Source organism: Panthera tigris, chromosome C2 (genome assembly GCF_018350195.1).
Source record: "Panthera tigris isolate Pti1 chromosome C2, P.tigris_Pti1_mat1.1, whole genome shotgun sequence".
Taxonomy (NCBI): Eukaryota; Metazoa; Chordata; class Mammalia; order Carnivora; family Felidae; genus Panthera; species Panthera tigris.
Window position 1 is genome coordinate 132,023,535 of NC_056668.1, and position 72,089 is coordinate 132,095,623.

Sequence of the window (72,089 nt, forward strand, 5' to 3'; positions counted from 1 at the left end):
ATGCACACAGAATGAATGACAGCCTTTAGATTAAGGCTTTTGAGTTAACAAAGTGTTCTCACAGATACAGTTTCTTTTTTTTTTTTAACATTTTTAAAAAATGTTTTATTATTTATTTTCCAGGGTGAGAGAGACAGAGCACAAGCAAAGGAGGGGCAGAGAGAGAGGGAGACACAGAATCCGAAGCAGGCTCCAGGCTCTGAGCTGTCAGCACAGAGCCCAATGCAGGGCTTGAACTTGTGAACCTCGAGATCATGACCTGAGCCAAAGTTGGCCACTTAACCACCTGAGCCACTCAGGCACCCCTCACATTTGATCCTTACAACAGATCCTGGAAGTATCACACAGTGGCTATAGCAAGGTAAGTTCCAAACTTGGAGCTACAAAATGAGCTTGCGATAAATGAGAAGGGAATCTTCCTGACTTAATAATCACTCATTGGGTGGCTAAATAGTGGGTGGCTGTATTCTCAGGGAGGCAAGAGAGGATTGTAATTGTATCTAAGAGAGCATGGATCCAACCAGTTATATAAGCCATGATCTGAAAAAAAAAAAAAGCTTCTAGATTGTATTTTTTTAACTGACTCCCACTAAACAGACTAGCTAGGTTAGCTGATGTGCTGTTTTCTCTGTAAGACATTCTGATGAATGCCCACATCTCACTAAAAACTTCTGGCTGGAAGTCCAGTCTGATGTATGTCTCCTAATAACATTATAGACTTTCCTAGACTCAGTTGGGTTTGTTCCTAAACCTGTTTTATGCCAGTTGTGCCTTTTGTAATTATATACTTAAATAAAATACTATGTTAATTTGTGAAATAATGAGTGCAAAAAAAAAAAAATGATGAGTTCTTGTACTGATGAAAATTAAGTTAGGTGCTGTGAAAAACTTGGCCAAGGTGCTTTTTATTAAAGTTGCCATTGAATGATACGTAAATGAGACAACTTTGGGTTGAAATTGTAAAAATCTAGAAGTATTCTGCCCTCAGATTGCTTCATAGGGACCTTTATGTTCTTCCTCCACTTTAAAAAAACCTAAAAGGAAATTGTAGATGACTCCTTGTGGGTGGGCTTTATGCAAGGGAAATGAGGTAAATTTTAAAGAATCGGTCTTAGTCCTAGATCAAAAGATTGACATACAAAGGTGCGTTTAAATTTTGGAATAAAATGTTGAATGCATTCTTTTCTTATAATTCCCTCATTTTTTTCCAGTGAACTTTTCCCCTATTTACTTAAAAAAGTATTCTGCTAACACACTACACTTATCAATTTTATTACATAGGAGGGCTTGAACTGAACTATGTCTGCATGGAGCGCAACCAAAGAAGAGTCAAGTGTGCAAAAGAATAACAAGTCAATGGTGTTCTCCAGGGCTGTCCATTAGAGAGCGTAGACTCAGGTAATTGCCCCTTGGAGCTCTTTCCCGTAGTTCCCCTTGGAGGGAATTATTGGATGAATTCATTATGGATTGATGTCACTGGCCATTGGGATTGTTGAACACACCCCATATTCTGATTTGCTCTTCACCAAGGAATCCTCTGTCTACAATCTGGCCATCCATGTACATCTCCTCCCGGAAGAGAATGTGTTGATTAGAGAAGGCTTGAGTCCTGCTTCCTAAAGTTAATGTTTTTCATCATAAATTAATGAATTATTAACATAGTGTTTAATTTATGGGAGACAACACCTACTGTCTCTTCCAATGCTTCTAGTGAAAACATACCTTGAGGACGATGGAAGTTATCCAACGGTATTAATGTATCTGCCAATATTTAAATGTTGGCAACAGCAATACCACCATGTGATCCAAATGAAATTATCATTTTATAATCCATGTGTTAGAATCTATGATGCAGAAAGATACCTTTTTTTTCTTTTTTAGTTTTGACACCTAACTTAGGGTCTGGGTCTCTGGATCAGCAAATGAGTTTATTTGCTATGGATTGAGGACCTACTATGCACAATTCACTGTCCCACATGACTCATATACATTCAAAGAATCCTAATAATCTAGCAAGTAAGTTTTACTGTATTCATTTTATAGATGAAGAAACAGAAACTCAGAAAAGTCACTTAACCAACCCCAAGCATGCACAGCTAGGAAGAACTGATGTGAGAGGTCAGTTTTCTCTTGCTTCAACATATATATATATATATATATATATATATATATATATATATATATATATATTTGTTTCATTTGGTAAACAATAACCACAAGTTAAGAATTCCAAATACTCCACATTATCAGGAAACAGTCTGAAAGAAGACAGGGTCAGCCATATGACCAAATAAATGGGGCAGCATTGATGGGCTCCATGCTTGCACAGCCCCCTGAAATGCAAAGGTGCTAACATCAGGTAACACAGCATGCAGCTGCTCTGAGGAGAGTTAAACACTTTTTCTGTGATGCTTCAATAGCCAACACAATGAAAATTATTGATTGTTAGCTGTTTATCATGTGCCAGGTACTGTGCCAAGCATTTGAAATGCATTTAATCTTACAGCAAACCTAAGAAGATATCGAGGTGTGAAGTGTGAGCGAACTTACCCGAGGTCATGTAACTAGTAAGTTGAGGAGACCAGATTCAAATTCAGATTTAGCCCGGCTCCAAAGTCCATGCCCTTAACCACCTTGAGAGTCAACCTCCCAGTTAGAGCAACCGTTTCTTGAGTGACTATTTTGTGCCTGGCATGAAGCTAAGCACTTCATATACGTAAACGCGTTAATGTATACAATTATATTTTATTAAGTAAGTGCAGGGAGTTCTATAGCACTTGGTATATCCCTGGTTATAACTGGTTCTTTATTGGTTAGAATAGGGTGATGGTGATACAAGGATTTGCACTTAACTCATGTTTTGTGTGACGTACCAAGTTTTAGAGACATGATGTGATATAAGGCAGAGATGTAGGGGTACCTGGGTGGCTCACTCAGTTGAGTGTCTGACTTTGGCTCAGGTCATGATCTCATGTTTTGTGAGTTTGAGCCCCGCTTCAGGCTCACCACTGTCAGCACAGAACCCTCCTGGGACCCTGCCTCCCCCTTTCTTTCTGCCCCTTCCCTGCTCACGCTCTCTCTCTCAAAAATAAATAAACATATTTTTAAAAAGGCAAAGGTGTAGTCTTGGTAGCAAGACTATTCTGTTACATCTTGACTTTTCCACTTTCTTGTCTAGTGGCCTTCCATAAACTATGTTATAAATTGTGTACAGCCTCAGTTTCCTCATCTGTAATAATGAAGATGATAGTATTTGCTCTGCAGAGTTCTTGTGGAAATAAAAAATGGTATTTGTAAGGACTTGGAACAATATAAGAACTCAACAAAACAAGATTTTAAGTGTATGAATACATTGCCTGGCTCATCAGGAGCATTTGAGAAATGTTAACCATTATGATTGACACCTATATTATAATTATTTGCTGGTTTTCTCCCCCCCTCAGCTGATCGGTTGATTCATTCAATAAATAGTTATTCAGCATCCACACTAGGCAGGCACAGAACTAGGTTGGACATAAAAAAGTGTGATCTTGATATACATGGCTTTGGCCTTCAAGAGGTTTACATTCCAGTGGGGAAAATAGAAAAATAAGCAAATGTATTAGTGCATAATATTGTGATAATTGCTGTAAGGAAACCCATGATGTGCTGGGAGACAGAAGGTGGGTAGAGTAAGGGGGCAGTCTGAGAAATCTCCCTTGAGGAGGTGACATTTAAACTGAGATCGGAAGTATGGGAAGAGCAGGACAAGTTTTCCAGGAAGAAGGAGGCCCGACAGGACTGAGGACTGGAGAAGTGGCCTATGTGGCTGGAAAATGAGGCCACTGGGAAAGAAAGAGGGATCAGGGACAGGCAGAGACTAGACTCTGTGGAGTTGTGCAGGTTGTGGTGAAGGGATTGGATTTTATTCGGTGGAAAGCCATTGGTGGGTATTAACAGGCGAGTGTCATGACTGAAATGGTATTTTGACAAGATCATTTTGGACACGTGGAGAACAGAGGGAGCAGGGCAGGAATACAGCAAGGCAACCAGTTAGGGAAGGCTATTTGTAGGGGTGTAGGTGAGGAAGGATGATGCCTTCGGGTAGGGTGTGCCAGCAGAAGTGGCGAGAAGGTCACAGCTTTTAGATATTATGTTGAGATTGTGTACAACTCAAGAGCAGGGACAGGCCCAGATTTAATTTGGGATCACGTAGGTAGTGAGATGCTTACACTGTGGGTATTCAACAAGTGTTTCTGAAATCGGATGGTAGAAATTAGATATTCTATAATAAGACTGACTATGGTATCATAGAAGATTCCAGTATAACATAAATTTTAAGGGAATGGGCTCTGGAGTTGGGCAGGCTTCTCCACTTACTGGTTGTGTAACTCTGAGCTATATTTCTTCATCTGTAAAACGGAGCTATTCATTGATACAGGTGAAGACACATCATGTACTTAAAATGCTGTTCTTCATCTTAATATTCTTCCTCATTAAAATAAGCAAATTAACAAATGGGATAGTACCTCTTCTACTTTTAAGCAAATGGCACTGGACTATGGAAACCTCTACCAACCCTGGTCATTATCCAGATACAAACATCAAGTCATTTCCTCATATCCATCACTGTCTTCTCCTCAGCTTCTTTTTCTTTATTTTTTAATTTTTTAAATTAACTTGTTTGAATTTTATTTTTTAAATTAATTTATTTTTTAATTTTAACGTTTTAATTGTTTATTTTTTATCACTTTTTTTATTTGTTATCAACCATGGAAGACCCATATATGAGTTATCTACTGCTGATTAACTCAAAACGTAGTGGCTTAAAACAACAAACATTTATTATCTCAATAGTTTCTGGGGCTGAGAAATTAGGAAGCAGCTTTGCTAAGTGGTTCTGACTCAAGGTCTGTCATGAAGTCGCAGTCAAGATTTTGCTGGGACTGTAGTCATCTCAAGGCTTGACTGGGGCTGGATGATCTGTTGCCAAGATGGTTCCCTCAGTTCCTCACCACATGGACCTCTCCCTAGGACTACCTGAGTGTCCACACAGCATATCACTTGGTTTCCTCCACTATGAATAATTCAAAAGAGGGCAAAAATGAAGCCATACACCTTGGATCCTGATCTTGGAAGTCACATAAATATCACTTCCAGCACAATCTATTAGTTAGTAGGAGTAAGCCATTAAGTCTAGCCCACACTTGAGGGAAGGGATTTAGGCTCCACTTTTTGAAAAGAGGAATGTTAAAGAATTTGTGGACAGGGGCACCTGGGTGGCTCAGTCGGTTGAGCGTCTGACTCTTGATTTTGGTTCAGGTCATGATCCCAGGGTTGTGGGATCGAGCCCTACACTGGGCTCCGTGCTGAGCGTGAAGCCTGCTTGAGATTCTCTCTCTCTCTCTCTCTCTCTCTCTCTCTCTCTCTCTCTCTCAAATAAATAAAATGAAAAAAATTTAAAAAAAGAATTTGTGGACATATTTTAATATCACCACAATCCATAAGATGCCTTAAATTTAAATCTTGATGAAATTTTCAAACACTCTCAGATCTGGCCTGGGCTGATCATTGGCCAAAGAGCCCACCTCTCCTTTTAATATCCTTCCTCCTGATACACACACATATTTTTTCATGACTTAATTCCTCTTTTTTTTTAATTAATTTTGTTGGCATAAAACAGGCAGTATATGCTACATGGCCTGCCCCCTCCCTGAATATCCTCAGATAATTTTATAATAAATTATAAAAATAAAATAAATTTATTTTTTAAGGAATGTAGCCACTGTTGACACTAAAGAAAGTAAATTATGAACACTATAAGGTATCATGGTAATGATAAGTACAGTTTACTGAGGGGTTTACTCTGGGCCAGGCATTTTATTAAACAATGTGTGTGTCATATCCTGTGTGAGATCTTCACGCCAATGCTGTGAGGTAGATGCAGTTACCAGATAGCCCCCCAAATCCTCAGCCAAATGAGGATAATGGTATGACTTCCCCACACTGATTGAAGCACAATTGGAAAGAAGCTAAAGAGAGATTTTTTAAATTGAAACCAACGGAACAGAGCAGATCCCAGAACTTGCCCCATGCATGGTTAGGAATGTTTTATACCAATAATGGAGCTGGCACTACAGATTGGGGAGAAAAGTATGGAACATGCAATACACTTACGGGAAAATTTTTTTGGGTTTGGTTCCTCCCTCACACAGAACACAATAGTGAATTCGAGGTAAACCAAAGAGTTGCATGTGAAAAGGAAAATTTCAAAACTTTTAGAAGAAAATGTAGGAGAATACCTGTTTGATCTCCATACAGGAAACAGTTTTCTAGACAAAGAAAAATAGGCAAGGAAAGTGTTGTCAAACTTGGCCCTGTGAAAATTAAGAACTTGTGATTATCAAAAGAGGGCAGAACAATGTGAAATACAAGATATAATCTGGGAAAAGAAATTCACAAAACATAACTGACAAGGAATTCTATCCAGAAAAAAAAACGTACGTTGTGTAATATATATATAAGACATATGTTTTATAACACACGTTTAATACACACATATTTTAAAAATCAATGAAAAAGCAAAAACTCTATTAAAAAAATAGGCAAGAGGCACAGAAAGGTATTTAATAGAAAAGAAACCATGAATGTCCAATAAACAGGGAAACATGTTCAATCATTTATAATTAGGGAAATACAAATTAAAGAATGAGGTAACATTTTATAGCCCCCAAATTGATAAAACATTTTAAAAACATGTTGGTGAAGCCATGGGTTAACATGAAGTCTTATACACTGCTGGTGGGAGTATAAATTATTCCAACCACTTTTAGAAATAATCTGGCATTATTGGGGCGGCTGGGTGGCTCAGCTGGTTGAACGTCTGACTTCGGCTCAGGTCATGATCTCGCGGTTCGTGGGTTGAAACCCCACGTTGGGCTCTGTTCTGACAGCTCAGAACCTGGAGCCTGCTTTGGATTCTGTGTCTCCCTCTCTCTCTGCCCCTCCCCCACCCACGCTCTGCTCTCTCTCTCACAAACATGAAAAAAAATTAAAAAAAGAAATAATTTGGCATTATCTAGTAAAGTTGAACATACACATAAAGTGTTCTGTAACCCAGAAATTCCTAGGAATGTGTGGATCCCTCCTCCTACTAACTCATACACGTGTGCAACTGAGGTAGGTTCAAATATGTCCACAGCAGCACTTCTATTGTAGTGAAAACAATAAAATACTATTCAAATGGCTATCAATAGGAAAATGGATCATCTTTGCCATACTTGTGCAATGAATACCTTGCTACAATGAAAATTAATGAACCTTAGCTACGTACATAAGATGGATGCTTTTTTCAAACAAAATGTCAAGTGAAAAACATCACGTTGTAGAAGAATATATGGACTATGATAACATACAAAGTGCAAAAACAGGCAAAACTGAACCATATAGTGTTAAGACGTGTGAAAATCTATTTTTAAAAAAGTGATGGGATGATATACACACAGCTTAGAGCAGTGCTTACTTTTGGGAAAAGGGAAGTCAGGAGAAAGACACGAAGTGGGGCACAGAGGGGACTTGGGACTGATAATGTTCTCTTTCTTGAACAGAGTGGTCGATCCATGAAAGTTCATATTTAAAAAAAATTTTTAAGTATATTTATTTATTTTGAGAGAGAGAAAGACAGAGCACGCAAGTGAGGGAGGGGCAGAGAGAGAGAGAATCCCAAGTAGGCTCTGCATTGTCAGTGTAGAGCCCGACATGGGGCTCAAACTCATGAACTGTGAGGTCATGACCTGAGCCAAAGTTAAGAGCCAGACACTTAACTGACTGAGCCACCCAGGTGCCCCAGTTCATACTATTATTACTAATACTTTATACATTTTTGTAAGTATTAAATAAGGAAGAAAAGTGGAGATCAGAAATGAGAAGATGACTGGAATGGATGGCTATGTATTAAATAACTCAAGGAAGTGATGATATCGTTTGGAGATACCAGTCTGTATTCTCTTTTACCTTCTCTATCAACCTTCCCTATTCCTCCCACCTCCCCACTTCCAAAAAAAGAAAACAAACAAACAAAACCATATAAATAACCCATAATTTGAATACAGTTATTTTAAAATTAAACAAAATAAAAAACTAACCAGTAAAACCAAGATACCAAAGATAATCCTCCTAAAAAACTGAGAAGACTGTTCTGCCACGACATTAATTCCTCCCAGTCAGGTGCACCCTTTACTCTATGATATGAGCAGGAGGTGGTGATAATCTGGTGGAATGCTATTATACAGAAAGCCCCTTGGAATCAGGGTCTCAGAGAGCTGTTTTTAACCTTAAACATCAATGCTTTTGTCCTGAATAATCTAGAATGCCTGACTACGTAGGCTGCAATCTGTCCATGTATGCATGCATCCATCCATCCTTCATCTGTCCTCCAGCATTGAGTTGCTCCTTCATGCCTGGGCTAAGGAGCTGCTGGAGAGGATGTGAACAGGAGTTAGAGGTAATTGCACTGCGGGATGACAGTGTGAGGTTGGAATCAGGTCTTGGGCAGACTTGGAGGCACGAGGTCACAAGGGGGTTGCTCTGCTTGCCTGAGAGGGCTTCATAGCAGACAAGATGACTCTTTGTCTTGATATGTCCTGATGCGCCTTGAAGATCAGAGGGAAAGCTTTCAGACATGTGGTCTTCAAACTTTTTGTTTGTTTTGCTATGAACTTGTTAGAGAAAATATGAAAAGCTATGTATAGTTCATAATTTTCATTTACATTTTGTTATGAGTTTAAGTAGTTGTAAAGAGTGCAAGTGTCTGCTTATTATGAATACCAACATTTTATTATTTTTTATTTTTTTTAAGTTTAGTTATTTTGAAAGAGAGATTGAGTGTGAGTGGTGGAGAGAGAGGGAGAAAGAGAATCCCAAGTAGGTTCCCCACTGTCAGCTTGGAGCCTGACGTGGGACTTGGTCCCATGAACTGTGAGATCATGACCTGAGCCAAAATCAACAGTTGGATGCTCGACCAGCTAAGCTACGCAGGCACCCCTAAATGCTGATATTTTAAAACAAACCTTTTGCACAGTTCAAAAACTGTTTCCAATGGAATCTATATTCTATGGTAATTTGATATATAATCATGTGATAAAAATACACAAGGGCAAACTCTTCATAAAGTATTGACATTTAAAACAAGACTTTTATATGATTTTTAAAAATGCTTCCAATGGAACCTATATACCATGGTGATTTGACATCAGCATCATTTTAGAAATAGAAGAACAGGTTCTTAAACGTTGCATCATTCTTTCTTCTCTTTGATTCCTATTTCCCTTCCTTTACCTCATAAAACTTTATCCTTATGAAACATAATTTGTGTCATCTTTTTCTATAACAAAATAATATATATAAACTCAGAGCCTATAAGTCTCTAAGTGTTAACACATTTCTTCTGGGTTGAGTCATACAGTCATCACTGGTATACAAATTATGAAAACAACATAAATGTGTTTGGGTAATTATTATTTTTAAACAAAATGTTTATTGGAAACATCTTTTCATAAGAGATATTTTCTTTATTTACATTGCTCTGCTTTTTAAAACAAATTGATATTTCCATGTTGACTATTAATAAAATTGCCAAAATGGAATAGGTTTCAGCATCAGTACTCATTCTATTGTTTCATTTTTTATTTTTATTTTTTTAATTTAAAAAAATTTTTATTTATATTAGAGAGAGAGAGAGACAGATGGAGAGCGAGTGGGGGAAGGGCAGAGAGAGAGGAGGAGACAGAATCCAAAACAGGCCGTAGGCTCTGAGCTGTCAGCCCAGAGCCTGTTGTGCGGCTCGAACTCACGAGCTGTGAGATCATGACCTGAGCAAAAGTCGGACAGTCAACTGACCGAGCCACCCAGGCACCCCAATTTTTTTTTGTTTTTTAAAAGATGTAAATGCTGAGATATTTTGTTCATATTTAAGCAGTGGGATTAGAAGTTTTGTTATAGAAATGTCATTTTAATTCTTTAAATTTTTTTGAGTTAAACGTTCAAAATCACTTAGTGGTTGTTTTTTCCTCAAAATTTATTTTTGTATTAATGTATTTATTTTGAGAGAGAGAGAGAGAGAGCGGGTGTGTGTGCGTGTGTGTGTGTGTGTGCGCCCGCGCACAAGTGGGGGAGGGACAGAGAGAGAGAGAGAGAGAGAGAGAGAGAGAGAGAATCCTAAGCAGACTCCCTGCGGACTGTCAGTGCAGAGCCTGATCAGGGGCTCAAACTCACAAACCTTGAGATCATGACCTGAGCTAAAAGGAAGAGTCGGACACTTAATCCATGGAGTCACCCAGGTGCCCCTCAAGATTATTTTAAAAGAACACTCAGTGGATAATTGACATCTCCTTCAACTTTGTTGCAAGCAATGAATCAATACTCTTTGACTTGTGAAAATGTTTGTAACCATTTATTAGAGTGAATCAGTTTCTCAGTCATAACATCGATGTTTCACATTGTTGCTTTACCAGGGAAGCTGGTGGGTTTTGTACCCGAGGCAATGTATTCCCTAAGATGTGGGATGGAAGGAGGAGGGCCTTTGCTCTGTAAGGTGGAAAGATGTCCATTTCACAAGAGGAACGTACAACTTTGACCTCATTTTTTCTTACGTAGATTTGAGAAAAGAGGAAAAACAGGCTTTGAGGATCTGAAAATTGACTCCCGTAAGAACTCAAGACTCACATGGAAAGTTGTCCAGATTCTTGCTATTGGAATGTGGTCTGTGGACAGGCAGCATCGGCATCACCTGGGAGCTGGGTAGAAATGCAGACTCTTGGGCCTACTCCAGACCTACGGAATCAGAATCTGCATTTGATGAAATCTCAGGGTGATTTGCAAGCACATTCAAGTCTGAGAAACACTGAGCTGGACCACCGCCACTCCCCTCCCGGAAGAACGTGGCTTCGCAGCCTGGAATCTGTCCGTGTTCCCCGCGTGGGCTCCTTCCTAGGGTAGGCTATCATTTAAATACCTCTTCAGCGTCTGCTGCTAATGCTCCTGGCTTCCGTTCTCTACGAAGTCTGCTGGTTGGGTTTCTAGCAGCCTATGGGACTGGCTGAGCTGGGCTTTCTGATTACAAATAATTTGAAAAGCTGCTTATGTAAGACTAGATGGCCCCTAAGGGACCCTTGGTAAGTGTTGGTTGATAGCTCTTACTTCCTTCTCGCTAATGGTCAGATTTGGGTAGGTCTGTTTTCCTCCCTGAGTTTCATTCCAGCCTGTGATTTTGAATCACTTGATGTTAAGATTGGCAAGACCCGCCTGTGTCACGGAGAGATTTCCTCCCATCATCCCTGTGAACACTGTCATTAGGGGAGCTGCAAATAGAATAGCTTTTTTTTTCCTTTTTTTTTTTTTTTTTTTTTTTTTACGGAAAATAAAAGCCCATTCAAATCGAGGGTCAAAAGCTACTGGCTCTAACAAGAAGAAAATGGCTGTGGTTGTATTTTTGAAATGTTTTTGCCTTTCTCTGTATTTTTTGCTGGGTTGACAGTTGTGCTATCTGAGCTTGGCCTAGCCCTCCGCCCTCCCTTCTGGCCCCACATTCACTCTCCATGTGTGTGGGATTCCAGATCTCTAAACAAGGGGCCCTGGCACCAAAGCTTCCCTCTTGGGCACAAACACCCTAGTGGCAGTGGTGTTTGGGAGCAGAAGTCCGTGGGAAGGAGCATTTCCCCGACATCATTCTCACTTTGCCTCCACAGCAGAAAAGCCCACAGTGTGCTGGACAGAGCAAGGACTGCCCAGAGTTCAAAATCTGCTCCATCACTCATTAGCTGAGGGATGCAGACAAGTTACCTAAGCTCTGTGAACTTCTATGTCTCTATCTCTAAGATGGCCAGCAGCTCAAAGGGCCACAAGAGAATTAAATGAGGCCTAGCACATAAGTAGCTGAATGGATGTATATAACAGATGTTGCTCCTCCTTCCAAAACAAATGGACAGTGCTTCTTAAAAATCATTGCTTCATAAAATCATGGGATTCTAACCCAGGGCAAGTTCTTAAAAATCATCTCATTCACTCGTGAAGATACTGGCGGAAAAATAATCTGCACCGACGAGCCAAATTTCAGATTTTACAATAGCACTTATATGCCAATAATACTTTAAGATGATGGTGGCCAAGAAGACACACGTTTCTCTACTGCTGATCAACCACAGATCAGTGTTATAGGTTATGAGAGCTAAGTCAGAACATGAATAGACAAGAGAGATCACACAGTAGAGCAGAAGCACAGCACTGAGAGTCCTCAAATGCATTTTTTTTTCCTGCTTTGCACAGCATTTTGTATAGTGAAATTATATACCCTTATTAGCAGTTTCCAAAGTGTGGTCCCTAATCAGCAGCAGCAGCAGCAGGAGAAGCAGCAGCAGCAGCAGCAGCAGCAGCAGCAGCTGGGAAATTGTTAGAAATGCGAATACTCCAGCTCGGGCCCAGGCTTACTGAATCAAAAATCCTGGGGGTGGGACCAGCAGTGTTTTAACCGAGCTTACATGTGATTCCCATGCACACTAGAGGTCAGGAATTACTGGTTTACATTATGACAGCTTACAACCATCTTTTCCAATGCAAAGTAAAATGATATCATAAATGTCTTAGCATTTTAATTTCCTCACCTCCTTGACATACACTGTGAAAATTCCAGATACTACTGTCTGCTGATTCTTGCAGAGATATGCATGAACACAGTCACCAGATATAACTTTCTCCACCGTCCTGGGTGGGATTTATTTAATCATGAAGTAATAATAAGGAGAATGATCTTTTTTAAAAAAATTTTTTTTAACATTTATTCATTTTTGAGAGCCAGAGAGCGCGAGTAGGGGAGGAGAGGAGAGAGAGGGAGACATAGAATCAGAAGCAGGCTCCAGGCTCTGAACTGTCAGCACAGAGCCCGACACGGGGCTCGAACTCACAGACTGTGTGTGATCGTGACCTGAGCCGAAGTCGGACACTTAACCGACTGAGCCACGCGCCCCTTTAAGGAGAATGATCTTGAAAACCAAGCAAATGAATTTTATCTCACTTCTGTTCTCTAGAAATACCTTTCTTCTAGAGTTACAATATATTTATAAGTTTATTACAAATTATACAGACTACTAGGTTTTCATTTCCACGCTTTAGCAATCCCACCTAAAGACGCAATTGCAATGAAGCCCTGTGTTGTCTGGAACGTGGCAACGTCTGTGATGATTTTATGGTGTCCCACAGGCAGAGGCTCTGGGCCCCTCTGAGGGGTGTCATCGCTCAGTCCCACCTTCTGCTTCCTCTGATTTACTGCTTCATGGTTAAAAGTCAAGGAGAAAGTCAGATGTTAAAAGCCTGTACCACATTCTGCCTCTCATTCATATTCCCTTATCATTGGCTATTTATGAGTCTGCCACAATCCCCCAGATTAGGGATCCTTCAAGGGCAACTGTCATCTGTTTCATTCCCCTTCTACAAGGTAGGCATGAAGTAGACATTCATGAACATAAGTGAAACAGAAGCCCAGAGAGGCCGAGAGGCTTACTGAAGGCTGTGGGTGCCCACGGCTGCTCCTTATTGCTCCCTTTGTTGCACCATTTCTGTTTATTGTGTGGGCTTTATTACTTACTTTATTTCCATGTGGAATTCTCTAGAGACTTTGTAAGTGATTGACTGCGTTCATCCCCAAAACTGCGGATACCGGGCTTTGTAAATATAGTGGAAGACAGGAGATCCGCAGCTAAAAGCTTCCTAATGAGGACAACTCGAACATGTTATTTTCAACATTCAACTCCCAAGTTTGAATAATTCATGAAAAAAAAATCTGTTGAACTAGAAGTGACTGGGCTATTTTAATGAAAGTAGAGACTTGAAATGTTTCAGAGCTGGAGATTATGTGAGGGAAGTGCAGGCAGGGAGAAGTGACCAGCCCAGCACAGGGTGAGCTCAGGTCTTCTCTGACCAGGACTCCCATTGTCCAAGGTCACACCAGCCACGGTGGTGGTCAAGCCCAAACCAGAACCAAGACTTGGAGATGCACATGCTCAGCTGTCTCCACTGAGACACACAGCTGGCCACAGACACCAAAGGGGGTCCGGCCCAAGGTCCTTCTCTCTTGCATTGCGGGGCCACAGAAGACACAGCAGATTGTATTTCCTTTTCGGTCTTCAGTGTAGCTCAGTTGATCTCAGCTGGCTGTACTTTAGAACCCCTTGGGGAGCGTTTACAAAATCTGGATGCCCAGAACCCACCCCAAACCAATTAACTAAGTCTCTTGGGGTGGGACCCACGCCTCAGTCTTTTTAAATCTCCCTAGGCGATCTCAACCTGCAGCCGAGTCTGAGAAACATCAAGTCTAGCCCGTCTCAGTCTTGTTTCTCCTATTCCCTTAAATGCCAGCAGATCTCTCTTGTTACTTCTGTTTTCTTTTGCTAATCCTCAGGTTTTAACGCTGTAATCACACAGTTTACGTTATGGGTGCCGCCATTCCAAGCCATTTAAGACATCTGCAAAAACCTAGCCCTGTAGTCTTCTCCTTATCTACTTGTCTCTCTGTTGGCTTGGTTTCTGTGTCCCTCCTCCTGGCCTCCACAAGGTCACTCCGCCAGGGCCTCACTCTCCCTCCAGGAGCTGCCATTTGTAGCCCTTCTCTGCACCTCCCCTCAACACCTCCTCCTTCTGAGCTTCTGCAGATGGCAGCTGGGGGGCTGGACTAGAGGGACTGGAGGCCCCCCGCTGGACGAATCTTCAGGGAGGGCTGCTCCTGTGGTGATTGGTCCCAGAGGGAACAATTCTTGCAACAGCTCTTCTCTTCTTGCTGGCTAAGTGTGTGGGTGTGCAGCAGGCATTTGCTAGGGAACGTCGGCAAAAAATAAAACTTTTCAAGCTTCAATTCTGCAGACAGATTGAGAGGCCCCCCAACAGTTCAGAATTGCCGAATCTGGCTCCATCCACCCACTTAAGCCCCAGGAAGTGGTAGGTCGAGTTAGATGTGTTTGGATTTTGTTAACAGTGGCCTAGCTTATGGGAGTTTAAATCAGAAGGGTGATACTTTAAGATAAACCAGTAACAAGTAATTATTGGACACTCACTGCATGTAGGGCACTGTGCTAGACATTGATAAAACCATGTGGGAGGTCACCACTGATAAAGGTGCTTTATGAACAATAGAAGGGAAGGAACAGAGGTTTGGGGCAGGCTGTGGTCAGTCTGAAGTTCAAGAAGAGCAGAGGGCTAAAATTCAGTCCCAAGGCAAGGATAAGAAGGAAATAAAAAGAGCCATAAAAGGGGGAGGAGGCGGGGTGAGTAACACTGTGTGTTTAACTTCCTAGGATTTAAAGTCCTGGAATTATTTGCCTAGCCCATGCTCAACAACCATACTGCGGTCTCCATATTGTTTTAATCTCGCCATTTTGACCCTCAGGACATTCAGACCCCTCAGAGAGCTTAGCAAACAGTATCTCAAGATAGCTGCAGCTTCTGTCTCAATCTGTCTCCCCTGTGTGTGTCTCTTTTTGTCATTTTCTGACTCCTACACTTTATCTCCCTTGCTATGTCTTAGATACATAGCATTTTTTCATGGATAAGTAAAGAAATAAATCTAAGCTCTCAGCCTATTACCAAGTAATAATGAATATTCCTGATGGAAATAACCACCACAAAATAAGAGTAACAACAGCTAAAACTACATACTGGGGAAAAAATGGCCTGAAGAATCCAACCTTGACCAAAATGTAGACACCCAAATCTGACTGGGGAAAAATTGGATTTAGTAGAAATAATGGCCACAAAATGAAAGGCAGATGTTACAATTGGGAAAATTTGACATGGATGAAAACCTGAATCAGATTTCATTGTAACATTTAAACAGAAAAAGAATTAATGCTGATGAAAATAATTCCCATAAACTATAATAAAAGTGGTAAAACTGGAAACGAATTGTGCTTAGGGAATCAATGAATTTTAGTACTTAATGACATTTGTTCTGGGAATCTTCATGCACAGTTGATGGGAACATAAATTGGTGCAGCCACTATGGAAAACAATGTGAGGTCCCTCAAAAAATTAAAAATAGAAATACCATATGATCCTGTAATTTTACTTCTCAATATTCACCTGAAGAAAACAAAAAAACTAATTCAGAAAGACACATGCACCCCTATGTTTATTGCAGCATTATTTACAATAGCCAAGATAGGGAAACAAGCCCTATGAATGAATAAAGATGTCACGTATACATATATACAATGGAATATTACTCAGACATAAAAAAAAGAAAAGAAATCTTGCCCTTTGTGACAACCTGGATGAACCTAGAGGATATTATGTTGAGTGAAATAAGTGAGACAGAGAAAGACAAATACCATATGGTTACACTTATATGTGGAATTTAAAAAACAAAACAAATGAACAAACAAAAAATCAGAAACAGAATCATAAATAGAGAGACCAAACTGGTAGTTGCCAGCAAAGGAAGAGGTTGGAGAGTAGGTTGAGGAGATTAAGGAGATTAAGAGGCACACATTTATAAAATAAATAAGTCACAAGAATGAAAAGTATAGCATAGGGAATATAGTCAATAATATTGTAATAACATTGTATGGTGACCGATGATAACTACACTTACTATGGTGAGCACTGCATAATGTATCTAATTGTCAATCACTATGTCGTACATGTGAAACGAATATGATACTGTATGCCAACTATACTTCAGTAAAGAAAACACTTATTCTAGGGGCACCTGGGGGGCTCTGTCTAAGCCTCAGACCCTTGATTTTGGCTCAGGTCATGATCTTGCGGTTGTGAGATCAAGTCCCAAATTGATCTCCAAGCTGGGCATGGAGCCTGCTTAAGATTCTCTTTCCCCAACTCGCTCTGCCCCTCCCCTGCTTGGTCATTCTCTCTCTCTTTCAAAAACAAACAAACAAAACACTTATTGTAGAAATTACTTTCTTGATAGAAATCTATCAATGTTGGCATAATTTTGATTAAAACATTTATGGCCAAACTTCCATTGGGGTAACATTACAGTCAAAAATTACCATGACTCCACAGAGGCTGCCTCCTGAAGAGGCAGCTGGGTGGAAGCTAAATCACAACTCCAGGGTAAAGACCTGGGAATCTGTATTTCTAAAACAATATGCTCCCTTTTGAATCTTAATTTAAACAATTTAAAAATGTTTTTGGGGCAGCTCACCTGGGTGGCTCAGTTGGTTAAGCATCTGACTTCGGCTCAGGTCATGATCTTGCAGTCCGTGAGTTCAAGCCCCACGTCGGGCTCTGTGCTGATAGCCCAGGGCTTGGAGCCGGCTTTGGATTCTGTGTCTCCCTCTCTCTCTGCCCCTCCTGCACTCATGCTCTGTCTCACTCTCTCTCTCTCAAATAAAAAAAAAAAAAAAAAAAAAAAAAACTTAAAAAAAATTAAGATGTTTTTGGGGCAACTAGGAAAGTTTAAGCAAGGACAGGATATTAGATAATATTAAGCAATTATTATTATTTTTTAGGTGTAATAATGATGTTACAATCATGTTTTTGAGAAGTCCTATTATGGACTGAATTGTGTTCCCCCAAAATTTAAATGTTGAAGCCCTACCCCCCAAAGGGATATATTTGGAGACAGGGCCTTTAAAGAAATAATTAAGATTAAATGAGATCATAAGGGTGGAGCTCTAATGCAGTAGGCCTGGTGTCCTTATAAGAAGAGGAAGAGATACCATGAGTGCATGGGCACAGAGAAAAGGCCATGTGGGGTTACAGAGAGAAGGTGGCCATCTGTAAGCCAAGAAGAGAGGCCTCAGGAAAAACCAAACCTGCTGATGCCTTGATCTTGGACTTATAGATTCCAGAACTGTTAGAAAATAAATTTCTGTTGTTTAAGTCACTGAATCTATGGTATTTTGTTATGGCAGGTCTAGCAAACTGAGACTAGTCTTTACATAGTAGAGATACCTACTGAATTATTTATATGTAGAACAATATGATGTCTGAGATTTGCTGTAAAATACTCTGGGGAAAAATGCTTCGGAAATAAAAATTTAGAGTAATAGATGAAACAAGACTGGCTAAGAATTGACAATTATTGGAGCTGGGTAACAGGTACACAGAGGTTCATTACACTATTCTCTTCTATTGTAGAGCGCTTTTGAGAATATCCAAATAAGTTGAAAAAATTGACAGTGACAATTGTAAGGTGATTTTGATACATATCTAAAGTAGGTAATTGCTGAGAAAGGGTTTTCCAAAATCTGGTGTTCTAACCCGGGCTGAAATAAATGTGTTATTAACATATACTTATAAATAAGAATTTAACTGAATTCAATAAGGTGGTAGGGAAAGGAATCAAAATGCCAAACACAAGCACTGGAGCTGCGGGCAAGGGACAGCAGGCAGGGAAGAAGGAATCAGTATTTACCAAGCGCCTAATGTGTACAAGATGCTTTGTAAACGTTATCTTTGGATGCTCACACAGGTCTACAAAGTAGACTTTTTAAAGTTTTAATTTTTTTAAAAAGTTTTAATATGAAGAAACTATGGCCCAGAGAATGTGAATGAATTCCCAAGACCCCACACTAGGAGATGGCTGAGCTGGGATTTTATTCCCACCTGACTGCCTCCAAAGCTTGCATTCTTTCCCCTACCCATCACCTCCTCTCTAGATATTACCAAATGCCAGGCCACAAAGGGCAGAGAAATTTTGAGGAGAATGGGATCATAGAGGGATGGGGCCAATAGGGACTGACAAAGGACCGTAAAGGGCTTGAGCTTGGATGGAAGTCCTGGAGGTACAGCAAAGGACAGGAGAGCATCTGAGGGGTGGGGAGGGATGGCAAGACGCAAATGCAGAAACTTGGTGGCGGATAGAGAATGAGATGCCACCGTGGGCTCTTGGCTCCTGGGGAGACGTGGTGAGGGCAGGATTGGGTTATGGGCAGTGAAATTGAAAGAAGAGGTGTCCCAGGACTTGGACCTGGATACAGTTGGTTAAAATAACAGATTTCAAATCTAGGTGGGAAAATGATGCCTCCATCAACAGATGAGGAAAGCCAGGAGGAACTTCTTTCAGGTGGGGAGGGTAGAAAGAAAGAAATACAGGTTAAACGTGTAGAATTGGAGATGATAGTGGAACATCCTAATGGCGAAGCCTAGATGGCAGTTGGGTTGACAGAATTTTAGATTTGAAAAATCATCTGGTCTACCCCTTCATTCAAGAGTATGAATCCAAGAAGTAACCAGTGAGTCCTCAAATCTAGCTTACACTATGATACAAAATGTGATAGTCATTTTATTCTTGTCTGCTTACCATGTTCCAGGTACTGTTCTAGGCATTGGAGATGCCTAGCAGTAGATAGATTGCCTGAATTATTATAAAGGCCTTTTCATTGGTCTTCTTGCTTCCACCCTGGCATCTCCTTCATTTTCTCTCAGCCAGTAGCCATTATAGTTTCTTTGTTACACATATAGTCTATGTACATGGACTAAAAATGTAAACGGAACCCACTAGACTGTGCTGTGGAATGTACAACCCATAGGGCTATATGTGGCAGCCCCAGGAAAGGGATCCTGTTAAAAGACAGATCACATTACCCCTCTGCACAAAATGCTCTAGAAACTCTTCTCTACTCCCCAAACAGGTAAGCCATACACTAGCCTCAGAACCTTGGTGCTCGTGCTTCCCTCTACCTAGAGAAAACTCTTCTGCCAGATATCCATCCAGATCTCCTTCGAGGCTTTACTCAAATGTCACCATTTCCTTGAGGCCTTCCTTGGCCACCTATTTTAAATTGCAACTATTTCCATCTTCCTCCGCTACATTCCTATTCTCCTATACCTGGCTGTCGCTCATGCTCATGCTCTTGCTTTTTTTTTTTTTTTTTTTTTTTTTGCCTACTTGTTTTTTCCTAACACACTATTTATGTTAACTTTAAGTTGTCTGTCCACCTTCATTGGAATAGAAGCTAGACAGTGGCAGGGCCTTTTGTCCCATTTGTTCACTGTTCAAATCCCAAGAATTCATAACGGTGCCTGGCACATAGGAAGTGCTCAACGAATGAATGAATTCATCGTTTCATGACTGAAGTACGCATGAGAGCATAACTGATTGAATAAAGACATAGGCTGAGTGCTGAGGGATGACAATGCGGTGCCAATTCAAGCTACCTGAGAATGTCAGTGTAAGTTTCACAGAAGAGGTGACACTTGATCTGGGACTTGAAAGAGAGGGAGGTGGGTCAAGGCAGGTGTGGTAGGCGGAATAATGGCCCCCAAAGATAACCAGGTCCTTTTTCCTGGAGTCTGCGAACATTACCTTTATATGACAGAAGAGACCTGCAGGTGTGATTAAGTATCTCGAGGTGGGAGAGATTGTCCGATATTATCCCGGTGGACCCCCAAATGCAATCACAAATACCCTTATAAGAGGGCGACAAAGGTAGGTGTAACAGCAGCAGAAGTGAAGGTGACAATGAAGCAAGATACGTACTTTGCTGCTGGCTTTGAAGACGAAGGAAGGAACTTGGAGCCAAGGAATGCGAAGAATGTAGTTCTAGAGGCTGGAAAAGACAGTTGGATTCTTCCCCAGAGCTTTCAGGGAGCATGGCTCTGCTGACACCTGCATTTCGACTTGGGTGAACTGAAGTTTGGACTTTGGACCTCCAGGACTGTGAGGAAATAAATGTGTGTTGTTTTAAGGCACATGGTTTGTGGTAATTTGTTACAGCAGCCATAGGAAGCTAATACAGCAGGTAAGGGCATCCTAGAAAGAGCGAGTCGTATGTACAAATCATGAAAGTGGCAGCACATTGAAGAATCCCCTGAGAAGCCGAATGGATCTGTGTTCAGCAATAGGGAATGGAGAAAGATGGGGCTGGGCAGGTAGCGGGGGCTAGATTGCAAAGGGCCTGGCAGGTCAGGTCAAAGAGTTGAGTGTGTTCCACTGGCATATACTGTGCTGTGTTGCCCAGATCCCCTTTCAGGACCGGTGGGCTTAAGCTTCATGGAGTGCTGCTAGCAGATGGCCCTGTGTCTCAGTTCTCTTGCACTCTTTCCTGAAGGCAGCCGCCTTGCCTGAACTCGCGCAGCTTCCTGGAGCAGCCTACATCTGATGACTGGTCTACATAGGAGTAGAAAGAGGCTGCCCATCTTACCCCACTTCAGGAGAACTCTGAAGGGCCGTCCCAGTATCGAAAGTCCCCCTTGGGATTAGTTGCAGCTCTGCTGTGATGACTTCTCCATGTGCCCAGTCCTGCCTCCTTTCCTCCTGGCCACAGGTGTTCATGTCAAGAGCTCTGCTGAGTAAACATCGGACCTGCTGGTCTCTGTCTCGTCCTGCTTCCCTGGGAACTCAGTCTGCCAATGTGAGCTAACAAGTCTTTAAGCAAGAGAGCGAAAAGTAAGACTGCCTTGGGTGGTGGTGGTGATAACTCAGATCAGTGTGAGGATGGGCTAGGTTGTGGAGAGATTGGAGGACGGATCGGTTAGGAAAATGGGGCAAAACTACAAGTGAGAGAAAATAAAGTCCCCTAGACAAGGGTAGAGGCAAAAGAAACTCTATGTGTGGTCACCAGCTTTTCCATAAACAACCTCATGGAGAGAAGGTCATCATTCTCAGCGAAGCCTTGTTCACTGCATGGACTAAAAAGAAGTCCTTCCTCACAATGGCCCAATCATTGCATTTTGTCCATCATTTCTAGTCTGGTTTTGTAGAACAGTCAACTTTTTTTCTTTCTTTTTTTTTTTTAATGTTTATTTATTTTTGAGAGACAGAGTGCGAGTGTGGGAAGGGCAGAGAGAGAGGGAGACACAGAATCCGAAGCAGGCTCCAGGCTCTGAGCTGTCAGCACAGAGCCCGACGTGGGGCTCGAACTCATGAACCGCAAGATCACGACCTGAGCCGAGGTCGGTGCTTGACTGACTGAGCCACCACCCAGGTGCCCCTAGAACAGTCAACTTTCTTACCAAAAATATGTTCTCTGTTTCTCTGGTGAAAAATCCACTTAGGGAAATAGATTTGACCAACCATTCTTCTTAGAACAAGAAGCCTACCAAATGGTGAAGCCTCCACTAGGAAGTGTTCTTTCAACTTTTTCTTGAATACCTCCAGTATCAGGGAGCTCATCTTTTTGCAAGGCAATGTATTCTCACTCTTAGCAGAATCCTTATATCAAATCTGACACTGCCCATAGCTTTTCACTTTGTTAGTTCTAAGTGAGGCATGATCATCAGCATGGAACTAAGTTTAGTAGCCCTGGTTTTAGAGTCAGACAGAACTGGGCTTAAATCCAGAGTGTGTTCCCAACAGTGTCCTCAGTCCACTTATCTCACCTAGTTTGCTCAATGTAAAATGGGGATTAAAAATAGAATATACTTACTGAGGTTGTTGTTTAAAAGAAATGTTTAGGGGCACCTGTTGGCTATGACGTTTGATTTCAGCTCAGGTCATGACCTCACGGCTCATGGGCCCAAGCCCCGCATTGGGCTCCTTGCTGACAGCATGGAACCTGCTTGTGATCCTCTCTCTGTCCCTCCCCCACTTGTTCTCTCTTTCTCAAAATAAATAAATTTAAAAAAAAAGTATGCTTAAAGCATGATAATTGGCACATGGTAAATGCTTAATAAATGGTAAAAAAATTACTATGGATGTGAGATGTCAATTTAATACATCTCCTCCTAAGTATTGCATTATGATATATGCCCTCTTCAGAGGAGAGAGAGAAAGAAAGAGAGATAGAGAGGGTGTGTGTGTGCCGTCTCTCCATTGAATTGTGAGTGGATATGCACCTGGCCTTCTTGAATTCGATGTATGTTAAGCACAGATATTGTGTGTAGACTCTCATTCAGGACATGCAGAGGATATAATCAAGGTGTCTCTCAAGTTTGTTTGGTTTTTTTTTTCCTACTTAGAAGAAGAAAGGATTTGCTTTCCATTTACCAAACAGCAGGCCTGCATAATAAGAAAGGATTGATTTTCTCAGCATTCCATTAGCTCTGGGTCTTTAAAGAGAGCATAATGCACTCCAGTGGGGAGATGAATTGCATCATCCGGGAGCTGGAGAGAGACCTGGAGAGGAATCAGGCTGGAATCTTAGCATTCAAAGGGAATAATCTTGCTCTCCTCCACATTCACCATATATGTTTTTTTTTTTAATTCCCTAAAGTCTGGCAGTTTATACCCACATTTCCGATCCAGACACATGTTTCATAACCAGCTCAGCTGCCGACCCAGTTAAATAATAATGAGTGATTTTTATAAATCTAAACTTTCTCTCATAAGAATCCAGCAGAAGAGGCTGCAGGGTGGTGGTTGGGAGAGAAGTCATCAGTGGTGATGTTCAAACGTCTTTGATTGATGGCGCTAAACACTAGCTGTCTGCAAACCATCAAACCACTGGTGGGAGAAAAAGAATTCAGTGAATCCACTGGTTGTTTTGTCCACCTGCAATCCACACAAGTAAAAGATAGAAATTAAAAGAAGAAAATGTTGCTTTCTCAGAGAATTCAGTGATCTTTTTTTCCCCCGTTGAAGAAAGGTCGCCTACTGGAGGTTGTTATAGGAAATATAGAATAACCAGGGGCTGGGGCGCCTGGGTGGCTCAGTTGGTTAAGCATCCAACTCTTGATTTCTGCTCAGGTCATGATCTCAGAGTCGTGAGATCAAGCCACAAATCGGGCTCTGTGCTGGGCATGGGGCCTGTTTGGGATTCTTTCTCTCTTTTCCTCTCTGCCCCTCCCCTCCCAAAATAAATAAATAAACATCTAAAAATATATATATTTACCTGGGTGGCTCAGTCGGTTGAGTGTTCGACTTCCGCTCCGGTCATGCCGTTCCCGGGTTCGAGCCCCGTGTTGGACTCTGTGCTGTCAGCTCGGAGCCTGGAGCCTGTTTTGGATTCTGTGTCTCCCTCTCTCTCCGCCCCTCCCCTGCTCATGCTCTGTCTCTCTCTCTCTCAAAGATGAACGAACATTTAAAAAAAATTTTTTTTTTAAGATTCTCTCTCTCTCTCTCTCTCAAATAAAAAAATAATAATAAAAGAACATTGCCAATGGTAAGATGGCAAAGGTTTAACAACAGACTGGGGGGAGGGGTCCCTGATTTGTAGAAAGCGCTTGTGTCTGTGGTGGAAACACTGTCACTGTAGACTGTTTCTGTTTCAAGCTACCAACATGATACTACCGAATGCGATGTTGGGAAGAAGAATCCAATAGCACCGCATTTTATAGTGTTTCCACCATTCCGATACTATAGAAGTGGTAAACTCAAGAGCACAGAGAATAGTGAAATGTAGTGAAATAATTGGGAAGTGGAGATTTTATTACCTTTGCATTTAATGTATTTATTTGGGTATAAGTTTGCATAATGTAGTTTTTAATTATGGCTGTTTTTAATAGCCAGCTATCAGAATTCCTGAAAATATAACAGTGCATGTGAGCCAAGAGAAGAGGCTCCAACTGAACCCTGACTCTTGTGGCACTTGAAGACAACTCATTTTCCTTAGATATTGGGGATGGGAGGCATATAAACCTCTCTCCAGTCCCGTCCCCATCCCTGACCATTTTCTCACTCATTCATCTTTTGTTTAGTCAATAACCATTTATTGAGCATACACAGGGCACCGGAAATAGTGAAATGACCAAGAGGAGAGCTCAAGATAGAGAATGGAGCTGACTACAGGGGAGAGTAATAACTCACGTGACAGAGATAGAAATGGGCAAGCTGACAGTGAGGAAGGAAGGGTGGCCTCTTGGACTGAGATCCAGGGAGGGCTACCGGCCACTCAGCCTTCAGGTTGCCTCACTAAAAGTTTGACCTCCGAGATCTTTTTGATGCAGTAGATCTTCCCCCCTACAGATACACTGTCTTCCCTCATCTTCCAGGATATCACCCTCTTCTTACCTTGTTAGCTGCTCCTGCTCGGTCCCTTGCTGGCTGCTCTTTACCTCCACAACCTTCTGATGTTGCAGTGTCCCAGATCCCAGTCCTTGGGCCTCTTCTCTTTCTTACCTCCCTCATCCAATGGTAAGTTTTCCAGCCTCATGGCTGTAGCTTACCCACCTGCAGTGCTGACCCTTCCTCTGAACTCCAGACTCATTTCTCCACTTGCCCATTTGACAACCCTACTGGACAGCTAGTAGATATCTCACTCTTAACATGCCGAACACCTGACCTTCTGTCCTTTGCAATTTCCTTCTCTTTTATCTTCCCATCCCAGGAAATGGCAACTCCATCCTTCTAGCTATTCAGGAGCTCAAATCTATAGGACATTCTTGCCTCTTCTTCTCTAACACCTCAAATCCAATCTATCGGCAAAGATGATGGATTCTGTCTTCAAAATATCCAAACGGCAACCTTGTCCCACCACTTTCACGACCTTCACTGCGGACCAAACCATCACTATCTCTCACCTGAATGTTTCAATACCCTTCTAATGGGCCTCCCTGCTTCCACTTTGTTCACACCCCTTCCTCCCTTCACCTCTATCACTTCTCAACATAGAAGCCAGAGTGGCCCTGTTGAAAAGAAAAGTTTGATCATTTCATTACAGTGCCTGACATATGGCAAACTTTCTACTATTGTTGCATTTAAATTCACAGACAATTTATTCTACTCAGTGATACCATGATTTCTAATACCTGATTTTGTTAGTTCTCAAAGATGAATAACTTGGGCTTAAACGGGATACCCAGGATTACACAGGCAACTGAGTGGGTCTTTAGTCTCAGAGATGCTGGCCTGCAATACAAACAATGCCTTCAGAAGAGCAATTTTATTTTATTTTTTAAGTTTATTCATCCATTTTGATAGAGAGAGAGAGAGAGAGAGAGAGAGATTGAACACACAGGAGGGGCAGAGAGAGAAGGAGAGAGAGAGAATCCCAAACAAGCTTCGCACTGTCAGCGTAGAGCCCGTTGTGGGGCTGGACTTCATGAACCACGTGGGGCCGAGTCTAAGTCAAGAGTTGACTGACCCACCCAGGCGCCCCTCCCTATGTTTAATTTTTAAAAATTGAGATGCTATTTACTTACAGTGAGATTGACCACTTTTAGTGTGTACAGTTCTATGAGTTTTGACTAATGTATGCAATCAGGGAACCACCACCACAAATTGATTCATAGAGTTTACTTTTTCTTGAGTGAAATAGGGATTTCTGGGTATACCCGTGTTACTAAAAAGCCTATAGTCTAGAATATTTTTGAATAAATGCAGAATTCTTGCTCTCAAATCTCTGACAAACACTGATGAAAATGGTAAAATCACTCTTCCTTTTGGAGGATCCTCTGTGTCTCAATCAATAAGAGGAGTGATTTGTAAATTAGCAAAGTCATTGTTTGGTCAAATGGTTCTATTTTCCCTTGTTTATATATATTTTTTAATTTTTTAAATGTTCATTTATTAAATATTTTTTTTTTACATTTATTTTTGAGAGACAGAGAGAGACAGAGCGTGAGCAGGAAGGGGCAGAGAGAGAAGGAGACACAGAACCTGAAGCAGGCTCCAGGCTCCAAGCTGTTAGCACAGAGCGCGATGTGGGGCTTGAACTCACGAGTAGTGAGATCATGACCTGAGTGGAAGTCAGACGCTTAACCAACTGAGCCACCCAGGTGCCCCACCCTTGTATATATATTGCTTTGCATTTTTCCCACTGAGAGTGCAAAAGTCCACCCGTTGGAATACTATGATTGCCTTGTGGTGGGTGAGGTCTTGCACTGTGGGACGGAATCAGTGCAGTCTTAATGCAGGCCAAGGTGCTACCTGCTTGTTTGATTTTCATTTTTTCTTAAACAAGGTAGTTCTTTATGGATGCAGATAATGTACTGAATTAACAATAACAATGGGAAAGGACACAAACAATGATGTTCCACACCACGGCTTAAGCAAAACCTGCCCTTTCTTAACTAATCTGGGTTTTTATTTGGACAGTTATTATTATTATTGTTTTTATTATGCAATGGTTCTCAACCTTGGCTGCATATAATAATCACAGAGGAGCTTTAAAAACAAATAAACAGGGGCACCTGGGTGGCTCAGTCAGTTAATCATCTGACTTCAGCTCAGGTCATGATCTCATGGTTTGTGAGTTCAAGCCCCACGTCGGGCTCTGTGCTGACAGCTCGGAACCTGGAGCCTGCTTTGGATTCTGTGTCTCCCTCTCTCTCTGCTCCTCCCCCACCAATGCTCTGTCTGTCTGTCTGTCTCTGTCTCTGTCTCTCTCTCTCTCTCAAAAATGAATAAATGTTAAAAAAATTTAAAAAAAACAAATAAATATGATGCAGGGCCCATCTCAGAACAAGTCTGAAATTAAAATCTGAGTGGCACCCGGGAATCAGAAACAGTTAAGGCTCCCTGGGGATATTCTATTATGCCACCTCGATTGAGAGCCAGAACTGATATTCTAGCTGGGCACAAAACTTCCTGCGTGGTTTTGAAGGTCTTCCCTCCAAAGGTTGGCCAGAGCTAGGGGTAGCCTACTGGAGGGGGGAAGATTCCAGAGCAGAGGTTAAAGGACCTGTATTAGTTCCAGCTAGCAGAGAAAACTGGACCTCTTTGGGCATTTGTTTCAGGACCAGGAGAAGGTGAAGTGAGTGAGGTGCCTCGAGTGCAAAATTTAAGGAGACACTGGATCCTTACTGCACTTGACCCTGAGAATACATGCCTCTTTAAATTTTGCACCCCCAGTACCTTATTTGCCTTACTCTATTCCCTCATCCTCTGGGTTTCTCATCTGTAAACTGATGAGGCGGGCTTGACTACTATCTTTCCCAGTGCTAATATTTTATGTCCCAAACATAAACCTTAGGCCAAGCTAGAAGAAAATGGAAACTTGTGTAATAATCTGGTTTAGTTCAGTCAGTAGCCAAAGCGGAATAATTCAGACCAAAGGTACTCTCTTCTTCTGCAACAGGAGGGCAGATTTTCTTTGTTCTGGTCTTCAGGAAGGTTGTATGAACATTCCTCAGTGCATATTCCTTAATCCTATCAACGGTCCTCAGACCTCTGCTTCTAGCACTTGTCTTTGACTTTTAGCCCAGGCCATCTACAAATTGCTATGCGTTCGCTTGTGCAACCTAAAAAGTGTCAAAATATGTGTGTTAGTTGGGGAGGACTGAGTTAAGTGTATCCCTGGCTGTGCCCCCTAGGGGTAATATGTATTTTATTTTAAAACTGAAATAACTTGAAAGGAAGGCTTGGGGGGGGGGGGGCGGGGAGCATGCGAAGTTAGCTCCTCCTGACGAGTGAGAGACAATTGTTAAATTTTCAGGAATTGGGTGATACGGCCATCATTAAAAATTAACTTATAAGAACTTACAATTAAATAAATTCTATTTAAAAATGGAGGTAACAAATATTCAAAATTCATCATGTACTAATTATTTGACTACATTTTACTACTATCACATTCTTGAGGTTGCTGAGGTCTATTGTACAGAAATATTAAATAATGGAGTATTGCTGAGCACCTCTCCCCAGCTGCACTCGCTGATATCACGCGGTAGCTGGGTATCAGCTGCAATAGGCGTCTTTATACCATGGAAATTGGCAAGTTGTGCAAATCACGGCTTTGTCACTTGGAGATTCAGTTGTTATACATTTGCCAGCATGCCACTGGCTTGGGTTAACTAATGAGTTGAAAAGTATGGTCCTTGGGATGTCCTATTGCCCCTTAGAAAGCAGCTACATGTTAGTGGGGAGAGCTGGGCACTGACTAGTTCTGCTAATACTTTTGGGAATACCGTCTCTGTCCTGCAATTTCCCCCCATCTCTGAAGCAGGCAAAAGTGCAATGCTTGCCCCTGTCATCCCATAAGATCACTGTGAAAAGAAAAACTTATTTTAACTGTCTAAAATAGTTCTGTGGTTTATGTTCTGTGGTTTCATGAATGGGCTCTAAAAAAGCGAATGCCTCATGCAAACACAAGACATCGTTGCAGAGGATCACACAGTCTCAAGAGAACAGTCAACGGATACGAAGGCATATTTCTGTATTGAACTTAGTGTTTGGTTGGATGTGAGGAGCGATAGAATAATGTTCCAATGCCCATCTTTGGAATCTGTGCCCTTTTGGGGGAACCTGATGCACTGGAGCAGTTTTTAAGATGGCACATTTCGGTTACGCTGGGACACTTGAGTGGCTAAATTAACTCATGGCTCAAACTGAGTGCTATTAATAACTCAGAATTTTATGTTAAGATTATTCACTTGTAGGCATCTTTTTTTCACAGAAAAATACGTGTGAACAAAACGTAAAAGGATTAATTTAGCATCATATCCCGTGATTTCAATGTGGGGCGAAGTGGTAAGTTGTCACTGTATTTCCTTTGCCAATACTCACACTTGATCTGCAGCTGTGAACTGAGTTCGGGCCAGAGATGGACAATGTCACCCTCACTCTTGCCCCACTGTGACCATTAGACACAATCTTGAGTTGTCTGAACCCAGCTCTGGACTATAGAGCCTTGGGGAAGTATAAGTTTATGGCAAGGAGTCTGAATCCATTTCAAACCTCAAAGCTTTTTTTTTGTCTTTTCTGTAAAATAATGACTATTTTTCAAATTCATCCAGATTCTGTTCCTATGAGCCAAACACAGTTTTATTTCAAGGCTTTACTGAATCCATAGAGTCTTTGGGTCATCAGGGCTTCCCTATGGTTAAATGGGTTGTCCCCTGGCCCCAAGTGCCTTGTATGAGGGGGCTCATACAAGGGTTGAAAACGAACCCCAATTCCTTTCCATGAGCCATTTGTCCTACTTTGGGGCTGAGTCATCCCAGGTGGCACCATATTTTAATTGATCCATCTAGAAAGACTTCTTTTATCTCAATTTCATAAATGCATGTAAATACCAGCAGGGGCTCTCTGGGCATTATATATGTTCTCTGTCAATAGATAGATATTAATAAACAACTGTCCAAGTGTTTTGCCCTCAGAAAAAGAAATCTTTATGCCCCAAAAGGTTGCAAAATCCTGTGTGAGATCTTTAATCTGTTTACACCCACATTTCTAATTCTCCTCTCAGTTGTGTGTGTGTGTGTGTGTGTGTGTGTGTGTGTGTGTGTGTGTGTCAGTGTATATGTGTGTATGAACGCAGTTGAAAGTTCTCCCCTCAGAGACCAGATTAACTGGAATTTTTCAGTCTCCATTCTTCCCCAGACTCTGGTGAAGATTCTACCAATATCATGGCTGTCATGGACCCATCCACACTCTACCAGCTACCCTTTGCTGCACAAGATGCCCCAAAACTTATGTTAAAACAATAAACATTTATGATTTCTCATGATTCTATGGGTCAGCTAGATCAGCTCAGTTGGGGCTGGATGACCTAGAATGACCTTACTTACATGTCTGGTGGTTGGCTCCATGACAGCTGGGGCATTGGGGAAACTTGACCATGTATCTTTTGTCATTCAGCAGGCTAGCTTGGGTTTATTCATTTAGCTGTGAGGTTCCCAAGAACACAGGAGAGTTAGCCCTGATGCACAAGCACTTTGACAGCCTCTGCTCGCACCCTGTTTTCTCAAGTCCCATCAGCAAAGCAAGTAGCAAGTTCAGCTCAGAGTCTGAGTAGGAGGACACGGCCAACTGGCATTGATAGAAATTGTAGCCATGTTTACAAATTACTGTGCTCACTGATTTTAAAGACATTAAGGAACAAAATTCTACTTCCAGTTCCTACCAGAAAAAAAGAACTGTTTCTTGCCTTGCCTAACATTATAGCTATGTAATTTTAAAGTTTCCAATAGCTACATTACAAGAAGCAAAAAGAAACAGATAAAATGAATTTCCATAATGTATTTTATTTAACCCAATATATCCGACATTATCACTTCAGCATATAATCAATATAAAGAATTACGAGATATTTTTCTTTTTACTTTTTCATACTCAATTTTCCAAATCTGGTGTACATTTCATACTAAGAGCACGTCTGAATTTGGACAAGCTGCATTTCAAGTGCAATAGCTACACAGGGCTTATGTCTACCTCACTAGACAGCACAACTTTAGAACATGGGCTTCATTTCTTTATTTACATGAGAAAACTGAGGCTCAGGGAGGATAAGTAGTTTTCCCAAGGTCACGTGGCTGGCAAGTGGTTGACCCAGGATTCTACCCTAGGTTAGCTGGACACCAAAGGCTTTACTCTTTCTACTGTACCACATTGGCTGCTTCAACAGGCAGGATTTTGGGGGGGGGGTGGGGGGAGGAAGCACTGGATCACAGCCTTGCTTTTGAGATGTAAACCATTTCCCTTTTCCTTAGCCCATGGGGTCTAAATCTATCTCTGACTTCCAAGCCTTCCACAGTTTAGCCTTTAGTGGTTCATCCCCACTGTTCTCCATTCATGCCAGTCTCCCTTCCCACCCTGCACACATATAATATTAACCTGGACATAGTTTACTCCTGCACTACCTACCCTTCCGGTGTCAGTTCACCAACTCTTTGAAAGAAGATGGGCTCTTCTTTCTTTCCTGGTGGTGCTTTATCTCCAGAAAGGTTGCGAAGGTCCCAGGAATATGAGGTATGTTAATGATTTCTCTTTATCTTCGCACAACGCATTTTGTATTGTTCTTTCTTGGTAGGGGGAGCTTAATAAGTCGGTGACCCATCTGAGCTGGCATCAGAGGCAGGATCAGGGTGCTCAAAAGAAGGGCCTTGGATGATGGCCTCCAAGGCACCCTCTTTCTGTGAAAGGTAAGGAAGGCAGCTGGCTGACCACGTGACTATACAGCAGGCACGGGGCAGCCTGGTACGTCAGAGGCCCTCAATAGATGTTTTGTTGGAAGAATGGATTGACTGTTCTTCTAAGTCAATTTGAGACCAAAAGCAGGGTTGGATTGACAGACTTCTCGCCACACCCACAAAACCGATAAACATAGTATTTTGCAAATATTATGTAAATGCTGAGTGTAAATTTGGTAGCAGAATAAAAATGGATATTAATCACTGACAATTAAAAACTGCTCAGTCTCTGATTGATCTTTTCCAACACTCTATTTTTCTATCTGAACAGAGTATATTTTCCAACATCTTTTATGTTCCTCTAGTGAAAAAAACCCCAGCGATTAAAGAATATTTCACTTTTGATCGTTCCTTTCAAACATTTTCCTGTTCTGTTTGAAGAAAGCATATTTTTCACCTTTTTTTCCCCCCAACTCTGGTGAAACGTTGGAGCAGTTTTGGTTCTTGAGTTGTTTTTTTTTTTTTTTTCCCCCACATAATTAAGCTGATTAGTATCCCATATGGAGTGGAAACAATTGGCTTCACGTATGCTGGTGGATGGTTACCCACAGAGCGGTCACTGTTTACATGCTTCCCATTTCCTTGTTAGATAAAGATCTGGCAGACTTGAACTCTGTGAACATTACAGCCTCTGGTTATCAGACATGCCTGTATCCTGTTTAGTGGTATGAGATGAGATAGGTATTCTATAATTTTGTACAGAAGGAACTTTGAAGATGCTTACCCAGCATCCATTTCCTTTTGCCTGTTTCTGGCGGCCCCCTGATTTGTTCAGGGAGTTTTTTTGGGTCCATGCAGCCCTGAGGTTTAGGGAAGTTGACTCCACCTCCAGTTGCAGTGTGGGCTTGATTGGTCTGAATAATCTTCCCTCCTTGCTGCAGAAAAAGTCTAGGAATCCAGACCTTAGTTAGTGTGTGACATTCCTCAGGCCAAAGGGATTGGTTCAGGGGTGGGCATCTGACCAAATTCTCGCCAATGAGATGATGCAATGGAAGGTTTGGCAGGAGTTTCAGGGTAAGAGGTCTCACTTTTTTTTTTTTTTTTTCCATTTTAGAACATAAATTAATTGAGCACTGTGTCATCATTAAAAGTACTATTTTCAAGAGATTTATAATGATGTGGAAAATGATTGTGACATAATATTAAATAAAAAGGATTCAAAATTGCTAAAACTCTAGAATCTTAACAATTGCAAAAACTCGTTAGAAGAAAAATGCTAAAGGAGTGGTTTTCTGAGTGACTGAGTTATGATTTTCGATCTGTTTGTCTCTATTTTTCAAGTTTTTTACAGTGCACATGTGACATCTATTGTCTAGGGTAAAGAGTGTTTAAGAGGTCTCACTCTTAACAGCTGTGTTACTGAGCGGAGTGGTCCCTCTTCTTTGGACATTGTTATGGCCAGATTGCAAAGCCAGGAGATGCTACGGTCACCTTGCCGTCAGCCTGACTATGCTGCGAACCCACAAAAGAGGGAGGGACCAAACAGATGATAGAGAGGCAGTTTGGAGGCTGATGGAACCACACTTGATGGCTATTGTACATCTGGACTCTTTTAGTTGCATGAGTCAGTAAATCCCCTTTAAGGTATGAACCAGTTGAAATGGAGTTTCTGTTACTTTTAGCCAAAGGCATCACTACTGATATAGACAATTTTACCAAAGAAATGTGAATCAAAAAATGAGAAGTCAGTTTAACATAAATGTGTGGATGCATATAGGAAACACAATACAAAGCAGGCCTGGGTGGAGTATAGTGTCCCCCCTACCCCCACCCCCACTTCTATCTTCCAAATGAAGAAATGAGTTCATAGAGTTTCGACAAAGCTTTGAAGGGACAGAGCCAGAGTTCCTGCTAGGCTTATAAACCCTAGATATTAACAAAAAGCTGTACTTTGACAAATTCCTTCAGAGAAGCCCTATGGGCAACTTGATACCAGACCCTACCTTCACCTGATCTTAACAGCCAAGCCCAAAGCCTCCTACTTTTTTGTTCATAAAATATTTGAACAGAAAACAGTTCGGAGTATATCCTGGTTTTCGACCCAAGGTTCTGCCTTGATAACCTTGCCGTTTTTCTTCGAGTGATTTGTTTTTTCTTTCTGAAAAAATGCTTAAGAAGATAAGTCCTTCACTTACCTAGACACGAGCATGGCACCCTGATAAAAATAGTGTAGTCAGATTCTGTCTGAACCTCACTTTCTACCCCCAAGCAATTTGTCAAGATATTTTCCTAAATATAGAGAGTTCTCCTGCCAAGAATTCTGCCTGGCAGTTGTCAGGCAATGAAATTGCAATCTCCTGATTACCAATGAATGAACGAATAAATGGTCCTTCCACCAAGAGATGACATCATACTGTATAGATTTACTTCTACTCTTTTTTTTTTTAAGTTTATTTATCTTGAGGGGTGGGAGGTGGAGAGAGAGAGAGAATCCCAAGCAGGGTTTGCACTAACAGTGCCCCGACTTGGGGCTCAATCCCACTAACTGTGAGATCATGACCTGAACTGACACCAAGAGTCATGCTTAATCGACTGAACACCACCCCCCCCCTGCCCTCCCAGGTGCCCCTATCCTATTGCTACTCTTTTGAAGAATCTATTACAGTCCTGGTCTAGAGTGCTACTACCTTTATCTTTTAAAAGGGCTCTGAACTCTCTGAAGCTCAACACTAGGATGAAATATTTTTAAAACTTTCCCCAATATTTGACTATGGATATTATGTCATTATTTACCTTGCAACTATTATTTTGGCACATTGTAAAGCACCAGTAATATGGCCATTGCAGAGTTACACTTGTCTAGTTACACTTGTCTAGTTATTTAACCCTGAAGTTTCTTTTTAAAGGGAATGGTGTGGACAAATGGGTGCATGAAGCATATTTCAGGGAACAGTGAACTGACCAGTATGACTGGAGCAGAGAATAATGGGGAAGCGTTTTCAAATGTAATGTAGAATATCTTAAAACCCAAACTAAAAAGTTTTTTCCCATGGGTGTATGTTTCTAGATGTGGGAGGAATGAGGACTGCAGGCTTTAAGAAGGTGAGTGTGGTTGCAGAGTGCGTGACTCTGAGGCTGGGGCCTATTTCAGATGACATGAAGGGGCCCATGTGCCACTGGAACAGCATGACGGCGGGAGTGGCAAAAAGAGTGGGAACGATGAACCAGAGTAGAAGATGTTAGGAAGACAGAGAATTGACTTCTCTTGGGGACCAACTGGGTAAGGAAGTCCAGACAGAGAGGACATCAAAAGTAATCCTAAGTTTCAAAGCCTCCATAATGGGTGGATGAAATTACCACTGGAAATGTCAGGAAACGCAGAAAAGAGAGGCAGTATTAGGAGATAAGAAAAAGGAATCTGTTCCCCAAATGACTGAGTTTGGGATGGTAGTAGGACAAGAGGTAGTGCTGCCCATTAGGCAGTTGGAAAGATGTAACTAGAGCTGGTCAGGGCTGGAAATAAGATCTGGGAGCTGTTGCCTCCTCAATTCCTCTTTTCTTCTGAGTAGAATCCCACCTGTGTTTGGGTTGCAATGGCTCAGACAGGGAGGATAAATCATGACTGGCCAAGGTCCAAACATGATAACTTATTTCCCTTTGGTTGGTCAAGGGGTGAACATGTGATCCAATTCTGGCCAATGGCCAAGGGACTTCTGGAAGGATTTTCTTCCTGATAAAACAGACCTCCGTGAGGAGAAGGCCGTTTGGCTTTCATTTCTTTCCTTCCTGCTTGCGACCCTGTCAGGAGAGAATGGGATTGTTGGAGAGATGTGGCTTGACGTGTTGAGAGATATGGCTGACACATATGTCACAGTGATGGTGACAAAGCGGAAAGAGAGTAAGAACCTTTGGTCAGTCACTGGTGTCCTTGTTGATCTGCTGAACCAAGTCTGGAATTGCCTACCTCCAGACTTCTTGTTACACACAAGTTTATTAAATGTCTTTGTTACTTATGTTACTGTTAGTTGGTATTTTATTACTTTCCCCTGAACATATCTTAACTAAAACAGATGTAATTACTAATGCCTGTGAGAACTGACATAATCTGAGAGGGAGGGAGTAAGAGAAAGACAGAACCTGGAGATATACCCATATTAGGAGATGGGAGCTTTTCACTAATCAAACCTTAAGATTTTTAATAAAAAAGGTACATAGGAAATTTGTTTTTAATTATGAAAACATACCACACACAAACATACACTCCTACAACCTCCTTCCTCCAACCACACATTCCAGAGAGCATATGTTCCAAATGAAATGTCAAAAAGGAGATGGGTTTCAGTTTGGAGCTATAGGAGGGCAATTATTTCTCTAATGTGGTTTGCTTCCTGTTGCTAAAACTGAGTCCCTTCAAATGAGATTGTTTGCTAAGTGAGGCATCTCCTTCCTCTTCCACCCTTGGATGAATTAGGGAGCAAGAGGAATCGGTCAAGTTTCCTCACTGTGATGGGCCGAGGAGCTCTGTGTATTCCCTGTGGATAGTGGCCTGCCACTGGAGAGGCCACAGGCTGGAGCAAGGAGCTGACTCATAGGGTAAGGAGAAAATGGCCTGGATCTTTCACAGAGGTAAGCAGTGTCCAATTGCACTGGGGGGAGGAGGGAGAGGTTATGACAAAGAAAGCCGTATCTATTCCACTGAGCAATTAATGCCATTATTTTTCTTCAAAAAGCATTTTCTCTTAAGCCATCGAGGATAATTTAGCCTCCATCTTGACAGAATGTACTAATGACTGCTAATGGATACATTCTTTTAATAAATGAAGAGGCACAAGAAAATTGCCTGATATTAAACAGAGTCCCACATGTCTTATCGGAGTCTATAATGGCCCTATCAAGTGACCTAAATGAAAGAAATGTGACTCTTCAGGGGTTAAAGGAGTCTATTTTTTCTTAGTGCAATATAAATTCGCTGCTGGGAGAACAGTAATTCATTGGTCTATCCTAAGAAATGTTTAAAAGGGGGGCCATATCTCAAGTTAAATGATGCATTTCCTATTGGTAGCGAAGAAAATATGAAATAGAACCTCTGTGCAGTGTGGATGTATATAAATAGCCTCTTATCTGGCAATAGAGCCCAAAACTCTTTTGGGTCTTTGATCCTTGGAATTTTTAGCCCAGAAGTTGAAGAGCCTCGTAATTTGTTATTAATTTTGTCCAATTTTTTTCAATACCTTCCAGGGTGCTTTTTGTTGGTTGGTATGATTTGGTAATTTTAAACTCTATTCTTGGAAATGTTTCTCCAGATTCAAGTAATTCCTCGTACTCTACCTTCAGTGGGACACTTCTAAAAATGAATAAAGAATTCCAACAAATCAATAAGAAAAAGACAAACAACCCAAAAGAAAAATGGATAAAAGAAATGAACCAGAAAATCAAAGAAGAAGAAATGGCCAATAATGATACGAAAAGATGAATGATCTGTATTACAGTCTTTTGCAACTTGCTGTTTTCAATACAACACTATGACTCTAAGCTTTTCATCCACCCGTGGTATTGTGTGTGGCAATATTCATTTTCACTAGTGTGACAGTATTTCATTGGGTGAGTATTCCACAATTCTATTCTCCCCAAAATACATGTAGCATGAATCTATATTTATAATGCTAAAAAACAGCTACAAATCATATATTATATTGCAAAACAATACTTGATAGAACTATTTTTTTTAAAACCAAGTAATGATAAAGACAAATTTCAAGATAATGTTTCCTTGGGGAAGGGGGAGATTGACATTGGGGATGGGATGAGAGAATGTATCTGTTATCTATTGCTGCATAAGGAACCACACTGAAGCTTAGTGGCTTAAAACAAAAATCAATTATTTCTCATGAATCTCTGGGTCAAGACTTCCCACAGGGTTCTTCCACACAGAACCATCTGGCCCTCTCGTGCAACTGCATTCAGCGGGACTGGGCTGGATGGTCAAGATGGCCCCACCCTCAAGGCTGCTATGCCTTGGACCTTTTCTACTTGATTTCTCTCACCATGTGGTGTCTCATCCTCCAGGGCCTCTTTTTCCATGTGGCCTTTCCCTCCAGCAGGGTAGACTGGATGTTCTTTACAAGGAGAAAACACCCACAGAGTACTTGTGTAATTAAAACTTAATTACAATTAAAATATATTACCTAATGAAAGAGTGCTCTGTGGCCAGATCATTTTTGGAAATGCTGCATACAGCATCCCCTGTTAGAGCTTCATAATGCAAAAAATAAAAAAATAAAAAAAAATAAAGCTTGCTAAAGGCTTTGAGAAGTCTCACAAGGAGCAAAGAAGAAAAGACCTGCTTTGGTGAAAGGAGCTGGTAAGAGAAGGCAGAAGCGCTCCACCTTCTCTGTCCTCAGGGATGTAGGAACGGAGTACTGAGGTAGAGAAAGCTCGAAGGCTGGGGCTCGTCATCTGAACTCTGCTACTCCTCCTTCAAAGCGCAGTGTAACTGAGGGAGGCTCTGACAGCCTCACACGTGAGGCCGGAAGTGGCCTGGAGGCCAGAGAGTCAACAGTGCTGCTCCTGGAATTAGGTCACCTAGGTCCCAGTCCCTCCCCACTGCCCTGCCCTGCTCTTGAATTAGCTCACTTTCCTGACTCCTATCTCTAATTTGCTTTAACCCCTCTGACCTGCTTTTAATGTTTATTTATTTTTGAGAGAGAGAGAGAGAGGGAGACACAGAATCCGAAGCAGGCTCCAGGCTCCGAGCGGTCAGCAAAGAGCCTAACGCAGGGCTCGAACTCACGAACTGTGAGATCATGACCTGAGCCGAAGCCGGATGTTCACCGACTGAGCCACCCAAGCATTCCACCTCTGACCTGCTTTGATCAGTTATCCTCTTTGTAATTGTGGATCTTCAGTTTGTCTCTTCTGCCTGGTGGCCTTAAGCTTGTAGGACTTGCTTCTCTCTCTTCCTTTCCTTTTATTTAATGTGAAAGTTAATCCATGACAATTTTAACAAACTCAAATAATACCCCCAAGACAAAAGCCTCCCCTTGTCTGTTCCCGTCCCACTATTCCACTGTCAACTAAGTTTCCTTCCAGAGGAGTCTCTGCTTATGTAAACACACATATGCGTCCATGTGTGTGTATTTGAACAAAAGGGTATGAATATGTTGATATACTTCCATGATCTCCCTTTCCACTTACTATTATAATGTGTACATATAGTCTTTGCAAGTTGGTGCATAAAGACTGATATAATAGCTGCCGTACTCCAAAGTGCATAGGTTCCTTTACTGATTTAGCCGTTTCCCTCTTTAATTTTTTTTTTTTAATGTTTATTTATTTTTGAGACAGAGAGAGACAGAGCACGAACGGGGGAGGGTCAGAGAGAGGGAGACACAGAATCTGAAACAGGCTCCAGGCTCTGAGCTGTCAGCACAGAGCCCCACGTGGGGCTCGAACTCACGAACCGTGAGATCATGACCTGAGCCAAAGTCGGCCGCTTAACCGACTGAGCCACCCAGGTGCCCCATGACTGATATAATAGCTGCCGTACTCCAAAGTGCATAGGTTCCTTTACTGATTTAGCCGTTTCCCTCTTGATCAACATTTATGTTGCTCCTTTTTTTCTGCCATTGTAACCAGTGTGGCAGTGATCACCCTTGTATGTGAATTTTTGCACATTCAAGCAAACGTATGAGGAACTCCAGAAAAGGCAGTGCTGGCTGGATCTTAGGGCGTGCCTGGCCTTCCTTGTCTCATTGCCCTTTTGACCCTGATGTCCTAGAGACCTCTGCTGTCACTCACCTGTGTGCCTGGACCACTCTACAGCTCACCCATTCCAGGACCTGTCTTCTCTGCCCTTCCTTGGGGAGCTAATCCCTTATCACCTGCTCTCTGGAGCTCTGCCCTGGCTGCCTAAGTTGATCTCATCGGTTGACAACTATGCCTCGGATACTGACTTGCCACGTTGTGTTACCATGATTTTTCTACTTGTCTAATTTCCTCACTAGACCAGAAATTTCCAAACGCATCATCAGTGTCTGACACAGGGCTTGGCACTCACTAAACGAATGCATGAATTCATTAGTCAATTTAACTGAGCTCACACTGTGTGGCAAACAGCTATGAACAAATCCAAACTCCCTGTTCTTGAGTGGAGACATGATAAAGAAATAATTGTAAATAATTGGTCAGCTGACGATAAGTGCTGTAAAGAAAGGTAAGGAAGAGTCTGGCGCTAGAGAAGGCTTTGATTCATGGGTGGATGACATTTGGGCAGAGACCTAAATGAGGTGAAGGACTGAGGCTGCTGATTGTCTGTGAAGAACATTCTAGCAGTGGATGTATGAGTCACCGAATGGAGGCCAGGTAGGGGATTCCTCACTCCCTGGTATGACAGGAGGATACCCCGAAGGCCGAAAGGATCAAAACAAAGTTAACTCAATTATGGAACCTAACATGAATGTCCCAGCTTGGGTTCCCAGGAAGGAGCCTCTGAGATGATTAGTATGTAGGAGGTTTATGAGGGAGAAAGGAAGGAGCCTGGGGGGAAAGAAAGCAAGACTGGACAGAGGGAAAAGCTGAGCTACGATGCTTTTCTCAGAGACGGTGTTCATCAACTCTTGGGAGTTCTGAAGCCAGACGGCCCTTCAGAGTGGTTCCTAATTGGGCTGGACCTTTTTGCCTCGCCTCAGTCATTAGGTATTGGCCGCCACAGGAAGGGGTACAACCTTGGGCACAGTGGTGCTTTTAGCCATCACTGTCCCCAAAGAGGGTCACAACCGAAGGACTGTCTCCCAGCAGCACTCCCAGCAGCTGAGGGGGTGAGTCCTTGGTTTCTGCAGGCCGTGCTGGGTGGGGCAGCACAGTGCTCATCACAGGGGAGACAGGTGGGCTTTGGAAAGAAGAAAAGTTGGGGCGCCTGGGTGGCTCAGTCGGCTGAGCGTCCGACTTTGGCTCAGGTCATGATCTCGCGTCTGTGAGTTCAAGCCCTGCGTTGGGCGCTGTGCTGACAGCTCAGAGCCTGGAGCCTGCTTTGGATTCTGTGTCTCCCTCTCTCTCTGCCTCTCCCCTGCTCATGCTCTGTCTCTCTCTCTCTCTCTCTCTCTCTCTCTCTCTCTCTCTGTCAAAAATAAACATTTAAAAAAATTTAAAAAAAAAGATTCTCTCTCCTCTCTGCCCCAACCCCCTCCCCCCCACTCTCTATAAAAAAAATAAACCAAAAAAAGAAGAAAAGTTGATTTCCTGGGCCTGTTTGCTTGCAGGGTCCTTTCCCTTCCTCAGCTCTGCTCAAGGGTGTTGACACCAGCAGGCTGCATTTCTCAAGCGTCCTTTGGAGCTTCTCAAGCTCCCTGTTAGCTGTTTCTGGCCAGGCCAGTAGGAGCTATGGATCAGACATTATAAGGAAGAGGAAGGGGGAGGGCAGGTGTTTCTCTTCTCCCTTTCTGCCCTGGGCAGGTTCTCCATTGGCAGCCTTGTCTCCCGGCTCTACCTCTCCTGTTCAGGCCCAGTGTGTTTCCTGCCTCCGCCAGGGAACCTGAGCCCCTGGGCTCCAGTGAAAGTGCGGTGGCAAACACAAAATGCTCAAATCTCCTTCAAGGAAGGACTTGCTGCCCAACGGCAGGGCACGCAGCCAGCCTCCAGCTGTCAGCTACCGCAGGGTCAGCCTTGCTGGAGGTCGTGCCTTTCCAAACCACCCACATCTGGTGACCGAGGGAGTGCGGTATTAAATGCCTCACCGGGTTGGCTTGATGCGGGATGCTCTGGTGAGCAACCCTCCAGACTTGGCTGAGGTTTAGTTCAGGCTGCACCCCACTGCACCTTCTTCCCCTGACATCCTGCTGCTGCTTCTCCCACTTCCCAGGGGTTGACCCTTAGTAAGTGTCTTATACCCCAAACTATGCTTAAGTCTGCTTTTGGAGAACCCAGCCTCCAATACCACTTCTTTCCCTCCGTCCTTCCTGCCTTGAAGCCTACTGGCTTCCTGTGGTGCTAATCTCTGGGTGGCTGTTTGGACACAGATTTTTCCACTGACTGTGTAACCAATTCACTGCGTTACACCCCGATCTGCTTAGATACAAACTGAATTCAGTTTTTCTGGTTAGACTCTGCTTGTTATACTGAGTTTCGCATGCAAATTTAAGTTTATACTCTGGCCTCCTTTTTTAAGCAATTGTGTTTCAAAGGGCCCCCTAACTTAAACACAAATATTTAAAAATACAGTCCTTTCCTTGGCCTCGCGGCCATTTGTCAGTCGGAGACTTGTGACATTGGACCCTTTGAAAGAAATGACAGAGCCAACCGTGGAGGTGTAGCATAAGCAGATGAAACCAGCCAGCAGCAGGTGGACCATAACCCCACACGGTACCCAGACCTGGTGGCCCAGTGCTGCTCCTCCCAGCCACCTGTTCTCAGCTGTCACCTGTGGCTCCAGCTGTGTTTGGACATACAGATCTCCCTCAGCTTGTGAGGGGATTGTGTCCTCATAACCCATCATAAGTTGAAAATACTGTAAATTGAAAATGTAGGGGTGCCTGGGTGGCTCAGTCAGTTAAGCCTCTGACTCTTGATCTCGGCTCAGGTCATGATCTCACAGTTGATGAGTTGGAGCCCCACATCCGGCTCTGTGCTGACAGTGGGAGCCTGCTTGGGATTCTGTCTCTCCTTCTCTCTGCCCCTCCCCTACTTGTGTGCATGTGAGTGCACCACCCCCCTCTCTCAAAGTAAATAAAACTTAAAAAAAAAAAGAAAATGCATCTCATATACCTAACCTCATAGCTTAGCCTAGCCTAATTTGAACATGCTCCGAATGCTTAATTAGCCTATAGTTGGGCAAAATCATCTAACACAAAGCCCATTTGATAATAAAATGTTGAGTAACCCATGTAATTTATTGAACACTGTACAGAGAGTGAAAAACAGAATGGTTGAAGTAGAGCGAATGTTTACCCTTGTGATCACATGACTGCCTGAGCCCAGACTCATGAGAGAGGATCAGAGACTCCATAGCACTAGCCCAGAGAAGACCAAAATTCGAAGTGCTGTTTCTATGGTGGTTTTGCACCACGGTGAAGTCGAAAAATCCAAGTCGATCCATCCTAAGTCAGGGATCATCTGTATGGCACCAACAATCCCTGAGCTGGGTGGACTCTGGCTTCTTTATACTAACGTCTCTCCTCCTCTGAGACTGTCACTGTGTCTGGCTCTGAGGTCGGCTGGTGTCTGTGGTCCCCACTTCCTGGCTCTCTCCGAAAGGCCAGGCTGGAACGAGTGTGAGGCCAGCAGGAGCCTAGGGCACACAACTTCCAGAAGAGTCCCTGGTGGGGTTGTGCCCCTGCAGGGTGGGCAGCTTTCTTTCAAGCGGTAAGATGGGAAGCTGGGGCCGAGCCTGGTCAGAGGCCAGGAGTAGGGGCGGGGGAGCCCCTGTAACAGCCCGAGTATAATTGGGACACAGAAATTGCATCGGTTTGTTTCTATAAGAGAGGATTCGATAGACAAGGTTGTGAATAAGGTAACTGGAAAAGCAAGAACCCTAACGTATCGTGGAGGTGGCAACTGTGGGAAGCAGCCACCGCTCCTCAGGCTGGGGTACTCGAGGAAGAGATTGACATTATGAAAACTTAGGAACTCAGAGGACGTCCTGGGGGCTGGGACCCCACCCTCCGAGAAGTGAGTGCGACGCAGCGCCTGCTAGCGTCTCACAGGGCCCTGTGAGGTTGGCTGTACAGTTTTGAAGACATTCGGCTGCTGCCACAGGACCTGCTACAGCTGGGGCGATGCTTGTAGGAACAGGAAGTAGAGGGGAAGCAGCATTGAGAGAACAAGTCCTTCAGCCTGGCAAGCGCCCTCTAACGCCCCCTATTGGCAGAACCTGGCAAGGAGCTGCTGACAAAGCAGGAATTCGGCTTGCGGGGCTCCAGGCCCACAGCGCCAAGCGGAGTCCAGAATGGTAGGTTTGAAGTCAAGAGACAAGAGCTTTGACTAACTAGCCCACCTCCCCGAAGAGTTAATTAATATCCAAGGAGTTGCAGAAAGAAGTAGCCTGTGACCTGGTCAGCACAGACTGACCCAAGAACACAAATCAAAGGGAGAAGAAAGATAGCAATTTGGGGCCCAGCCAGTGACTGGAGATTCAGTTTGCAAACAGGAAACAGCAGGTCTGAGTTATAACACCAAGACTTCAAGATTGTTCAGTGACAGGTGGGAGCACTGCTAGAGCTACAAGAACTTGGCAATGCTGATGCAGTAAACCACCAGTTTCCATGTCTTTCTTTTTGCCCCGTCCCTACCCACTACACACACATGCACACACACACCCCCCCCACATGGTGTAGATGCCTCATTTGTTGCTGTGTCTGCATCATAGAATACAATACAATCAGCCACCTCTCTCAATGACATACCTCCCTACCACATAAGTACAGTCTTTTTTCCCCCTAAAGTTCTAGGTCCAGCGTGAGGCTTGAACTCATGACCCCAAGATCAAGAGTTGCATACTTTTCCGACTGAGCCACCCAAGAAACCCTGTAAGTCCTGTCTTGAATAAGCGACTGTAGTAGTTACCTGTGGCTATCTAATAAATAACCCCCAATTTTTAGCAGGGTAAAACAACGAACATTTATTATTGCTAAGTTAATAATAATAATTAATATTATCTCGCAGTTTCTGTGGGGTAGTTTCCCTGCAGTTTGGAGCTCCTCACGAGGTTGCAACCTCAACCTCGTTGCAGGTGTCCATCAGGGCTGCCTGCATCTCAAAGCTCAGCTCGGGGAAGCTGAACCCACGCGCGTGCGGCTATTGGCAAGTCTCAGGTTCTTGCTGGCTGTTGGCCAGAGGCCTGCCTCAGTTCCTTGCCATGTGTGCCTCTCCAGAGGGCAGCTGACAACGTGACAGCTGGCTTTTCCTAGAGCAAGCAAGCCAGAGAGCCAGAGAGCATGAGAGAAGGCTAGGAGGACAGAAGTCACAGGCGTTTTTCTGATCTCAGAAGTGACATCCATCCCTTTCGTTGTTTTCTGTGTGTTGGGAGTGAGTCAGGCCCAGGCCACGCCGGAGGGGAAGGGATGACGCGAAGGCCCGAGTCCCGGGACATAGGGCGTTGTCGGAGCTATTTCAGAGGCTGCCCGCGCAGTTGCTTTTCTCACCATGACCCAGGCCCCGTTTGCACTAAAGTCTCAAGAGTAGCGGGTATCCGTTCAGTGTGAGTAACCAACTGTACAGGCTCGGTTGAATACATGTTGAGTCTCCAGTTCTAATCAAATTATACTTTACAACAAAGTTAGCGGAAGGCATGTATAATGATACCCATAAGCATTATGGCACCAGTTAGGCATCCATGGTAGACGGCACACCAAAATGACTGCAATTAGTATTACTTCTACACAGCCAAATCCATTTAACTTTGCTGATGTGTTTAGGTCGCTGGTGTCTTTCATCAGCCTCTGTGTTGATAATTTTCCCCGGTACCACCTACCACTTAATTATCACCTCACATGCAAACTCTGACACTCACATAAACTAAATAACAGACATCCTAGATCTTACCATGCAAGAGCTGGATGTTGGTCTCAGCCTCTTTCTTCCCAGAGTGTTCCCTTTCTCCCTGCTCCCCAAACGTAAACTCCTGAGCAGCAACGAGCTTCGTTAGCAACAACTGGATCCACAGGCTGTGAACTGAATTTCTCAGGGGAGAGGTGCTGACGTTGCAGAGAGCCTGGCGAGAACAGCTCAAACCCTCCAACATTTCTACCTGAATTAAGGCAGTTCGCTTCCAGCTCTCCCCTCATCAGCTGCATATTGCTTAGGTAACTTCAGCTGGGAACAAAGTCTTTAAACGTTTGACAACCTCAAAAGAGAAAACATGCAAATTGAGGCAAGAGAATACACTGGTATTGAATGAGCTTCAGTTACTTGGGACCTATTGTCAGATCCTTTCGTGTATTGATGGGGAAGAAGGAGGGCCAGAAGAGGAGGAAAGGGGAAAGAAAATACTACGGGGGAGGATCTGGTGGGCTGCATATCTACAAGGTAGGATTGCCAGATAAAATAGAGGACAGCTTGGTAAATTAGAATTTCAGATTAGAGAAAAACCAAATAAATAATTTTTAGTGTAAGTCTATCCCAAGTATTATATGGGACGTCTTATACATTAAAATTTTATTTTTCATTTCTTTTTAATCTGAAATTCTAATTTAACTGAGCATCCTCCATTTTTATTTGCTAAATCTGGTCAATCTCTCACATTCCCCTTTTGTCCCAGAACTTGTCATCATCTCTGAGGGTCGTGTTGCCGTGGGGCTAACGGGACTTCATGCCCTTTCCAGTGGCCGTGATCCTGGTATTAATACTGCCCTCTCCTGCTGTTCCCTGCCTCTTGTCCCCAGTCCCCCAGGCCCCAAAGCCACTGTGCTACCAGCCCCAGGCAGCCGTAGGCGATGCCACACACTCATCTGAGGTCCTTCCGCCCCTCTCTCTCTTGAGGGACCAATAGCACTCAGCCCCCTCCCCTCCAAGTCTCATGATGTGAGTGTGTGTAAACCCAGCACAGCGGATTTTAAGATGACAAGGGATCTCTGGCTATCGGTCTAAATGTGGGCAAGACATTTATTGCTGAGTAGTCCAGGTTAAAAGGAATTTCTTTGCCCCTTGGTGAATAGCCTGGGAGGGGAGCCGGAAATCTACCCTGTAGGGCTTCTTCCAAAATTGCCCTTTTAGGTTGCACAGCACCACGGCACCTATTTTAGTGGCCAAGGTTTTTGATGAACAAAGCAGAAGGAACTACAAGAAATATTCACGTTTTCATTGTGGAAGAGGAAAACAAAATTCGGGTCTCTAAGGTTTCCTAAGAAACTGGGAAAAAAATAAGTTCCATTCAATGCTAATCTCTCTCTCCAGTTTGCTGTCTGTCCTCTCTGACTGCAGTATGGGTGAAACCGTGGCCTGCTGCTGAGAGAAAGCTATTCTCTTTGCCGGTTGTCCAAACAGTGGAAATTTCCTGGATTCTTTGCTGCAGTTTTTCAAAGTTAATGGACATATGCTGACTTTTTAAAAGCTAGCTGTTACTAGGAGCAAAAAGAAGTACAAGGGAAAAATGCTTACCTTCAGACTCTCTAATGCAGGTAAAAAGGTCTTCCTAAAGAAATGAACAACAATGACAAAAATGCTCACACTGCTCTTCGTAAATCTGGATCCTGTTCTTACCCGGCAGGTTACTAGGTCCCAGGTGGGATGCTAAGGCAAGGAGGAGAGAAGGAACAAGGTAACATCTCATCATCAGAACCGGAGTCCAACGTTGTGCCAACCGTTTCCTGCTGTCTGGCCAACCTCATCTTCCACCTCTTCCTCCTTGCCCTCCTCTGCTCCAGCACCCTTTCGCAATTCCTCATTGTTCTCTGACTTCTCAAGCTGTTTTTCCCCTCTGTGCCCATACCCTCTGTCCCTTCTGTCCACCCTGCCCATTCCGTTTCTAGTTTGTTGACATTCAACTTGGGAAACGCCTCCTCCGGGCAACCCCTGACCAGGGGTCGTGTTAGGTGTCCCACCAGGGTGTTCCTCCGCCCAGCTCCTTCACTGCATGAATCACAGCCTACGATACCCGTTGGTTTTGGTCTCAGTCTCCTCCATGATGTCTGAGCACCTTGAGGTCAGAGACTGTGTTGTGTTCATCTTTATACACTCAGGTCTAGCACAGCGCCCGTTCCGCACCGGGCTGGCAGGTGCTCAATGGAGGGGTGGATGGACAATGATCTTAAAATACTTGACAATGAGTCCCAGTGTTGGCGGGAGCTTCTCAAGTCAGTCATGCCCACCTGGACATTGTGACAATCGTAATGAGGGCCTGGGCACAATTCAAGATTTCTCAAGGCCCATTGGATGTAACGCACTTACCCAGGTTAAGAACCTCCCCCCTCCCCTGACTAAAATGTCCACTTGCATTGTTTGTGGCTAGAATTCTGTCAGTCGTCTCTGATGCCCCAGGTTTTTCATGAGGAATGGAAGACAAAATGGGCTGTTAGTACCTACTTGTCCTTTTAAAAATGTCCAAATTATCACAATTTTCTTTCTTTCTTTCTTTCTTTCTTTCTTTCTTTCTTTCTTTCTTTCTTATGTGGGAAAAAGTAAGTAAAATCAGCAGCTAACTTGCATAGGATAAAAAATAAAACTTTTGGTGATGTAAAGGTGAGATGCCAACTTTATGTCATGGTTCATTCATTGATTCCTTCACATTTACTGAGCACCTACTACATGCTGGGCACCGTGTTAACGGGGCTCCAGACAGAGCAGCGAACAAGAGATCCTGTTCTCTTGGAGCTTACTTTCGTTGGATGAGAAAGAGATGATAAACCAATAAACACTCAAAATATCTGGTAATAGTAAGTGCTACTCAGAGAATAAAAGCAGAAGGATGGATCAGACTGGGTGGCAGGGAAGGCCGTTGCCAGGAGGTTGTGTTTAAGCTGACATCTAACAACAAAAATATGAGAATAAAGAGCAACTTCAGAGGAGGAAATCATGCAAACAGCCTCCAAGGCAGGAATGGATGCGGCATTTCTATGGTTTTTGTGTGCTTACCTATTTACCATCTGTCTCCTCCACTGAGCTGTGGCCTCCTTGACAGGAAGGGCTATGTCTATTCTATTTACTAACATATGCCCGGCATAGTGCCTGCCTGGCACACAGGACATTCTTAATATATAGTATTGAATAATGAGTGAACCACTGCCCACCATTCTCTTTGCTTAAGGTCAGGGAGGTTCCTGCAGGTGTGGGCCATCAGGTCCCAGATTGGTAGAACAGAGTAAAGCAGAAGCTGGTTTCCTTGTAGTGTGTGGCAGTGAGAGAGGGCTCAGGGACTCAAGGACAGGGTGAGGTGAGCAGCACATCTCAGCCACTGCTTTCAAGGTTTCCTGTTCGGTCTGCTTATTTGCTGTGCTTCTGGGAATCTGAGATCAGACTTGGCTGATTTCATTCTTATCACTCAGCTGCACAATAATTTCTGGGCAAAAGGAAGCTTCTAATTAAGAGTTCAAATCCCCCAGAAGCCATATGCCAAGGCACATATGTGGAAAAATCCCCAGCTGCCTCCTTTGCCATAAAGATGATAGCAGCTAACTGGCAGGCTGATCTGGGCCAGCCAGGCCTTTCACCCAAACAAAACAACAGCGGCCACAACAACCACAAAAATCCTGCTGCAGCTACTGGTTCTAGGGACTGGAGTGACTCAGAAGCCCTTCTCCTACCAGCTGCAGCAGGATTTGCTGGTCCTTTTGTTAGGACCTGGGATATTTAAGGTCTTTGAAGATTCTGGACCTGTTTCACTCTATATCAAGTATCTTACATTTGATAACATGTAATTAGATAAACTGCATTTTGTTCTTGCTCTAAAACATTTGAGAGGGTTTTGTTGCAGTTAGCTAATGCTGTGTAACAAATCACCTCAAAACTTAGTGGCTTAAAACAACAACATGTCGTCTTTCAGTGGTGGTTTTCCTCCAAATGGAGTTAGCTGGAACTGTCTGAAGGCTGGACCAGGAGCTCAGCTGAGACCGAAATGTCTGGAATGCCTGGGCATCTGGAGTCAGATGGAGCTTGACTGGGAGTTCAGTTGGGGCTGTCATCTGGGGGCCTTGGTTCTTCTCCATGTGGGCCTCTCCACGTGGCTACTTGGACTGCCTCATAGCATGGTGGCTGAGTTCCAAGAAGGACTGTTCCAAGAGTAAGCATTCCAAGAGGGAGGAAACAGAAGCTGCCAGACAAATTAAAGTCTAGTCTTGAAACTGGCTTAGCATTGCTTTCTCTACATTTCTTTCTTTCTTTTTTTTTTTTTTTTTACTCAAAGGACTGACAGGCCAAGCCCACAGTTTATGTGGGAGGGAATTACACAAGGGCATAAATATGGGGAGATATGTTCATCTGGGCCACCACAATGACAGTTTACCATGATTCTTAAAATAATTATTATTGTGGGGGCACCTGGGTGGCTCAGTCAGCCGAGCGTCTGACTCGATCTCATGATCTCATGGTTGGCGAGTTCAAGCCCTGCATCGGGCTCTCTGCCGTGAGCACAGAGCCCACCACAGATCCTCTGTCCTTTGCCTCTTTCCCTCCCCTGCTCGCTCATGCTCTCTCTCTCAAAAATAATAAACCGTAAAAAACTTTTACATTATGTATATTTTATCATAATAAAAATTATTTTGAGTTTTTGTTTTATATTTTTAGTATCTATTGTATTTACAACTGTGTAAGAGTTGGTTGAGCTGCAGTTAACTATTTCTTTGCTATTCAGTGTGGTCCATGGACTAGAAGCAGTGGTATCACCTAGGAGCTTGTTAGAAATGCAGAGTCTCAGGCCCCATCCCAGACCTACTGAATCTGAATCTGAGTTCAAGCAAGATCCCCAGAGGTTTTGTATGCTCATTAGTGTTTGAGAAATACTGAATTACTTTACATAAATGTTATGTTTGATAGACAATTATGTATTGATTTTGATCATATAATTTTCTGTTTTGCCTTTTGGAGTCATTACACACGTTTTTAAGCCCTCCAAATTTTTCATAGGGTTTAAAGATGCCCCCAGGCCCTGGCCACCATGCCTAGGGTGCCTAGGGGATGAACCTAGACAACTTTGTATGCCTTGTATTCCTTTTCTCATCCCTGACTTTCCCCCCTGTACTTAAGTTCTTCAGGTCATCTACCTGGTTTTCTTTGAGCCATGATTAGGATGACTTCCTAGGCTTTCAGAACCACAGTCCATGATCAAGGGACCTCAGTCCTTAAAGCAGCCCCAGGCCTCTAGGATACCACATCCCAGGCAGAGTTCAGCTGGCTAGGGAGGCAAAATCAACTGTGTCTACTCCAAATTACTAAACGAGCAGGTAACCTTAAAGCTTCCTCCTAAGAAGGTAACTTCAACCTGGCACCATTTAAAAAAAAAACAAAAAACTATTTACTGAAGTGCAATATACGTGCAGAAAAGTACACACACACATTTACAATTCAATACATTTTCATACAGTAACCACTAACCGCTCTCTTATAACCAACCTACAGGTCAGGGATAGAACGTGACCAGCATCCAGGAAACCCTTCTAGTTCCTACTGCCTGCCCCCCTTACCCCAAATTAACCACTTTTTGGACGAATAGCATAGATTAATTTTCACCAATTTTTGTTCTCGCTGTAAGCAGAATGACACAGGATACTCTCTTTTGTGTCTATCTCAATTTTGCGTTTCTGAAATTCATCCATATTGTTGTTTGTAGCTGCAGTCTGTATTCTCACTGCTGTATGGTGTTCCATTGTGTGAATTCGCCCAGTTTTAAAAGTCATTATATTGTTGATGGGCATTTGGGCAGTTTCTAGTTTGAGGCTACTATGATAGTGCAACTGGGCACGTTTCAGCACTTTTTGAGGAAGCGCTCAGTGCATTTCTGGGGGAACTACCCAGGAGTGGGACTGCCAGCTCACGGGTGTGTCCATGCTTAGATTTAGTGACACTGCCAGGCAGCTTTCTAAACAGCTAGCCCTGTTCTTACTCTAAAAAGGAATGCCCCGCCCCCATTCCATCCCTTCTTGCAAATGTGACAAATCTCAAACACAAGGTTATTTTTCAAACGCGAAACTTACAAATTTCTACCAAAACGTTGGTGCTAACATTTCAAAATAAATAAATGCATCCATGAAATCCTCAGCAGTAGCAGAATGAGAAAGCAAAGAATCGGATGACAGCTATGATACTGAGATGCTAAGACGTTTTTTCTTTGTTGCTGAGAGGCCTGGGAACCTTTTTGCAAAAGCTGCTGCCAATCAGGCTTGCCGATCTTTGCAGGGCTAATTAACAGCACTTGGGCAAGCAAGGGGGGCGGGTGCCCGCACAGGGAAGTGAATTGAGCCATCCCAGGGCTTACGACTAATTATGAACACAAAGAGCACTTAAAGACTGATTTAAAAAAAAAAAAAAAAAACAAGACAAAAAAAAAAATCTCTTCAAATTCTAATGCCAGCCAGCTTGTGATGACAGGGCTTGGGGGCAGGGGTGCCAGGAAAAATCTCCTACCGTGGACTAAACCATACAGCACAGCCCAGAAGTCGTGCAGCCATCCTCCCAAGCAACCACGGTGAAAGGGCTTCCTTTGTGTCACTCGGGAGCCAGGGGTGTGTGTCAATTCCATTTCCAGGGGGCATCCTGGCCCTACCATGTCAAACCTGTTATTCCTTGTTCTCACTAGGCTCCGAGGAGCAGACTGGGGTAACCCAGGCCCCTGCGGGGGGTGAATGGGGTGGAGTTGTATGTGCAAGCTTTGATCCCCATTAGCTACAAACACCTAATAATCCATAAGGGATGCAAATCAGGCCCCAATTAATAGCACTTAACTAGCATCTCCTGGAGCAGTGCAAAAGGAAGGTGTGAATATTTGCTGGGGAGGAAAGCAACCCCATGCCCTTCACTGCAGAAGCTTGTCTGATCAGGGGAAATCCCTGGGCTTGCTGGGAGGGAAGAAGGAAGCCCAGACCGAAAGCCTGCTTTGGTGCCCTCAGGGCATCTGGAGGAGCATCCACACAGTTCTGGCGTGTTCAGTGATTCGAGGTGAGGCCCAGGAATCAGACATGACCACATTTCCTTGCTTCCCCTTCCCTTGGGGGAGCTGCCTGGCCAACTCTATCCAGTTCTGAAGATACAACACAGGCCTCCCACCAGTCTCTGAGAAGAGCCCAGGACAACTGAAGATCCCAAAAAATTGGGGGAAGGGAGCTAGGCTGGGAGGAGGGGCAAAAGAGAAGGAACTATTTACTTAAAAGGGTGGTGGGAAGCTGTTTGCACCAATAGCCTTGCACACTCTAGAGCAGGGGGTCTTAATTTTATCTGATCCATGGATCCTTTTGGCAATCTAGTGAAGCCTCTGGACCCCCTGCTGAAGAAAAATTGACATGCATAAAATATAACATAGTACAACTATGTTATTAAAGGACAGCTATCAAAATATCTGAAACACAATATGTGTTTCTTTGTTAACATGCAATCAAGATCCAACAGCAGGTCCACTGACCACAATAGTTTCAAAGCGATGATGAGCTTTAGCAATAAGTTATCTACAATAACTGTAAAATAGCATAAAAATATCTTTGATTTTGCTTGGTGACAGTCACAGGTGCTGCTAACATTCCTATGATGGGGTACCTACCCGCAGAATTGAAGGAAATGTTAAATTTCAATTACAGATTAGTGAAAATAAAATGTTACCTTTTCCCTACCCAAAGTACAAACTTTCTGAATCCTATCCATAGACTTCCCCAGTTAAGAACCTCAAGGTCACAATAAACAATAAGTGTTGGTGAGGATGTGGAGAAAAAGGAACCCTCACGCACTGTTGGTGGGTATGCAAATTGGTGCAGCCACTGTGGAAAACAGTATGGAGGTTCATCAAAAAAAATTTTTTTTTTAATTTTTTTTTAACGTTTATTTATTTTTGAGACAGAGAGAGACAGAGCATGAACGGGGGAGGGGCAGAGAGAGAGGGAGACACAGAATCGGAAGCAGGCTTCAGGCTCTGAGCCATCAGCCCAGAGCCCGACACGGGGCTTGAACTCACGGACCGCGAGATCGTGACCTGAGCTGAAGTTGGACGCTTAACCGACTGAGCCACCCAGGCGCCCCTCATCAAAAATTTTTAAACAGAACTACCCTGGGATCCATTAATTTCACTACTGGGTATTTACCCAAAGAATACAAAAACACGAATTGGGATAGATACATGCAACCCTGTGTTTATTGCAGCATTATTTACAATAGCCAAATTCTGGAGGCAGCCCAAGGGTCCATCAATAGATGAATGGATAAAGAAGATGTGGCATATACATACCATGGAGTATTACTCAGCCATAAAAGAATGAAATCTTGCCATTGGCAACAATATGGATGGATCTAGAGGTATAATTCTAAGTGAAATACATCAGTCAAAGAAAGACAAATACCATATGATCTCACTCCTATGTGGAATTTAAGAAGCTAAACAAATGAACAAAGACACAACGAGACAAACCAAAAAGCCGACTTAGCTATAGAGAGTAAACTGATGGTTACCAGAGGGGAGGTGGGTGGGGGCATGGCTAAAATAGGTGAAGGGGATTAAGAATACCCTTATCATGATGAGCACTGAGTAATGGACAGAATTGTTGAATCACTATATTGTACAGCTGAAACTAATATAACTGTACATTAACTATACTGGAATTAAAATTTTTAAAAATGAAAAAGATCCTCAATATCATAAACTGAATTTTAAATGATACATTCAAGTTATTAATGCATGTTCCCCTCGCTTAAAAAGGGTTAGCAACATTTTAAAATGATTCTTAGGAGAAAATGATTTTTATGGGCATTGGCATTAAAAAGATACTAGTTTCTTTAAATTTAACAAGTGGGTTGAGATGCAAAGATTCGTTTATTCATCCGTTTATGGACTGAAGAGTTACTGAGCCCTGATGCACCACGTTAGGGATGAAGGCATCCACAGAGATTCTATCCAGTTTAGCTGGTGGCAGAGAGCTAGCTGTCCACCAAAGGTTTGTTCTCTCCATCTAGAGCAGTGTTTTAAGGAAGTTGCTGCCAAGCCAGAGACCATGTTCCTTGTATCTTACCAGGTGGGAGCGACACGGCGAGTTTGCGTCAACGGAATACGAATGGAAGTGATATAGGTCTCTTCCAGGTCAAGACTTTGAAGAAGTGAGCGTGTCTTCCTCTGTCTCCCGGTTGAGTATTGAAGAAGACAGTTTGGACCCCAAAATGACTGCACAGTACAGGACACTCCCATCGCCCTTCCACAATCATCAAGACGCAGGATTAAATGATAAGCTTCTATTGTGCTAAGCCATCGAGATTTGGGGGTTTGCCTGTTACAACAGCTAGCGTGTTACTTTGCTACAACAAGCGTGACTTAGGAATAGCATTCCTGGGGACCCCCATCTCCCTACTCACCATGGACGGTATGGTATTGCAGAGTAGCTCACTCAACTCTATTCTGACCCCTTTGTAGTAGGCAAGTTCAGATATTTCCTTACATCCCAGATATCACTTCTGGTTCAGATTTCACAGGAGACGCGAGTTTCGCCAAGCCCTTCTGCGGGATTTGGGAAGCAGAACGGAACACAACGTAGCGGAACTTGTGTTCCTACAGTTTCTGCTCTTTCTTCTGGCAAAGACGATTGTGAAGCTGCAAGCATGGACAACTCATCTACAGTGGCTTAAACACGCAGGGGCTTGTTCTCACTCAAGAAGAAGTTTGGAGGTAGGCAGTCACTGGGTTGGTTCCTGAGTTCAGCAGTATCAGGAGCGGCATTTGTCTAATTCTTTCAGACTTTCCCTCATAGTTACAAGGCTATGTGTCAGCTCCGGCCATCACATCTCCGTTGAAAGCAGGACAAAAACAAAGTAGAAAAGGGGAACAACATCACCATTATTGGCCTCTTTTTATTGAAGGCAAAGGCCTTCCCAGAAGCCCTCACAACAGACTTATTCGCAGGTATCACTGTCCAAAATTGGACACCTCGCCTCCTGAACAAAATTTGAGTTCTGTTGGCAGGGAAGAAGACAAGAAGCTACAGGGTACCCCAAACCTGTAGAATTAATGATCTCTGCCCTCAAGGAGTTAATGATGGCTTTGCAGAGACAGAACACACGCAGAGATGTTTCAGTAATAATGAGAATTAAGAAAAGAGATACGGCAATAATAACATAAATGACAGAAGAGATATTTTGGAGGAGACCCAGACCTGAGGGTTCTGACTCGGCCTACCTTCATTTTAAGGAGGGCTGGCATGAGGGACTTGTGTGTCTCAGCTGAGCTCCATGGTGGCCTCTTACTTGCTGCCCTGCATCGTTTGATGTTACCTCCCAGAGCAGACAAGTGTTCTGAACATCAGTTCAGACCAAGTGGCTGCTGCGGGGTTGATGGGCAGGGAGTGGTGAACTTGACCTGGCCCTGGATGGATAAAAAGGGCACTGCAAGGATTGGAGAAAGGGTCCCAAACACAAGTCCAGCATTTATTTTCTGAGAAGGTGTTTCCCTGGATGCTGGAAACAATAAAAATGGCCACCTACCTGTGATCAGCCCACACCCCTTTGACCGAGACAGAATACCGAGCTCTAAATTTGCCTTCAGGAGGGCACCTGGGTAGCTCAGTCGGTTCAGCATCCGACTCTTGATTTCAGCTCAGGTCGCGATCTCACGTTTGGTGAGTTCCAGCCCTGCGTCAGTCTCTGTGCTGACAGTGCAGAGCCTGGTTGAGAGTCTCTTCTTCTCCCCCTCTCTCTGTTCCTCTCCCGCTTGTGCAAACAACAACTTTAGATTTGCACTTGGTTTTTGGCACCAGGTTTATTAACACTGATGATCCTCATCCCACCTGGAGGCCCCCAGACCGTTCAGGTAATGAATTTGCCTTTATGGCAGCAGCACTCCTGCTAATGAGAAATGAGTGTTCTCCACGAGTTTTCATTTTAATTTGGTGGCTCTTGCGATATTGGTCCTGGATCATTTGCTGCTCACGCTCAACTTTAACTTTTCTCAATAACATGGTTCACCAACCCCCTGGGATGCTGGTTTGGACAAGAGGAAAAATCTACAGAAGTGTCTCTACCATGTCCTTAGGGCTTCCATTGTGCCGCAGGCGAAATTTCAACTACCAACAGCTGCAACTCTTGCCTGAGGGCTTTCTTTGAAACTGTGGGAGGCCTTCCTGTCTACCCACACGGTAGGCCAGAAGCATCAGGAGATTAATGCTACCTCTCCTCCAGTGTAGCTCTCAGCCAGGATTAATAGGATTTAATGTGTGTAAATGCCTTGACTCCTCCATTCTTCTTAGCGATAACTCCGAGGTCTGTGTTTTGTCTGTTTCCTGGAGTTCCTCCATAGGATGGGGCTCCAGTTGCCCAGAGTGGCCGCCACGCCACTCAGACACTGTTGACTGGAGACTCCCCTTTCCTGATTCACTTTCCCATGCTGCACACCCTGGTTTCCCCCATGCAGGCTCATCTACCAAGTGAGGAATGTCAATGTTATCAACTGACTCTGAAGAAAGAAAAGCCCAGGCAACCCCAGGAAGAACAGGAGGAAGGAACACTGCTATTTCCAAGTTGTAATGATAATGGAAAGAGGGTTTCAGCCCAGGGGGCTGCCCAGAGAGACTCTGCCAGAGGGAGAAGTGCCAAAGGACCGATGGGCAGCAAGCTATGAACAGTAACAAGAATGATATATTCTCGCTTATTTTGCACTTACACGCATCACTGAATTTAATCCTGCCGACGACTCTCTGAGACGGCTGTTATCCTCTCCATTTCATAGGTGAGGAGACTAGGATTCAGAGATGTTAAGAAGTTGCCCAAGGTCACTGAGCGAGGAAATGGAACAGTAAAAATTCAAACCTAGTCAATTTCCTTTCTGTGCCTTAACCATTATACTGTACTTCAACCTGTTGTTGTGGGTTGAATGGTCTCCCTCTCCTAATTCATACGTCGAAGTCCTCACCCCCAGTACCTTAGAATGTGACCTTATTTGGAATAGGTTCATGGAAGGCGTAATTAGTGATGATGAGGTCACACTGGAGTGGGCTCCTAATCCAACACGACTGGTGTCCTTGCACAAAGGGGAACTTCGGACTCAGGTGTAGACTCATGGAAACACCAGGAGGACATGAAGGCAGAGATTAGGGTGATGCGTCTACAAGCCAAGTAACGCCAAAGATGGCCAGCAAACCACAGAAGCTGGGGTAGCATGGGCCAGATTCTTCCTCATAGCCCCGGAAGGAATCAACCCGGCTGATCTTGGACTATGAGAAAATCATTTCTGTTATTTAAGACGCCCAGTTTGTGAGCTGACTATATCAAAAAGACAGAGTCTCTCTGCATGGGGGAAAGAATCTGAGCAGTCTTCAGGTCTTAATTTGGACCCCCTGGGGGTGTCTGGGTGGCTCGGTTGGTTAAGTGTCTGACTTTGGCTTAGATCTTGCGGTTCATGAGTTTGAGCCTTGGACTGGGCTCTGTGCTGACAGCTCAGAGCCTGGAGCCTGCTTCAGACTGTGTTTCCCTCTCTCTCTGCCCCTTGCTCACTCACACTCTGTCTCTCTCTCTCAAAAATAAATAAACATTAAAAAAAACAACAACAAACCCTTCTTAATTTGGACTGCCCTGAAGCTGACTCCAAGAAAAGGATATGAGGAACATTAGTTGATCTGGGCGGCTCAAGGAGCACCATTACTTATTAGTGTTCATAGCTTGTTGCCCATCAGCCCGTTGGCACTTCTGTCTCTGTCAGACTCTCTCTGGGCTCTGTCAGTTCCCTGGGCTGAAACTGCCTTGCCGTTATTGACAAAACTTGGAAATAGCAGTGTGTCTTCCTCTTGTTCGTTTACAGAATCAATTGATAACACGGACATTCCTCACTTGATGTATATACACCAGTGTGGGGGAAACTGGTGCAGACCCAGATAGGAGATACGGTCTTTCACCTCACTACCTGAGTTTCTGAATTGTCTCCAATATATCTTTGCTGGGAAAAAAAAAAAAAAAATCAGGTTTTTTTTTTTTGCTGGTTTCTCCTTCAGCTGAAAGCCTGGCCCATGCCCAAGGATCAACCCCTCCTTCTGTTCCGACTTCAAATATGGAACGGCTGGGGCTCCTATCTGGGAGCACAGTTCAACAAAGTTTCACACACATGATTTTGTTTAATCCTTGGCGATATTGGACAACGTACTCTAGATGAGAGACAATAGGTCTCCACACTGGAAACATACCCTGGGGTTTGGGGTCTTTTAGCAAACGTTTTGATGTTCACCTGAACCGTTGGAGTTGGCATTTGCCTCTGTGTGGCGAGGTCATACTGGGCCATATGCATTTGTTTCCTCTCTGGACACACTTCAGACAGATCCCATGTGCTGGAAAAGGAGACTGTTGGGACTTTGTTAAATTAACATTTGGTAAGGGAAGCAGAGGGTCTGGGATGGTGAGCTGTGGTTCAACAACAGACCACAGGAGAAACTGAAATAGGTTTATCACTCACAGGTCCTGGAGGAAGTACACAGCATGCCTCCAGGGGCCACAGGGAGGTCAAGGCAGGGTGCAGACAAAGGGAGCAACAGGCCCTGGGCACATGCCTTTACTAGGGTTCATGGGTGAAGTGCTTTGGGGTTCCGAGGCTGAGACCAGATCGGTCAATTCAAACAAAAAAGAGAAGAATTTTGATAAGGTCCATGGGGGTCTTATCGAAGGCACACACGGTGTGGGGGGGAAGGCCCTGGGAGGTGAGGGAGACTTTTTATCACAAGGGCTGTTGGGAGAGTCGTATCAGGAACTTACACTTGCTCATGACTCTGTGGGCTATTATCTAGGGCCCGTGCTTGCATGAGTGGACTACTGCCCGTTGGACACCCTTGCAGGCTGCTTGACCAAACAAAACGGATGCGAGGCTGCAATATCATGGAGAAGCCTAGCTAAATGCTTCACAGAGACCAAGTCAGAAAGACAGCAAGGACACTTGTTGACATCAAATAACTTTATTGGATGAACTCCTCTGTCACGCGTTTTTCTTCTCCAAAGGGTATATCCAGTGGTTTTCTTGTAGCAGAGGTGCTGTGGGGAGGAACGTGATGCACACGTATCAGTGAACTATTACCACGACAGTGCTGTGTCACAAATCATCCCAAAGTTCAGTGGCACGAAACAATCTCTTAGTCTATGCCTACTGTTCCATGGGTTGGATACAACTTAGCTGGGTCAGTATTCTGTTCCAGGCTCCAGTCTGCAGGTTGGGTTCACCTCAGCTCCACAGGGGCCCAGGCCAAAGGGGCAGCAACTACCCAGAGTGCATTTCTGTCACAGTGGATCCAAGGGCACAAGAGAATGGCTCAGCCATGCAAACACATTTCAAGACTCCGTTCATGTCCCATGGTCTAGCCCAGGCAAGAGTGAGTATACTCACCCTCCGTGAATTTATAGCGAGATTGTGGATAACTCTATTACGAGTGACAAATGTGGGCTAACAATTCACTAGTATTTCATGTACCCTGGGATAATATGGACATGTATCTCTTCCAATGAATTTTTGTTCCTACTTGGGCATACTCCAGTGGCCAAAGTGTGTATGTCATTGGCAACAGAGGAGGTGGGGAGAAGGCACGGGTAGGGGCGAGTTAGAATGGCACCGTTGTGTTTTCAGGATACGGTGCCCAGAACTCTGGCGAGGTGTACGGCTGTTATATGATTACATTCCTACCACTTGAACATTATGAAAGTAAATTAAAGAAAGATGGTCACTTGTAGACTTGGATTTGTGGCCTGAGGTTTGTTCCCATCTGCCTTAAATTTTCACAAAACTGGTGTCACAACTCACAGTCTGTTTTATCAATAAAAAAAATCTATTGTGACCATTTTCTAACGTCCTTGGTCTGATTTTATGATACATTTTATCAAATGGATGTGTCATAATTTATCCTGTCTCTTCATGTGGTACCTATGCTTTCTTTCTAACTTTGTATTATTGTAAACAACGCTGTGGTAAGTGTCTTCCATATTACGCTGTGTTGGATGCTTTTGCTGAACAGTCATTATTCCTGCATTCATCGTATCTTCTTGTTTGCACGTTCTCTTTATCCCAACTGAGCATTCAATAAAATGTATTATTTTGCACTGCATTATCTATCAATCTATCTATCATCTATCTATCTATCTACCTATCATCTATCTATCTATTAAAGAAGTGCTCCTCAAATTCTTTCCTAAAAAAAGGCAAAACACAGATTAATTAATTAATTAACAGAACAGCCATATTTTTGAAACAGAAATCAGGATGTTTAGTGAGACAAATAGTAGTACTCAAGGGACACAGCTCCTCACATGTTCTAGTGGACCCATGGGGTGTAGATGCTTAATCATAGAAAGCTCAAAGACCCATTGCTACCCATCTGTAAAATAGGGATAAAAATAATACCGTCTGTATAGGATGGTTGGTAGGATTCGGTGAACTAAATTATGTACAGTTCTAAATGCACTGTTTTGCTACTTGTAAGGGCTCCATAAATATTATTATTATTATTGCCATTGATGAGAGTTCAAAAATAGTCATTTTTTTTATAGCAGCAAACAGGAAGCCATATGGTAGACTAACTCATCAGAGGACACTGATGGGCAGCACAGAATTACCTGGAAAGCTAGCCATTCAGGGCTTTAAAAGGCTTATAAGAGTGATATGGACCTACAGATAGCAGGGCATTTGGGCATCAGGATCCCAGTAGAACCATGGACTTGAAATGATTTCTCACCATGGCTTGCCTCTGCTTTTCTCTACTGTCTTCTTTTCTTTTCTGTCATGTAATGACTGGTTTTGTCTCCTACTTAATCTACACCGAGGAACATGGCCACCAACTGGACCAAATTTTTGCATGTGGCAGATTCAGCATTCTGGAGAGAGACCCATCCCTTTTCCAAAGCACAAAGTCAAAATTTCCTAGGAGATAAGATTGATTAGCTTTAATCGGGCTGGATGCCTATCCCTGAATCCATCATCTGTAGCTAGAGGAGCAAGATAATATTGCACAAACTGGTTGCTCCCATGGAAACCATGTGGCTTGATTCTTAGAAAATGGGAAGGAAGGTTCTAAGAAGTAGGGAGAGTGTAGGACAAAATAATAGATGTGCAACGTGGCTGGTCCTCTCTGCCATCTCTTGTGGCCACTGAGATAGAAGATGAAGCAGTCGTCCCTGGATACTCATCCAGGGAAGTGGGAATTGATTACTAGCTTGACCATCACTTTGCCCAGCTTGGGGACGTGACTTCCTCTTAGCTCTCTCTGTTCCTCTTTACCTGTCCTCACTTTCCAGCCTGTAGGCAAAGGAAACCTTGCCGAGTGCTCCAAGTAAAAGGTGCTATCACATTTTACAAAGCCCTTAAGACCATCATTTGGAACACTCTGGTTCTTTGTCATCCTGAGGGCAAGCCCATCGGTGCTTGGTGGAGGTGTCTGAAAAAGGATTGTTAAGCACCAGCTCACAGGGATGGTGAGGTGTATTTTAAAACCCAAACTGCTGTCAGAGAGCATATGGCTTTTGTTATTTCAATATTAGCAGCTTACTCCCCGTGGGTTTTGTCACATGAATTTCAGAAGGATGGAGTGTTTTCCCGATTGACGCTTGAGAAATGTTCTTTGTGCCACTGTCACAAATATTTCCAGTTCTTGCTGGGCAAGGAGATGGCTGAGCCGCTGGAGACAGTCTATCCATGTCACTTGACACAGCATGTGAGGTCAGGCAGGGGTGAGCGCCCTTGTCTGGACACAAAGCGGGAGCATTATCTGCTCTGTGGGGAAGCCCATCGCGCTCAGCCTGCTTGGGAGGGAGACTGACACATGTGGGTCATTCCACAGAGCCCTTTCTCCTTCACAGAGCAAAGTGGGCCTGACACTTCCCGGAGAAAATAACCCAGAGAGCACTCAGATGAAGGAGGGGCAAACATTACCAGTGCTTTCTGGAAAGCCCTTTCTTTATGGATTCATGGCGGTCATTTCTTTTTTTTTTCTCACCTCAGCTAATTTATTTCTATTTTTTTTGGTTCTTAATAGAAGAAAGAAAGGAAGTTGTCATTATTTGAATTCCCACTGTATGCTGGGATCAGTTCTGTGCTGAAGGTGGTTTGGATAGGTTGACGAGAACCAGTTGTTCAGTTTCCAGGCAATTTGCAAGACGACTGTTAAACATAGCCATTATTAAACATTAAGTTACATTAACTCATCATTTGATAAGTTATATTTAAAAAGGAAATAAGGGGTGCCTGGGTGGCTCAGTCGGTTGAGTGTCCGACTTCGGCTCAGGTCATGATCCCGTGGTTTGGGGGTTCGAGCCCCGCGTCGGGCTCTGTGCTGACAGCTCAGAGCCTGGAGCCCATTTCGGATTCTGTGTCTCCCTCTCTCTCTGCCCCTCCCCTGTTCATACTCTGTCTCTCTCTGTCTCAAAAATAAAATAAAAAAAAAAAGTTAAAAAAAATTAAAAAAAAAATAATAAAAAGGAAATAAATGCTCAAAGCTCATCCTTTCTATTTTGCTGCATTTTCCTGTTACTTATGCCCTTGAGGTTATTTATGTCTATTGTATCTGTATGCTGGAAATACTGTATCATAGCTTGCTACTGTGCATCTATTTGCCACGCTGGTGGCTTGAGATTGGCCATGGCAGCCTCAGAAATCAATAAATGCTACAGATCAGGACTTGATTTATTGTTTTGTTGATTGCCCAGACTTAAGAAAGTAACAGGTAAGGGGCACCTGGGTGACTCAGGTCATGATCTCATGTTCCTAAGGTTGAGCCTCACTCACATCGGGCTTGCTGCTGTTGGCCTGTCAGCACAGAGCTCACTTTGGATCCTCTGTCCCCCTCTCTCCCTCCCTCCCCCCCTTGCTGTCTCCCCCAAACAAATAAATGTTAAAACAAAAAAAGAGAAAACGACAGATAACTGTTAATAACACATATTACATTTAAAAATGTGTCATGTCTATAAGTATTATGTTATGAATAGTATAAAAACGTAAGAAAATACTCTTCTGATATTTGAAATGATTACCTGATTCAGCAAAGTGGCTCATGTCATCAACCATCCAGTGAAGTTCTGACATGCGTTCTTATCTCACTTTTGTCTTCCTCATTCATGAAAACAAAATAGCAACCAATATTCATATCAGTTGCAACCATAGTTTGGTTATGGATTCAAAGTTTCAGCAAAAATCAGTGAAAACATTTTACGAGAATTAACTGACTAATGTAATCTACAATAATAAGTATTGTAGATTTTATTATTATTTGTAAATTGGGTACTATACATCTTTTCTATTAACACACTTACAATAATTTTATATGTATAAAAATATTTTGGGGGCGGGGCGCCTGGGTGTCTTAGTTGGTTAAGTTGAGATTTCCGCTCAGGTCATGATCTCATGGTTTGTGAGTTTGAGCCCTGCGTAGGGCTCTGTGCTGACAGCTTGGAGCCTGGAGCCTGCTTTGAATTCTGTGTCTCCCTCTCTCTCTGCCCTTCCTCTGCTCTGTCTCTCTTTATTTCTCTCAAAACAAAAATAATAAAAAAAAATATTTTGGAGAGGAGCCGGTTGTAGTTATTAGCTATTATTTTCTCTGCTATGTGTACACTTATCTCTTTATCTCACACTCCAAGACTTGGTACAGAAGCTAATCTAACCCTCCTTTGGGGTACTTAGTTACAGCTCTTGTTCATAGTACATCAGGGTTCTGTACAAGTCCCTGTACTTTCGACAGTAAATACAATTAAGTCTAGGGATTTTGAATTATTTAGCTCTGAATCTGTAAAGCTGAGCTCAGTGCTTGGTACATAGGAGGTCCCCAAAAGGTGTTGGTTGATTGAAAGAAACAGTGAGAGTCTTGGGGCTGAGCTGAGGAAAAAGAGAAAAGGAGGCCAGATATACAGAAAAGGGACAACGGAAAATACAATAGACCACCTTTTAAAAGTCAAGTTCCCTTAGGGTTCCTAAACCTCTGTATAAACTGCAGCAAGTTTTGATTGACCAAACCACAACTGAGAAGAACCTCTGATGAAGTGGATTTATTTGGGGATGATCATGTGTTTAGAGGAATAAGACGAGTCACAGGGTCATCAGCTCACTCCAAGTATTTGATGTGGGTCTTGGATGAATTCAGCTCTGGGGCTAAATCCTTCCAGACAGTTTCCTTTATAGCATTCATTGTACTCCCTTGAATGTGGCAGGCATGGGATTATCTGTGAGTCACGTGTAAAGGGAAGTGACGTTAGAACATCAAAAGCCCAGGAGAACTTACTCCTCTTAGCCCACATCTCCTACTGCATATTTGGCTGCAAGTTCCTCCCCCAGCTCTTTTGGAAGGAAGCTGGGTGCCAGTGCTCCTAGATGAGAGGTATTTTCAGTCTTTAAAACTCAGCCATTATCGACCGGCTGGCTGAATTTCCTGTTCAAAGAGTGCACAAGCACTCAGTGCCCCAAAATACACATCAAGCGAGGATCAGATTTCTCTGGACCGGCCAGCCACTCCTCTAAGATGAGCAGTTGCCAGCACACTTGGAAGGAAACAGTCTCCCTTTCTCTCTCACTACCTCCATTCCATTTGTCATAATCCCCAGAAAAGATCAGCCGGGACCAGTTCAGCCTCTAGCCGTAGTCTAGAGCAGAGTTGGTACGTCAAAGAGAACAAGAAAAACCATTTACATTCCTCTCATTCTTTCCCCCGTGTTTTATATGCCATGTACTCAACATAGCCCCAACTCAGGGCATGGATCCTCATCTCTCCCTTGGATTAGTGCAGTAGACTCCCTCTGTCCTTGTTCCCTGCAAGTTTATTCTCAGTTCAGAGGTCAGAGGGATCCTGTGGAAAAGGCACATCAGCATATGTCATTTCTTTGCCAGTAATGGCCCCCACTTCAATCAGAGGTAAAGCCACACTTTACAATGGCCAAAGGCTCTACATGATTGACACTTATCCCACCAACTACCCTCTCTCTCTCCCACCCTCATTCTTCACCCTCATTTCTCACCAGGCACAATAATATTCTTGTTCCTTGAACTCACCAGGCATATTCCCATCTTTGCCCTCCTTGTTGCCTCTGCCTGGAACGCCCTTCTGCTAGATACCCAGATGGCCATTCCCTCTCCTCCTTCAAGTCTTTGTGCAAAAGTCATCTCTTTAATGAGGCCTACCTCAATGGGTGTGGTACTGTTTGGTACTGAAACCTGTTCCCCTCCTCCTGTAACACTATTCCACCTCACCACGTTCTACTTTCCCAATGGAACTTTTCACTTTCTGTTATACCATATAATTTACATACTTATTGTATTTATTGTCTGTCTCTCCTCAGTTGAGTGTAAGCTCCAAGAAGACAGTGATTTTTATCTTTTTTGGCCTATTTTGTATGCCAATGTATCCCAAATGCCTAGAACAGTGCCTGGAGCATAGTAGGAGCTCAATAAACTCCTCGGAGAAGTTCCAGGGAGTTCTCTGCAGAGCTGAGGAGACAGATGCCCTTGGGATATGCTGCATTTACTTGTTCATCAAGGTCAAGAAAACTATATAAAAATACTAAAAAGAGGTTTTTTTTGGGCTAAGTTCATTTTATTGAAAACGTTCTTTTATTTGGATGATTTTATGTACATATGTCATATTTGCAGAATAAGCCTCAAGCAAGGCCTTTTTGTTGTCAGTGGCGGGGATGGTGGTGGAGGTGGGGAGAAGGAGGTGTGGTTGAGGAGGAGGAATATAGAAACATTAGCTTAATCATGTGAGATGCTCTAATAATAAAGCCAGTGTCTCCTTTATGACAGAGAGCCTTGGAAAACCAAATAGAAAATGAGTTTCCTTTAAAGAGACAGACTTACTGAGTCAGTGTCTCCGGATTCTCTCTCCACTGCTTCTCACCCAGACTGCTGATAGGTTCATTTCTGTTCTATCTAAAGGGGTAAGAGTCATCAAAACTATGGTTTCTGGTAAGCCCGCTGTCACTGGACACTGTAGTAACCTGTTGTAGTTATGTACTGCTGCATAATAGACTACCCTAAGACTTTGCTGGTGCAAACAGCAACCGTTGACTTTTGTTCACAATTCTGTGTGTCAGGAATTCAGGCAGGGATGAGCTGGGTGGTCCTTCTGCTCCAGGGGATGTCAGCTGGGACCACCCATCTGGCAGAGCTCAGCCTCAAGTTTGGCCTTGTGCACATCTCTAGTGCATTTGTGTTCTTCCAAATGGCTTCTTTTTCTCCAGAGGCTTGGTTCCCTCACAGCATAGTGATCTTGGGGGTTAATCCTGGAAGCTACACCACACTGGCATGTCTGTCATATTCTGTTGGTCAAACCAACAGGTCACAGAGTTTGCCTATATTTGAGGGGGGGAGACTCCCTCTTGGGAAGAGTGGCAAAGGTTTTGTGGCCATATTCAACCTATCACATAACTGAATACAGGCAATGTCCACCTTCAGCTGTGCTTCGTATCACTTCTGTGCTTCATGTAAGAGGTGCTTATGGAACTTGAAACATATGAGCATCCAAAATACGTGGCTCCATTGTTTATGGATGTCCTCATCTCAGTCAGCCACTCACTTTAGGAATTTCTCTGCCTCCAACTCTGTCCCTAAGTGCTATTACTGCTTGAAACCAGTCTGTCTTGCCACTGAATTTGCTCCTCAAATTCCAGATTGCCATCATTATGGATCCCGACCTCACAACCAAATCATCTCCTGTCCCCATTTTTTCTGCTTCTTCCAGGAATTTGAGGTCCTGGGAAATCTTTCCAAATGTTATATTTATTGTAAATCATAAAAAGGAGAAAATAGAGCTACCCCTGACTCTGATTTTTGACATCGAAATTCAGTTCCTCATAGCAAATTGTTGGATCTTCTAAGGCATAAATTGGGTGAGGTGAGCAGCAATCCGCTGTAAGATGGAAATGGTACACCTGGAATTGAGCCCACGCAAGACAAGAGGGCATGAGTAAACTGCATGGACAGTTTGCTTACCTGTCACCCACCATTCTTGCATTTGCACCCCTCCGTCAGCTTATCAGCTCATCTTTATAGCCACATGAGGGTTCCTATAAGACCAGTTGATGGAAGAGGAAAAACCTTGACTTGGTTTACATTTGTATTGGTTCAGTACGTGGATAAAAGCTGAATATGAAGCTTCTGTATCACAACCACGCTCAGCATTGGCACTGAAAGAAAGTGGAAAGGGAAAAGCTTGTTGATGGGTCGAGCTGTAGGTAGTGCACCTGCTATCCACTTTGTGTGGAAATACAAGTTGCCCAAGATAAGAATATTTATGGACTCATGGGAAATGTTCAAAGAGTTGATGTACTGTCTAGAGACCTAGAAAGACAATTACTAGAAGATTTGTAACAAAAAATTCTGGGGTAGAAGCAAGTAGACAATCTCTGGGAGTGAGCATCAAGCGTGAAGATTTTTGTATGACATGTTAGTATCCACTATAAAGCATCCACCACAGAACAGGAATTGAACATCCAGGTAGACAAAATGCCCAACCAAAGTTGACATCAGCCAGACTTCATCATTAGCTTTCTCCAGATATGGCATGATAAATTAACAAATGGACCCATGAGTGGACTGGCCACGGTACAGACATAGGGGTTCCACATGGACCTAATTACATGGACTCACACTTTAAAAAACTGATACAGCTATTGCCCCCTCTAAATGTCTGACTTGCCATCAACAGAGACCAATGCTGAGTCCCTGATATGGCACTTCTCCTCCAGAAGACCAACTGATCACTCGGTGGCTATTTGTTCTCACAGCAAGAGACACCTATTCTGAGTGTGGGTCTGCAACACCATAATCCAATGGCATCATTTTTTTTTTTTTTGACTCAGAGTCATTGATGTTGTGTTTTCCACACAATATTATCCTCTATGCCATCAAGAGCTTTGGTGGTAAAGCATTTCTTAAAATGAATCCATAAAAAATCCAAAAGCCAATGGTGCCGGGTGCTTTGTAAGCCACATTTTCAATCAGGTAGAGCCAGCATGCTGTGGTGAAAGCTGTGATGTGCCACTCAGATTCTCCTTTAGCAAGGAAACTCTTGTTCCCTCAGCTGCTGGGATTGTTGCCGGCAGACGGCTCTCACTTGTCAGTCCTCTTTCAGGATTGCCTTATTTGAAAAAAGTCCACCTTGCCCAAGATGTGCCCCCTAAAAGTGGCCAACACAGAGACATAAAGGTCTGGCCCCTTGCCCCAACCTGGAGCTACTGTAAAGGGTCAGCCATCTTCAGAGCTCCCCATGAGTTTGGCTGAGTCCTTTGTTGTGACTACATCACAGCTCAGTTTCTTTCTCCACCCAATCTGCTTCTTCCACAGGTGTCAATTCCAGGGGTATTCCCTAATAAGACTTCTGCATGGTTATCTTCATATCAGATCCTACTTCCTGGGGAACCCAATCTGAAACCCCAACTTTTGGGCTCTGTTTTGGGAGTGTTTTATTGACTGCTTCTCTCATCCCTCCCTACAGCCATTGTATTTCTAAGGGTAATGAATGTTTCCCTATTACTTTGGGATTTTTCTCCAAGTTGTTGATACCCATTTATTCTGCAAGTTTTGAAACTGGTACTTTTGATCTTCACACATAAATAGACACCCATGACTATGTCATGACTACAAACTGGCCAAATGAGAGTAACTATATGGGGTCATTGATTGTAACTCACATCCCCATCCCAGAGATATTAAAATATGAAGAAAATTTGCATCTCTTGAGGTTGCCTTTCCCATTCTTTGGGGTTTCTTTTGGATTTAAAAGGCTCAGATGACCTTATGGTTTTGAAGATGTGTGAGACAACGCTGGTCTCTACTGCACAATCTTGTCCCACTTGGTATTTGGTGGTAGCTTCCTTCCTTAGTGGCCAAAGGACAAAGCTAGTCTGTTTTCTTGGCTGGACCTGTGCCCAGGGTTCCTGAGAGCCTTGGGTCTTACCTCAGTTCTGGCAGATGTCCTGAGGTATGTCTGTGATTTTGGAGCCTAAGCCTTCGCCCCACTAACGCAGGTAACTGCACCCCTTGCCCAGGTAAACTCTCCTGCCAGCTCTCTCGGCAGTCATCAGAGAGCCACTGGAGTCCTCTCTTTGTCTAGATCAGCCCTACCACCATTTTCTACTCCAAGGTGGTCACACTGTGTTGGCATAGAACACTTGGAGAGGGTCCCTTCTTCTAGGGCTGCAGGGGACAAACAGGGCTTTCTTCAGAGCCTCAAACCCAAATCCTCCCTCCTCTCTTTCAGGATTTCAACACTGGGCAAGGGCAGGACCACAGCCACCACTCGGAAACACTCACGTGCATCCAACTTTCCTATACCTCTCCAACCCTCTTCCTTATGCACTTATCCCCTCAAGTATAGAAAATTAGTTTTCTATTATTTCTGCCATCTTCTCGAGTCTAGGGTTGATAGTACAAATCTCTATAGTTAGCGAGTCCTCCAAAATTGGAGGATATTGGGGCGCCTGGGTGGCTTGGTCGGTTAAGCGTCCAACTTAGGCTCAGGTCATGATCTCACGGTCCGTGAGTTCGAGCCCCGCGTCGGGCTCTGTGCTGACAGCTCGGAGCCTGGAGCCTGTTTCAGATTCTGTGTCTCCCTCTCTCTGTGCCCCTCCCCTGTTCATGCTCTGTCTCTCTCTGTCTCAAAAATAAATAAACGTTAAAAAAAAAATTGGAGGATATTTAGGCTCTAGTTTCTAGAATTCTGAGCAAAGTAACTTTCTTGCCTCCTTTCTTCTCTCTTCCTCCTGTTCTTCCTTGTCTTCCTCCATCTTCTTCTTCTAAAATCTCAACAAAGCCTGGCTTTCAATAAAAAAAGCACTTTGTCTTCTGTGACTTAAAAACTGCATTCAGGGGTGCCTGGGTGGCTCAGTGGGTTAAGCGTCCAACTTCAGCTCAGATCATGATCTCACACACCATGAATTCGAGCCCGGCTTCGGGCTCTGTGCTGACAGCTCAGAGCCTGGAGCCTGCTTCGGATTCTGTGTCTCCCTCTCTCTTTGCCCCTCCCCTGCTCATGCTCTGTCTCTCTTTGTCTCAAAAATAAATAAAAACATTAAAAAAAATTAAAAACCGCATTCAGTGATTCAGTTGACTGACTTGAATCAGGTCGTATCAAAATATTTTCCCAACTACAGATATATGTCACCTTTTGTTCCCTGCAGAGAATCTATCCTCTGTTTGTAACCCATGCAACATTTGGGAAATGTGATCGGCGATTAGGCCACAAGAAAAAATTTAACATATTTGATGAAGAAGAAATAATTCAGGCCACAATCTTGGACTACAATGCAGAGCAACTCAGAAAGGAAAACAACAAAATAAACCCCACATACTCCTACATAACCTTTGGATTAAAGAGAAATCAGAAGTACAATTAGAGATTGTTTAGAAAGCAGTGATAACAAGGACATTACATAAGCAAGAAGGCCAAGGCTGTGCACGTCGAACCACTAGGCGCTTTATCAGCTTTTATAATTAAACAAGAAAAAAATAAAAAATAAACCATTCAACCAGAAGTTAAAAGGAGAGCCAAGAAAATATGACTAAGAAAAGTAAGAAGGAATCGATGAAGATTAAAACAGAGATGAGTGGTCAGAAAAGAGAAAATCAGTAAGTTTGCTAAGTACAGTTGACGTTTGAATGACACGGGAGTTAGGGTAGGGCCACCAAACCTGTGGCACAGAGAAAACCCACATACCACTTGTGACTCTCTCCTGAAACTTCACCACTAAATGTCTACTGTTGATCAAATGCTTTTGTGATAACATAGCCGATTAACACGTATTTGGCATGTTATATTTATCATATGCTGCATTCTTACAATAAAGTTAGCTAGAACAAAGAAGCTCTGGAAGGAAGAGAAAGAAAAATACATTTACAGTACTATACCGTAAAAAATCTATGTAGCAGTGGACTCGCACAGCTCAAACCCATGCTGTTCAAGGGTCAGTTGTTAATCAAAGAGATGTTTCTTTAAAACATGAGAAGAAAAGAGAACCCTTCTGCAAAGCCAATCAAGAAAAAGGACAGGAAAAAACAAACACTGTAGAATGAGGGAAGGACTATAACCACAGATAAAGGAGACACATACAGGCTTTATTGTATAGATTATTATGTTGACCTTTGTACTACAAGTTGTGAGATGTGGCTAAATGAATGATTTCTAATAAAACACAAATGAGCAAAATTTATTAAGGATGAAAAAAACATTAATATATCCATGACCTTCATAGAAAAATCTGAGACATTGTTGGTGGGGGAATAAATTGGTATAGCCCTTTGGAAGTATAACTTGGTAGAATCTACTAAATTAAAACAAAATCTAATCTGTGATTTCTCAATATCCCTTATGGCGGTGTCCTAAAAAAAATTCTCATATAGGCACAAGAATGTCTATAAGAATGTATATTGTAGCATTTTTTTTTTGTATTACCAAAAAAGAGAAACAACCTAAATATTCATCAGTAAGGGAATGACTAAATCACACTGTTATTTCCACACTAAGGAATATGAAGCCGCTAACTAAAAAAGAATGTGTTACTCTATATGTGCTGAAACAGAAAAATCTTTGACACATTAAGTAAAAAATACACAACAAAACAAAACTTGTGGGCTCAATTATATTATAGAATGATCCCATTAATATTTAAAAATAGAAATATGTATTTATGTATCTATACATGTGTTTGTAAATTAATGTAAAAAAAAGCTTTTTCTTAGAAGATAACTTGAGCAATCCAGATAGGGTCAATGGAGATAGTAATGGGGCCAAAGAATGGACCTTTGATCTTTTCTGTATAGCTCTCTATTGTTTAACATTTTTACAAGGAGGATATGATCAAATATTACCTGAGTAACTAAAGTAATAAAAGAATCATAT

At 43.1% G+C, this 72,089-nt stretch overlaps 1 long non-coding RNA gene across 4 annotated transcripts; it reads left to right on the plus strand.

Moving 5' to 3' along the window:
* Positions 1-245: 245 nt before the first annotated feature.
* Positions 246-38,287, plus strand: LOC107180139. Of its 4 annotated transcripts, none has more exons than XR_006207759.1 (7): positions 246-361; positions 1,282-1,398; positions 10,633-10,970; positions 29,202-29,275; positions 31,557-31,668; positions 36,128-36,282; positions 36,960-38,287. It is a non-coding gene; the product is annotated as an uncharacterized LOC107180139 (long non-coding RNA). The 4 variants fall into 4 exon arrangements; XR_006207760.1 differs by having other exon boundaries at positions 36,128-36,249; XR_006207758.1 differs by having other exon boundaries at positions 36,128-38,287.
* Positions 38,288-72,089: the final 33,802 nt, after the last annotated feature.